Source organism: Hyalella azteca, unplaced genomic scaffold, assembly GCF_000764305.2.
Source record: "Hyalella azteca isolate HAZT.00-mixed unplaced genomic scaffold, Hazt_2.0.2 contig183, whole genome shotgun sequence".
NCBI lineage: Eukaryota > Metazoa > Arthropoda > Malacostraca > Amphipoda > Hyalellidae > Hyalella > Hyalella azteca.
The window spans coordinates 103,435-175,523 of record NW_025930542.1 but is presented as its reverse complement, the minus strand read 5'-3'; the positions used below and the strand labels follow the sequence as shown (position 1 = coordinate 175,523).

The 72,089-nt window shown below is 37.1% G+C and overlaps 5 protein-coding genes across 5 annotated transcripts in view; 3 read left to right on the top strand and 2 right to left on the bottom strand.

The window, feature by feature from the left end:
* LOC108666544 (N(G),N(G)-dimethylarginine dimethylaminohydrolase 1) overlaps positions 1-5,236 on the top strand; it is a 7,685-nt gene extending 2,449 nt beyond the window's left edge. Inside the window, exons 3-7 of the mRNA XM_018153440.1 lie at positions 202-304; positions 610-707; positions 1,284-1,379; positions 3,135-3,263; positions 3,469-5,236. Of these exons, the coding sequence (XP_018008929.1) occupies positions 202-304; positions 610-707; positions 1,284-1,379; positions 3,135-3,263; positions 3,469-3,600 (558 nt within the window). The 3' untranslated portion in view covers positions 3,601-5,236. The remainder of the gene's footprint in view (positions 1-201; positions 305-609; positions 708-1,283; positions 1,380-3,134; positions 3,264-3,468) is intronic.
* A 14,168-nt stretch (positions 5,237-19,404) lies between these two features.
* On the top strand, positions 19,405-24,215 carry LOC108666532 (adhesive plaque matrix protein). The gene is made up of 3 exons (XM_018153428.2): positions 19,405-19,444; positions 22,688-23,100; positions 23,438-24,215. The coding sequence occupies exons 2-3, from the start codon at positions 22,693-22,695 to the stop codon at positions 23,897-23,899; spliced, it is 870 nt and encodes a 289-aa protein (XP_018008917.1). The 5' UTR covers positions 19,405-19,444; positions 22,688-22,692; the 3' UTR covers positions 23,900-24,215.
* Positions 24,216-31,479: 7,264 nt separating this feature from the next.
* On the top strand, positions 31,480-34,346 carry LOC108666537 (circumsporozoite protein). Its single transcript, XM_018153432.2, has 3 exons — positions 31,480-31,515; positions 32,169-32,693; positions 33,116-34,346. The coding sequence occupies exons 2-3, from the start codon at positions 32,169-32,171 to the stop codon at positions 33,569-33,571; spliced, it is 981 nt and encodes a 326-aa protein (XP_018008921.1). The 5' UTR covers positions 31,480-31,515; the 3' UTR covers positions 33,572-34,346.
* A 5,167-nt stretch (positions 34,347-39,513) lies between these two features.
* LOC108666538 (adhesive plaque matrix protein) lies at positions 39,514-42,632 on the bottom strand. The gene is made up of 3 exons (XM_018153433.2): positions 42,602-42,632; positions 40,722-41,248; positions 39,514-40,512 (listed from the first exon to the last, which is right to left on the bottom strand). The coding sequence occupies exons 2-3, from the start codon at positions 41,226-41,228 to the stop codon at positions 40,069-40,071; spliced, it is 951 nt and encodes a 316-aa protein (XP_018008922.1). The 5' UTR covers positions 41,229-41,248; positions 42,602-42,632; the 3' UTR covers positions 39,514-40,068.
* Positions 42,633-47,354: 4,722 nt separating this feature from the next.
* LOC108666539 (trypsin-1) lies at positions 47,355-62,486 on the bottom strand. Its single transcript, XM_018153435.2, has 7 exons — positions 61,969-62,486; positions 61,620-61,686; positions 53,519-53,684; positions 49,889-50,097; positions 49,386-49,588; positions 47,814-47,871; positions 47,355-47,497 (listed from the first exon to the last, which is right to left on the bottom strand). Exons 1-7 carry the CDS (start codon positions 62,023-62,025, stop codon positions 47,358-47,360), a joined length of 900 nt encoding a protein of 299 aa, XP_018008924.1. The 5' UTR covers positions 62,026-62,486; the 3' UTR covers positions 47,355-47,357.
* Positions 62,487-72,089: the final 9,603 nt, after the last annotated feature.

Here is a 72,089-nt window from a genome sequence, read left to right as displayed (position 1 = left end):
ATATTATTATATTAAGAAATTCTATTATTATTTCAAAACTTTGTATGATGTCATTTAAAAGGTCCTCATGTTATGATTAGTAATTCTTATGTGCAAATTATTTAATGTGTTGCGTCCTTTTATTATGCATTATTTGGTGAATTTGAATGTTCAAATTTCATGGCTTTATTCAATCAGTATAATATTTAATTTCAATTTCAGGTCAAGTACATGAAGAGCATCCTTCAAAAGGAACTGAACCTACCAGTAATGGAGATCAGTGATGAAAGTGCAACGCTTGAAGGCGGAGATGTTCTATTTACAGGTGAGTATGCAGCTTTATCACTTGTACCTATACAACATGTATTAGTGATAACCAATTTAAAATTTATTAGAACTTGTAATTAATTTCAGGATTTTTCTCCTCTATATCTTGTATTATCCTCACTTGTATTCTAGCTGTCTATTAGCATTGCAATGTCCCCTAATTCTGGGCCATTTCTGTAAAATATTTTATATGTATCAACATGGTTTCATTTTTGATCAATTCTTTAATCAGAAGGAAAGAGATTAAGTCAGTGTACCATTGATTTATATTAAATTAAACCTAACATGGCTGAATTGTTTCAGGACGCGAGTTTTTTGTAGGATTGTCTGAGCGCTCCAGCCGCTCTGGGGCTGTTGCCCTCGCCAATGCCTTCCCTGAGTTCCCATGTTCTCCTGTGAAGGTGATGTCAACACTGTTGTTGTTTACTCCTGAAATTAATATTAAATTGTAGACACTTGTTCTTGATGCTGTTGTACAGGGTGAGGTTAAATAGGGGTACCTTTTCAAAACGTTTACCACAATACATGAAATTGAGCACAAATTAATCACAGGAATTAAGAATTTTTACATGTATTTTTTCAAATTAAATAATTCTGTTTAAATGATTGAAAATTGTAACATAATTTAATGGATATGCTCAGCGAAACAAAATTGACTTCCACTAATATTTTGTTTTTATTATGGAGGCACTAAAGAAGTTCAGGAAATTTCCTGACTGTATTAAGGAATTGATTCATCTCTACAATAGGTATAGATATCTCACTTGTACAGCAAGAGCTTGAATGAAAATTACTGACATCAAAAGAATTGATGATTGATACACCATCTTTATTGCCATCATGACTGATAAATGACTGATGTCGATTCAATTTATGAATGATATCAATTGAAGAACTTCACTGATATTTTTTTATATTGCTTTCTAATATTTATAAGGAAAAAATTTAATGTTGAGTTATTTATGTATGTTTGATAGGTTGATGGCGCTCTTCACTTAAAAAGTTTGCTGACAATGGCAGGACCTGATGTCATCTGTGTGGCCAAAGATAAGCATGCCCAGGAAGTTTTGAAGGTATTTAAATCCTTTCTTGAGTATTTACTATGATAATGACTTTTCTTCCTTTGTCTGGATCTCGATCTAACGAATTTCACTTTTAATATATAAATATAGGTATTTTATTAATTTATGAGATTAGCAAATTAGGAATAATGTTTGGTGTATATAAATTATTATTAGATAGCGAAATTTACTTGTTTATTCACGGGCTCTTAATGACCAGAGAATTCGTTGATTTTAATTTTCAGAAAGTCAAACAATTCATCAGATGACGTTGGTAGATCAAAAGGCATGTTTCTGGAAGTATGTTTATTTTATTAACCACGTTTTGAATGCAACAAACATCCATTTTACATTCATAGTTACTAGAAGCATTAGATATTTTAAAAATTTTTGGAAATAATTACATAATATATGTAAACAGGATACAACAGTAAAATTTTTAACGCGATAAATCACTCTGAAAACTATCTCAAAGTTTAGACAAATACGGTTGTTGGGAGATAGATAGCTAGAGTCCAATCCACAGAGATGAGGTAAACCGTAAATTATACATTTTTGACCACAAACGATTACATACTAGATATCGTCGGTTGATTGATGTCGGTCCACTGCTTGATGACGATGCTGGTGGGTTATTCCAGCATGATGCGAGTGACGGTCTGGTTGTGAGCTTGTCTTATGTGGTTCACTTGCCTTCCAGTTTGATGGAAGCTAATGAGAGCTGCTTAATGTCCTGGTTATTATTCCAGTTTGTTCGATGTAGGTAGGTTAAATCATGAAGAAGTCTACAACTTCCTTCTAAGCAAAATTTATAGACTAAACCGTACTTCCGCGTTTATGCTAGGGCCATTGTTGCATTTAGTTCGAAGTTTGACGTTGTTTTCAAGGGTGTCACGAAGCCTGTTGTCTGTTGAATTCATTGACGATCTTGAGATGAAGTTGCTTGTTTGTAATACTTTGAGACATGGAGCCATACTTTAGAAATTCGCTAAGTGAACGTAAGTAATTGCGCTCTATTTTCTTGTCCATGATTGGTGGATTTTGCTTGAAAGGCCGTCAATGATTGGCTGATGAACTTACGATCTCTTAACTTTTGAAAGGCCGTCAATGATTGGCTGATGAACTTACGATCTCTTAACTTTTTTTGAAAGTATGGGCCCAGGTCTGGTTGTGAGTTTGTCTTTGGTGGGTAGGAGAAACGGCTGTTCAAAATCACAGTGTTACTCCAATAACTCCGATGTTATTCAAAACCTAGTAAAAAGTTTTACTGTTGTATCCTATTTACATATATTATGTACTTATTTCCACCATAATTTCAATATTTAATGTTTTTTGTAACTTGAAAATGAATGTTTGCTGCATTCGAAACGTCGTTAATAAACTAAAACTACTTCCTGAAACTTGCCTTCCATTCTACCGTCATCTGAAGAATTGTTCCACTCTCTGATAATTTGAATCAATGAATTCTCTGGTCATCAATCGCATGAATATATATAAAGATATATATTAGTTTTAGATGTTCGATTGATTGGGTTGAACTTCAGACAACAGCAGATTTTGTGAATATTTCATGGCTAGTTATAATCACGAGTAAGTAATAGTACGCTTATCTTGTGTGAATCTTAAACTTTTCATATCTTAAATGAAGCTTGTATTATATCCTGAGTTTATTTAAGTCGAATATATTGTTGCTTTAATATTTTAATCTAAAGTCACAAAACACGGATCCATTGATTACAAACAATATGCCTAAAATAATTTTTCCAGCGCATCGAGAGCTGCGCGAGTTTCACCTACAAGACAGTGACGGTGGACGACATATGTGCGGCCAACTGCGTCTATGCTAACGGCACATTGCTGCACCGCGCTGCGTCCGAGCTCCCTGAGAGTGCCAAGGTGACAAGCATAGCTGTACTGTTGCTTGGCATCAGCGCAAACGTTAATATTAAACGACCGTTTGTAATCTGATTTAACTGTGTAACAATTCTGGTTTGTTCTCATATTGCTACTTGTTACTTGTTGTTCTTGAAATAACATAAACTAGTTATTTATAGAGATATTTTTGTGTATGCTTTGATTTTTATATTCACTCATGTTTTAGGTCATCACAAGCAAGTTGGGACACCTGAAACTCAGAGGCTTAGAGTTCAGCGAACTGCAGAAAGCTGACGGGTCACTAACATGTTGCAGCATCCTAGTCAGCCAGCCTAAGCACCTGCGATCACTTAGCTGAACTGTCTCACGTTCATACATCATCTGCTCGTATCATATCAAACAGGCCCAGTTTTCTTCGATGGATGCCATGTATCTTCAATATAAATCTATGGCTGGGTAGAATTTTAGCTACCATGCTGCGTTTTTTATGTTAAATTAATGGGGCCTGAACAATCAAGACATCGCCATTGGTAAAAAAAATTGAACATCTTGGCCATGTGATAATTTCTGACTTGGATAATTCATATTTTAGCGCGTCTCTTGACTTGCAAGTGTTTTATAATGCTGCCTTCGATTTATTATAATGAGATGAAACTCGTCTGGGAATACAAAAAGCAACTACACGTTTTGTTTGGTCGAAGATTGTGACAAGAAAATGCTGGTCCTGGTTGGCTAGGTATCTGGCTGTTCCTGCTCCCTGTTGATCTTTTGTGAAAATGTTATTAATTGCTCATTTGCTGCATTTATTCGGCTGAGTTGCTGTTAAATATTGTTGTTATTCATCATTTTTATTGAAATTAATGTTAAAATAAGACTCGGATTTATTATGATTATGGTATGGTAGAAGAGCTGTCTGATCATTTCACTAATATTTTAGTTTTTACGAAACAATGCAATCTTGAATTTATTGATTATTTCAGATCTGAATATATTATTATGGTGCCCTAAGGAGAATAATTACAGCTTAAGTTTCAACAAGGTTTTGCATGGTTTCTAAATTTGATTTTCAGTGATAATGATTCAGTGGTTCTTGCTCGTATGTTCGTAATAAGTTAACTGGTACATCAGATGCAGCAGGTATAAGATGGTCTACTTTAGAGGTACATGAAGGAGTTACTATCAAACATGTGACCACGAAGGGCGCAGTGGTAGACACAAATAATCAACATTTCCTGACTTGAGAGAGCGTCGGCTTCATCTTCCTGAAAATGAAAAGAACGTGAATTTGGCCATCGTTTTATTTACGGTACGTTGTTCCACTTGTGTAACGAGTTATTGATCTAGGTAAACTTTTCGCTAGGTGAAGTAATTTTATCGGGACCAGACTTTTTCGTAGACTATAGACTTGTGATGTATTAGTCAGGTCAGAACTGGGTTCCTCGTTGCTGCGTATAATTTTGTTGAAATTTTTTTACGGAAAATCATAAATTAAGCTTAGAGGAAGCTGATTATAATATTGAATACATTAAATGGATTTGTTCGTTACTTGCATAGCAATGATATTTGTCCTTAGTTTAAGATGTGAATATTTCTTGCAATCTTCAGATTTTTTATCTATTTTTATTTTAGTAGAATTTGAATTTAGCATAACATGGAATTCCATATCATGTCTTGCTTTGATGTTTATTGTGTCTATACAAGCTAGGTTCATGGAAGTTATTATGATACTAAAATTACATTTTATTGCAAGTTATTGGAATCTCATTAGGTTGAAACCCTAGTCTAGTGATAACTCCGAATTTCTTAAAGTTTATTTCTTCTCAAGTTATCGCGAGTCAACATCTTGATAGACTCAAACAAAATCTTAATATTTTTAATATTTGACTTCTATTTAAAACGTATATACTTTAATTGACGCCTGTTTTGTCGAGGCGTGATGTCTTTGGCATGGTTGAACTATATAAGGTTGACCCACGAGAAGTTCCGCCTTTCAGTTCAGCTTTCTTGTTATGTCACTGAGATCGAGAAACTTAAACAATCCCGTCATTCCAATGACGGATTGGTTGACTGGTTTCGGTGATTGGTTAATGTCCGTGACGTCACCGAGATCAGTGACGTCACGGGCGAACAACAAACTACGTCCGCAAAAATGAGCTTCCCATGGGTCAACCTTATACTAGTTCAACCATGGTCTTCGGGTTCTCTGTGTGTTGCTACGACCAATTAAATTTACTCTAAGTTTTGTTTGGTGCTTTGCTATGGTAATAAAAGGGGGCTTCGATTTTATTAATAGCGTTTGTTCACTAATCATTTTAGATTTTATTTAATACGATATGAACTTCTTGAGTCATTAAGGGGAACTTGGTGAAGAATTAATGATGCTTCTTTCAGCTTGTTAATTGATATTTTCATTTATATAGTTATTTTCTGTATCTGTGTTAGGCTTATATTTTCGTTGCCCTGCTTGCATCTCTCCGATTCAAAGCTTGTCATGCGCTGTGACCCGACTGCGTTAGTTTAGAGTCATGATAAATCGTAAGATTTTTGGTGGAATGGAAAATGACACCGCCATTAAAAGCGTGTTCATTCGTTCCTCAGTCACCAGATGCCTTGAATTTGCTTGCATTGGGCCGTTCTATTTCATTCTTATGCCTACATTGGGCGGATCGTTGCAACGTAGCCTCTCTTTCATGGCAGGAATACATACGGAGAACGATTTTAATTCAAAAAATTTATTAAGGACTATTTATCATTAGTCCTGAGAAACTCCTAAAGGAATTGAAATAATGATCGAATGCTTATTAAATTCCCTGTACGATTGAAACTATTATGAATTTTAATGTGTAACGGCACAAACGTATTTAATTTCGTCATCTTCGAGATAACACGAAGAAACCTCAATTTAAATTTAATAAAGCAGTGAGGATTTCTAATATTTCAAAATAATTTTGTGTACCGGTATATGTAGCATTGAACTGAGAGTACCAATCCTGGCCTTTACCTGATCCTCGTTGTAGTTTATGTGTCCGTCAACCTCATCAAGTTGACGTAGGTAATATTCTAGGGGCCATACTTTTAAAATTCGCTAAGTGAACGTAAGTACTTACGCTCTATTTTCTTGTCTATGATTAGTGGATTTTGCTTGAAAGGCCGTCAATGATTGGCTGATGATCATACGATCACTTATCTTTTTTGAAAATATAGGCCCAGGACACGATGAATTCGTCGTTGGATATTATCAGTCTTACGGACGAGACTGAAGCGCTCAGACTGGAGCAGGAGTGTCTACATATCAAACCTAACTCGTAGCTTTTTCGACAAGAATTCCTAGTGATCTTTCTCTTGATAGTTTGTACAACTTTCATCGTTTGTGTGCTATTGCTGGTATTAGCAATGATATTCTTAGGATAGTGAGACCGCAATTGCCCGTTTAGCTACTGTATCAATATATATCCAAAAAATTGTAACCAGCCTCATGTGACGTCAGTTAGCGCGTCCTTGCGAAAAAAATATTTCCTTGCAATCTTTTTTATATGAAATTTTAATATTCACGCGAATAATTATTCTCGTACTGATTAAATATTGTGCAAAAATTCCGTACATTATTTGTCACTTTACGCGGATTCTTGCAAGCGTTCATAATATACTTTCTATTGCATATTTCAATCGAAATCAACTGCCGCTCACTCTTGGTACAGCATCATCAAATTTGTTGAAAGTCGTCGCATTGCTTCTCGTAAGAAAATACAGCTTATCTCGCAATCAAATATAGTAATACTTTTCATAAATACAATCGTGTATTCAGCATATTCTATGATGCATGTGTTACTGTCGAAAATCATAGACAAAAGGGGCTCATTTAAATGCAAACTTGATCTGATCGCGCTGCCTCTCCCTTGCGTGAAACCTGCATCTTACCACTGCCAATATCTATCACAATTTCTACCGTGTATTCAATAATGTGCCAGGAATTTTAGCCTTTTATCACCTTAGAAATGGATTAAATCGCACTAAATGTGACTGTATTTCTCGTCAACTGCTGATATATAACTTTAAGAATGTAGAAACGACGTTTGTGATATCTTTTAAGGAATTATAGTGCAATTTTTTTGACTCAGGAACGAATTGCAGCGCCCAGCCTGCGATTTTACTGAGCTAGCAACAATTTATTGACGTTTCTTTTGGACGTTCGACCTTTAAGATTTATTTTTCAAACCCAGAATGACTTAGAGCGCGTAATCAACTGTTGCTGTTATTTAGGATGTACTTCCAATCTTCCATGCTAATCAAAATCACGCCGATTCGGATTTTTTTGCAAGCGTAGGCGATGCTCATGAATAATGTTTATTTTGAGGTAATTAATTTGAAAGCCTCCATGTTATTGCAGCTATTCTTGAAAATAATGTAGTTTATAGTTTTCATAACAATAGAAGGATGTTCCTGTCTATCGTCGCTGTTTACCTGACCTCACCTTAGCATTTGATATCACTGTTATTTCATGGCACATATTCTGGCTGTACACGTACAGTATGACCTCCATTCCATGTCGCCTGTGCCGATTTTGCAGCTATTGTTTGTACCTAGAGACTTGATCTACAGTTTGAGGTAAACATGTAACATCTTTTGTTTTGATTTTACCTTTATTATTAAATTAAGTAACATGGCTTTCTTCTTTTATTATGCATGCCATTTTTTGCCAAAGCATTCTCAGTGAGGCGCTATTTTGAAAATAGGATGGGAGATAAAATAAACTGAGCGAATTACAACCGTGAATGCAGATATATCATACCGTTAATATATTAGTGTCTTGGATTAACCAGCTATTCCTTGAGTAGTAATATCAACATATTCGCAAGTGTTCAGCTGATTCCAGACCTGAACGCTTCCTGTTAACGGCAGCGTTTCAGGTGACGTATAATACCGAGCAGTGGGCGGAGCTGGTGACCAACAGGCGGTTGGTGCAGACCTGTGCTCTATTTCACGGTCATTAGAACGGTACTAGCAATTGTGGAGGAGGGGGACATGAATAAAAGTAAAATTGTTGGAAAAATTCACTTTTCCAGTAAATTTTATTTTATACAAAAACTAATGGATTGATAATACCTGAAATATTAGATTTCTGTTATTTTGAGAGCGTAATTACCGTAATCCGGTAGCCAATTAATGACAATAAAGCTAATGTATTCTGATTGAATTTAAGACCCCATCAAGCACACCTGTATGAGGTTTTCTAACTGAAACTTTTCGCCTCTCACCAAGTCTAATTCTATTCCTGTTGACCAAGGATAAACTTTAACTTCTATTGCGATTCATTGACCGGTGCTGCGTTGATAGCGTTGCGCCGGACATCTTGCGCAAAACATCGAAGTGTAGAAAGATGAGAAATTATCGTCGAAATGGGGGCTTTTCTGCTAGCGATTATTCGTCCGGCTTTTTTGTCCATTAAATCGCATGCTCTTCACTATCAACAAAGCTGTTCACTAATTAACACTTGTTTTTTTAACGATTTTTGTGTCAATTAAGAGGTGCCGACCAGTGTACGAGTCTCCAGCGTCTAAACGAAGGCGCACCGAGCATGCGTTGAAACATCAGACTGCACGCAGGTCGCACCAGCAGATATAATCACGGTTGGATTTAATGGCGTCTGGCTCCATGACGCCAAAACATTGAAAGAAAGGGAGAGTTTCCCGCCAGCCTCGCTGTAAACGGTTAATCATTATGATTTTTAGGTTATTAACTGGATTTGTATAATTTTTGCTGAGTCATTCCTGGGATCCTGCTTGCCGTGATACCGTCTAATCTTTCCCCGTCATGTTGTCGGTTTGCCTGCATGCTTCATCCCGGAATCCGTTTTCTTGTGATTACGCATTGACTTATAATTACAGCAGCAGCCAAATCAATAATGTGGTTGAAATATAAAACAAATTTAATTCTCCAATCTAAGTCTGTATTGATAAACCTTTTCTTATGTTTATGCAATGCCTCGGAATTCGAATGAATTTAGCTGAAATTCAGAATGAAATCGCACCAGCTGTTTTGCGCTAACCCTGCTGAATTTAAACCTCAAAGTTACATTGAATTTATAAATTCAATGTCAATATTATGAATTTGTTACTGTTCTCTTTCTTCGTTCGCGTGCAATGGCCTAATTATAACATCGAAGGTGGCAATGACCGCCACATCACGAAGAGAAAACCTGGCCATTTCCTCGCCTCAGTTGAATTGGCAAGAGAAATTAATGTTGCCTGTGCTTAATGTTCGTAAAAGCATTTATGAGCACCGCGCTGTTGAGCTGTCCGACACGACCTTTTAATGGTGATAGAAGCTTTCAACTACTTGGTGAATGAAACGGCAACGGCTTTATTCGACATTCAGATGATTTTAGGAGCTCGGATAAAATCGTAATATGCATTCAAGTGGTTTTAATTAAGGTTATTATGACACAAATTACTATGAAACTAGCCACACATAATTTTGTGGAAGCAGAGAAGCATTTTGTGGAAGCATTTTTGTTCAGAGAAGCAGACATCGCGATTAAGTTTCTTTCATATGTGGGCAAAGGAAGCATAAATGAAGAGCCATGCGTTGTCGATAGCATCGATATCTGCCGTGATGTTTAAATTAACCCGACTGCAAATTAAGGTTGATATTATGAAAGATATTTGCATTAATTTAATATTGTTGAACACTAAAGGGCTTCTACAAAATATTATTCAGGGGAGCTGCTGACGCGTAGCAGGCTTTTGTATGATATTAAACCACATAAACAGAGCAATAATTTCGATTTTATGAAATATTGATGACCCGTGAGCTTTTAAAACGTAAACTGAAATGATTCACATATGCTGGGGAAGATGTTGGATGATTCAAAGTATAATGACAAATTTAGGTTATTAACTGGAACTTAAAAAATTAAGGTTGATATTATGATAAGATATTGGCCTTAATTCAAGATTGTTGAACAATAAAGGGCTTCTATAATGACAAACTTAGGTTATTAACTGGAACTTAAAAAAATTAAGGTTGATATTATCATATGATATTGGTCTTAATTTCAGATTGTTGAACAGTAAAGGGCTTCTACAATGACAAACATTTCTCAGGGCACGGCTACCGAAGGCAGCACGCCGCGCTATCGTGACGATAGCTGCAGCTGTCGCTCGCAGAAAGTCTCGGTTGGATAAAACCTCATGACGCCTTGGAAATATAATTCAGTAATCCTTCGTCATCTTGGGAATAAACTTTCGTTTAGTGAAAGTTCTCGGGGAAAATTCTTGCATAGGAAAGTTTGCGCCCATGAAAAAAGTACAATTACCTCCTACAAATTTTTGCATAACTTTTAAAATATTAGGTGCAAGGAAAGTTTGTGAATGTTGGGGCAACGTTTTCACCTCATTTTGATTACTGTAAGGAATGTTATTGTTATTCTGAATATTGTTATTAAATCTGGAAATAAAGTGGGCACATATCAATGCTGATTTGCCAGATTCAAGATTATTAAAAACACTAAATTGCAACCGCGAAGGCTCGGAACGACTTCAATATCACTGCGTAATAATTACATCTGGCCATGCTTCGTAATCCATAATAATCGTTTACGTCGTTATTGGTGAAACTGCCGTGACTCCCAGACAAGGTCGAACCCGACGGATTTTACTTAGTATGAATTCCTCAAAACCGCCGTTTATGACAGATTTGTGGCTTTTATTAATTACATTAAAGGCATGTAGCAAATGAGTGCTTGACTTTGACCTTCATATTTAGCTCTGATCAATAAGGTTCACAAATTATAAACGCTGCTGTGTTGAGTTTCTCATGTCCCCATTGATCTGTATGGTGCAACTCTCACCGCACCATTCGCTTCAGCTATAAGAACAGTTATTCATTTTTGTCTTACATGAGTAAATGTACGTTGTGAACTTCAGAAATTCTAGATCTGTGCAGCGTTTGGTGTTGCACTGAAAGATGAAAGCGAACGTTAGTTGAAACAATCTTCTTAAACAAAAATGGTCATGTGGCTTTTAGATCCAACTAACATGGCGGCTCAAATCATGGCATCCTTCGAATTATTGCGAAGCATTAGATGTGAAATAAAAATAAGAATATCGAATTTTATTGTATGTTTTTACATGAGTAAAAATCAGGCTTCATGTAGTGACGTATCACGCTTGATCACGATTCGCAAATCACCCAAATTACTGTAAATATTCATTTTATGTTGAGCATTTTCATGAAATTGACAAATTAACAAATTTGTTTCAATATTTTAAACCTCATAAAGTTCCACAACAGCAAGTTGAGAATATAAGTTTTATACACATGATGGTTTCACAGGAAGTACAACTACATCCGTAGCTTTGTGAAGATAATAGTAGTCCCGCGCAAGCGTAAATCATAGACGAACTTTTCTGCCCTTTGTCATGCGTGTTCTGTAATTGATTCCGTGTTTACCTAAATATATTCCCACGATTGTCTCTGGTTTGGAGGCAGCTAATTTGATCAACGTTTATTCGGCCTCATTCAATGCATGCGGTCACAATTTGTATGAATAACAACAGCAGCCGAAAATTACGAGAATTATATCCTTCGCCACGTGTGAACCAACCGCACGAGGTTTGTGAATTCCGCTGCCACCTCTGAAAGTGATTAATTTCTGTTAGTATGAGCAGTCAAATAATTACTTCAACAAATCATTTGATGCTAAGCTATGTTATTTGCATGTTGAGCGGCGTTTGAACTAAAATGCGTTTAGCATTCCTACCGTTTCTGAGAACTAATATCCGTGAAATTATGGATTATATTAGGTCAAGTAGCATCGATAAGGCGAAAGCTTGTAAGGTCAATATGGACCTGTGCAAGTTATACATGGGGAATGTGTTGTGACGCTTGACTGGCTTGTCTAGCAGAGTTTAGGCATCGTAAGCTCCAAGTTATGAATGGGGAATTTGTTTTTAGGCTCATGTTATATAGGCATGGAAAGCTTCAAGTTATGAATGGGTAATCCTTTTTGAGGCTTACGCAACAGAGTATAGCTCTGTAAAGCTGCAAGATATACACGAGGAATGTGTTGTAATTAAGTCTCATGTAACGGAATATAGGCATGTAAAGCTCCAAGTTGTGCATGAGGAATGTGTTGTAAGTCTCCATGTAGCAGAGTATAGGCATGTAAAGCTCCAAAATATGCATGGGGAATATGTTTTATATCTCGCGTAGCAGAGTATAGGCATGTACAGCGGCGGCAAGTTATACACGAGGAATGTGTTGTAAGGCTCATGTAGCAAAGTATGTACCTTGCATCACAGCCTATAAGCGACTCTGCAAAATCAAGCGTGAACTCAATTCACTCATTCGTGACATACGAAGCTTTCAGCTCCCTCAACTTACTCTGTGTCATGTCATTTACAATTTGCAATTCCATATGGAATCTCATATTGTTTGTGGAATATTGATTCACATATGTTATTTGATTTAACTATATTCTATTTCTTAGGCAAGTCGTTGCTTTAGAAAGTCATTTTAATTCTAATTCAGATCGTTAAAAGAAAACGGATGAAATTGAACATGAAATGAACACAATAGTGTATTACACAAAAAAAACCTGAATGCCCAAGGCAACGTCAGTTGGACAAGGAGAGTAAGTCACAAACAGTGATTAATGTAAAGAATAATGCACAAAACAAAGTCAGCGATGGAGAAAGAAAGCTGCCTTTGTCATCACATCATTTCTGATTATGCAAGATAGGTGCGACTCATGAGCAAGAGATCAAGTCAAGGCAATGGCGATCGTCAAAAAGAAATCAGAGTATTTATCCCGAGTCACGCTTGTCAACGAGACGATTTGACTTTCGAACTCGGTCACCCTTTAAATTGCCATAATTTTCTTAGTGTACATTAACGCCAGTCAATTAATAAATGGACTGGAATGAATCTATAAGCATACATATGTATTATAACCTATAGTATACGTCTTACGGATTATTCTAAAAAATAAGTTCGGTTGTGTGTTTTGTTTATTGGCGGAATAATACTTGAATGACAACGCTGTTTTAGTTCGGAATTTTCATAGGTGTTGTGGCTCGGTCGTCTCACGAACTCTGGTTTTCAAAATGCCTTGGGGGCATATGCGTAATAAGATTTAACTCTGATTTTAACCCTGATTTAACACGTTAAGTGCGGCAGAACCCACCACGGTTGCCAAAAAAGGCCTATTATCAGAGCTAGGCAGCGCTACTTTGAAATGTAGCGCCGCTACCGCTACCGCTACATGCTCTAAATGTAGCGGGCGCTACCGCTACCGCTACACCCACTAGATTGTAGCGAGCGCTACCGCTACCGCTACATTAGCCGCTACAATGGCCAAAATTGTTGGAAATCTCTAAAAATTTATTGTTCTGCTATTGGGATTTACTCATAAACATTTAATAATAATAAAACATTTTCAAAAGATAAATGCCACTTTATTGCAATTAACCTAACCGAACTAGTGCGGGTTGGATACAGTAAATAAAAGTTACAGTTATTTTTATGTTTTACTTTCCCTACATGGATGTCTACTTTAATCTACCAATCTCAAAAATTATCCACACATACATATAAAAAATATAACTCAGTACTCACTGCAGAGAGTGACAGAGAGCGCATTTTCTCGTCGACGAAAACTTGAGGTCACGGACGGACAGACAGACGGACGGACAGACAGACAGACGGACATGGCGAGCAAAATAGTGCATCTTTTCCATAAATGAGAAAATACGCTGAAAATCAATCTTTCATTTGTATATATATGTGGATTATTTTTGAGCTTGGTAGATTAAAGTAGACATCCATGTAGGGAAGGTGAAACAAAAAAATCACTGCAAGCAAACTGAAACACGAAAAAATATAACTCAGTACTCACTGCAGTGAGTGACAGAGAGCGCATTTTCTCGTCGACGAAAGCGTGAAGTCACGGACGGACAGACAGACAGACGGACGGACGGACAGACGGACAGGGCGAGCACTATAGTGCATTTTTTCCACAAATAAAAAAAAGGCGCTAAAAATAACAATAAGTGGTAACTGGTAACAATTTAACAAGTAACAACTAACATGTTGACACTAGTAACAGGCTGAAGTTGACAACATTACACCGAAATCTTTCGTACAGTTTTATTCTGTAATTTATATTATGTATGTATCATGCTGGTTTTTAAATAATATTTAATACTATTAAGTAGAATCTAAAGGCTTTATCTATAAAAATAGCGGTAGCGCTGTAGCAGCAAAACCTCGTATCGCTACTTAAATATGTAGCGGGCGCTACCGCTACCGCTACATTGTCTGTAATGTAGCGCCGCTACCGCTACTGAAAATGTAGCGGCCGCTACATGTAGCGCGCTACTGCCCACCTCTGCCTATTATTCAATATTTACCAATGAATTTGTAGCTTCCGGTGCAAAAGTTAAATTTTCCTGTTTATCGTATTTTTCAAGATTTAATAAAGAAGTGCGCCATCATAATTTTTTTCCGGCTGAAGCAACTAAAAAAAATAAATAGCGGAATTTTTCCAGAAGAAAAAGACCCTGCAACCCACCGGTTCAGTGCCTTACACAAAAGTCCTGTTGTAATAATTCATAATTATAACTCACGTATCTTTTTATAGACTTGATTATTTTCTCCGTGATTCATTAAACATAAGTGTAAGCGTAAAACTGGTTAGATTGTGGCTGAAATTTTTATAACATAACATAGTGATGTCGGTACTGAAGAGTAGACCTAATGTAGCCTGTCGCCGATTCTTTTACTTTTCGTGACGTGTACACAGGAGATCTAAAAACAGGTCCTTCGAACGGATTTTTTCGAAACTGGCGATAGTTTGAAATAGCTACTAGACTTCCACCAAGTTCGATATGGTGCTAGGCATTTTAAGTCGGAACATATATTTCTCCATAGCTATCGCTGTTCAGGAACTCATTCATAGACTCTCTTAGATACGCACCGGTCGGTTTCACGGAAAAATTGGACATTCTTTCTAATTACTTATTTTGTAATCTTTTAATTCGATTATTGTTCTATCGTGAACGATACTAACAAGGAAATCCTGACCGTCATGGACGAGCTGAACGGAAAATGTTAATGGCTCAAACACTTATAGAATTTTTTGCTGCTACGTAATGGTTCCCTTCTCAATTCTTGAATAACAAGAGAAAGGATCGAGCAAGCGACTTTGAAATGAATAAAGGTGCATAATTGCGCTTTAAAATTAGATTAAAAGACTACGGGTGGCAACTGAGTAAAATGGTAACGTGAAAAATTAATCTACAAAAAATTTGTGTGATCATAAACTTGCGAGTAAATGATAATGTTATATTGTTTTAAAATACTGAGGGTGTTTCACATTTGCGTACATTATTCGTGTGAGAGCAATTTCCTGAACGGAACTTTTGTGACATTAATTATCACCGATTACAATTATGTGTGTGTGTACTCGAAAACCTATATCTTTCAGACTCCCGTTTGATGCATTTTTTGTAGAAATATTGAAAATTATCAACTACGTCACAAAGCAATATCCATACTATGTCACAATTCTATCGAAACTCTACGATTTTAAGTTGATATGCACTAGCCACAGCACCCTTCACACCATAAAATTCTTGTTTCATGCTCCGGCCTGAGGTCAAATCAACGTCCATGCAGCTCATATTTACGGCAAAGCAACTGTACTTTAATGGGAATTCCCATCGGCATTACATATAAATGACGGATAAGTCACACTGTCTATTTGATGTGGTCTTTACCATGCTTGCCTTGAGCCGACAATTACATATTAAGAACGTAGACGCCAACTGTAAAATTAACCCTCGACTTCCTGCTCACCACACCCTTGATCTCGACACTTCGCGTCAATTCGGTCGGGGTCGTTGCGTTCGGGAATCGTTTGGAATCTTGGGCTACATTGAAAATATTTAGAGTGGTTGGGTCAGCTCATAACATATTTCCACTTATCAATTGCGTTTTTAATAGTTATTTATTAATAAAATGTTTATATTCAGAAGCTTTTATTCCACGTTCAATGAATTTCAGCAAATAAAGTCCGAACTCCGCGCATTTTTTAGCGTGAAAAACTCCTCGTAATATTAAATAATTTCTCCTATTCGTCCTATTCCCGTTTTGATTAGATTAATTTCATGAATTTAATTTCACAATGCAATAAATCTCATATTTTGCAATATCATTTGAAAATATGACTGAAGAGTGAGTGTGTCATTTTTGCTTACTGTCCCATTAGCCTATTCTGTCGACCCATAAACATTTTGCGATGTTCCTCCCAGGCTCTAGTCTAGGGCTTCTCGATCTTAACACTTTCACGATTATTAGTTGATATATCTCCTATGATCAGAGTTCTAAATACCTAGAAACTTGGATCAATCAACGGAAAGGCATGTATCTTAATCAATCAGCATTGAACCTAATCTCAATCGGTCAGCAGAGAGGCTTTATCAATGCAGAGGCATTGTAAACGCCCCTTTGGCTTGGGATATAAAGCGTGCAGCGTTTGTGGCTGATGAAATTTACTTAATTAGGACGTGGACCTGCCCAGAGAGCAAAATACGATGTACAGTAACGGAAACAATAAACCGGTTTAACAAAATTTTGATAATATGACGAATCACGAATATGAAGCAAATGAAACGTATAGCAATATACTGAACAATGGGCACATGATTCAAAGAGCCTAGCGACTGAACATAACTTACGTTGCTTGTCGAGAAGTCTGAAACTAAACAAAATTGCGACAAAAAGGCGGCTCTGAGATGAATGACGGCTGACAAGTGAGATAGGCCAAGACGCTGCCAAAACACCGGGCGCATATGGTTCTCGGTATCCAGGCTTGAACCTCAATCAGTAAGCAGTGCGTGAGACGCTGATCTCAATTAAGCAAAAGAAACCCTTATTCTCAATAAATCATCAGTAAGACTTGATCTCAATCGGCTAAAAGGCATGTATCTCAATCAAACAACATAAACCTGATCTCGATCAATCAACATAAACCCGAGCTCAATCAATCAGCCGAAAGACTTCGATCTCATGTCAATCAGCCGAAAGACCAGATCGTAATCAACCATTAAAAAGGAAAAAGTAGCACGCACACACAATCAGAAGAAAAAGTCCACGGAAACGATCTCACCGCTAATTAATGACAGGCAGTTTGTCTCTACAGTCGCGCCTTCACTTTCCACAAAAGCTGTGTTGTCTCGTGCCCTTTTTATTTCAGTTTGACCTCATTGACACAGTATTCACGGCCACCGCATTCAATCTCAAGATCTCTATTTTTCACGTTCGATTTCCCATTTTGAGTTTATCAGAGATAAGATTAAATGATGTCATTGAAAATTGATAATTGTATGCAGTATTTTTACAAAATACAGTATTTAATTCAGGTGGCACTCGGCGTTCCGCAACATATTTGTGACAATAATTAAATAGTATTATAATCGATTCATACGTGCTTTCAATTTCTTAAATTCATGTACGCGCCTTATTTTGTTAGATGGCATTTATAAATAAATAATTTCACCAAATCATCCTGGACACGCCCTATATCGCGACCACGTTCTTCCTCATTTGACGTCCTGGGCGGCGAGCCGCCGATCTTTCCTCGGCCGCGTATGCGCCGGCCTCGATTTTGACTGTCGCTGCGGTGCTACCGGTCGCCCCTCCAAGGCCGCGTCGCCGCAGACACGTCGGCGGTAAACGGCCCCCGATTTCCTAGTTTTCGGAGGGACCGTCAAGATGGACGATTGATATCAGATGATTTGCTTGTTTCAAGGCCGGATCGATCGCCGAAAAATACGGCGGAGTAAAATTGTGCAAATTTGGGGAGCGTTTCACGTCCGTTTGGTAGTTATGAGGTGTTGATTCATGAGGTGTCTTTAGAAGTTGATTGAGAAGGACTATTTCCCGGTTTAGCCTTCTTCACTGCATTGTAACTCCGCTTATAATAACCAAATGTTTAATTTCTGAATTTCAATAACAGTTTTTATTCAAATTCTCAAACGTGCAAAGAAAGAAGAAGGTATCTGGGGATCCTCTTGATCATCTGAAGGAGCCGCAAACATTGAAGCTATCGCGTTAAGCACATTCTTATACCATCAAAAATAACTCTTAAGCAAAAATTTTTGCCTGATTTACTTGTAAATAACCTCGTAGCGGTTTGAAATAGTACAACGTCGAACATAGAAATGTTGAGTACCAATTAAGATTACATTTGAAAAAATATGAAAATCCATGTAGGTAAATATGTGTACATCAAATACAAATATTACCTGCAAGTTGCCACTTGATCAAATGATGGTGAGGTTAAATAAAAGCGATGCATAACATTGAACAACCATTCAATTGCAGTAATGAAAAACAAATTTCTTTCTTCTCGAGAAAAAATAGAGATGACATAACTTTTCAAACCAGAATTCACCACCGAAATTTTTAGTCCGATACATAACAATTAAATTAAGTACGCGTTATGAACTCATTAAAAATTTTTAGAGATTATCGCAGTCATAAATCTAGAAAAATAAACGTAAAAATTTGCATTGCTCTCAAAATTGAGTTCTACGCTCATCGAGATACGAGGAGCCATACAGACGAGGTTGCAAGTTTTGCAAAGTTGAACGAAAATTTTATCAAAAATAATATTGTATAGTATCAAAGATAATATTTTAAATATTTAAGAAACTAAATAGTTAAAATATTCATCTAGAGTTAGAAGCAAAAGGTGTCACGAATCATAAATACATATAAGACTTTTTCATTCTTTCATACATGACCAAAAATCATATTTTAGATATTTAATAAACTGGATATTCAAAATATCCTTTCCAAATTGAAAACAAAGTGTATCACGGTAATCTATAAAACTTTGTCTATCTTTAAATCCTTCTATATTTCAATTACATCATCGGAATGTGAGGCAGCCTTCAGTAGACCATGTAAATGAACAAGAAGTAAAATATTCCACTCCAGACCGATTATTAAATCATTAAAATATTTTCATCGACCACAAAGACTTGCATGATTTGCGAATTATTTCCCCTCTTGCAGTGCACTGCAAGTTGTGAAGAGGACTGGATGCTCCGCCGCCTATATAAAGGCAGGCACGGCAACAGCTGACACCAGTTCATCTCAAGCCGTGGTGACGTGAACAGCTCCTTCGTACTCAGGTAACTACCATGCGAACGCTTTCCAGGCGCAATGTCTTGATTTTGCTATACTGTTAGTTTAGGATTTCGTCCAAACCGGTGTATAAAAGTTCAACGTTTGATGTAGCGCAATTTAAGAATAACAAATAAGAATTTTCTATAAATATTTTTACCCGATTAACAGCAGAAAGGAGATTTCGGTCTTTCATCAAAACATTTGTTTATTAGAATTCAAACGTCGCTTTACTGCGCTAAGAATGATTTCAATGTGCCTCGTCACCGCCAATAAATGCGGCATCTTAAGGTTCTACTGTGGGTATCTATTTTCATGCGTTGACTGCAAAATATGAATGATTGTATGGGCAATGAGCAAAATCATCGTGAGTAAGGGCAATGAGCAAAAACTCGCCAACTTTATGGTTTAAGTTGTAATTATTTTCAAATAATCCTTGCAATAAAAGGCGTGATGAAAATGGTTCAACCACCAACTGTAAACCCAGTTTAATCTCTTCAGAAGTTTCGTTACAAAACGCACGGTTTAAAGTATAAAAAAAGTTTTAAGGAATATTGAATTACACTCATTTTATATGTGTAACTCGCACTAGAAAATGAACATAATGTTGATATCCGCCTATTTGTCTAAACTGTACCCTTGATTGGGAGCCTTAAAACTTTGCGCAAATAAGTTTTAAAATCGCTCATTTTCTTTCCTAAAGTAACTCATAGAAGGTCAATTGAAGTAACCGTTGTGCATAGCAGATTAGCGAGTATTGAAAACAATTAAATAACTGCTTTCAAAATATATTCTTGTTTTGTGATGCAAGCATTTGGAACTATTTGAATATTAGCATCTGTCTCCTCGCACCTCAGTGAGTGCGAACAGTAAGCTGCTGTTCAGTTGAATTGTTCAAGTCTCGTTAGCGCTGTTGAGACATCGCCGCGCTGGGAAGTTGAACCGCTACTCAAGGATAAACTCCTTCGTTAGCAAATGCTGATATGTGAGCTCGACTGACAGCCGTGACCCTTCACGTCACTGAAAGGGTTTTATTCAAATTTGATGTATTTTACAAGCATCTTCTTTGCCAAATAAATTATATTCCTGTGCGTTTCAATTGCTCAAGTAATACGAATTCTTGTACGCGAATTGTATTAAGCTTGTTTGAGAATAAATTTTGAGGGCAAGGCGCAAATTTTCGCTGTCCAAGTTCCTAAGGAAGTTCAAGCATTTCTTTTGTAAAGTACAGAGTTTCTTTCAATTTACATCTTCGACAATAACAAAAGTTTCTTTAGAAAATCTCTTCCAAACCTAAAAACACCAAATCTGGTGGTCGTCCGAAAGGATTTGTGCGTACACAAAAATTGATGCGCATGGACGTTTTTCGTAATGCACAGCGTATATATGAACCGGTGCTGTAGGATTCAACGATGCGCTGAGATGCGTGTGATATTGTAAAACGCTTCTTCGTGGTCCTTGCAATAAAAAATAATAATTGGAATAATTCAGTAATAAAACTGAATACGGGATAACAATAATGATAAAAAACTTCGAATGTTAAATATAAATTGTGTGTTCTGTTTGCCCCAGTCACCTATGAAATCTTTACGAGAAACTTCTTCCAACAGATCTTAGTCTCAGATTCAGCGAATAAAATATTCTTTGAATCGGATTCTTTCATTAATTTTCATTCTGAAACTGAAATTCATTCTTTCATCAATTTTCATTCTGAATAAACTGAAATACTGGAGTATTGATAATAGGTAATCAGATCAAATGAATTATGAAATTAAAAGGCCTACTATAAAGTAATAATAAGTTCAGGCAATTTTTCAGACAGCAAATAAAGTAGTCATTGAAACGCAGTCATAGTCTTGAACACTTCACTTCATAGGTGATACATAGTTTTTAAGATGATATCGGACATATGGCGGCCCCCATCATCAATGCATTTAGTTAGTCGATTTTTGAAGTTTCGTTCAAGTCGCTAAAGCAAATTGATGGGTATATTGGCGATGGCTCGGCACATGTTGTTCTTCGAATCGGGTAGGGTCCTTGGACAGTCATTGTAAACAATTGATTTAAAATAACCCAGAAAAAATGACACAGGGCCAAATCGGGGATCGGGCCGGCCAAAGAAGGTCCACTCTCAAGGAAATGAGGTCAATACCCCTCAATATGCTTAAGCGAGTTGAACGGAACTTGAAAATTCGACTAATTGAATGCATTGGCACAATGGGGGCCGTTATTTGTCTTATGCCATCTAAAAAACTTAATAGTACAAAAATTCAGGTAATTTATTTTTCAATAAAATTCATATTGTAATGTTATCTTTACTAGTTCATTCTTTGTTGAGCTTTCAAATCAGGAAGTTTTGGTGAATCGCCCTGCACACCACCAGTTAATATAAGGATGCACATCACAGCTACTCCTTAATGCTTGCATAATCTTTTGTTGAGTGGCAGCTGAATTGTTGTCTGATATTGTTCAACAGGTTATTTCTGCAACAATATTTTAGGCAATGACCACAAATGAATGATTTGATATGATTCTCAGTATGCTTTTAAAAAACGTCTCGGCAAATACAATACTGTTGTGTGTTTTTCGCTTCAATCAATCTATCTTCTTACAATGATCAATCATTGAACTCTATTTCATAATATTGATCAATGAACAGATCTCTGGTGGAATTACTTGTATTCGCAAGACTGTCGTATATTATATTACTACAAACTATATAATGTTATAGCGCTACTGTTTGGCTGTGTCTACCTTTATAGTTTTCCGGTAGCCTAAAGCAACTATGGAGTTGTTACACGCGTAACGCGTCACTTAGACCATTTGTTGTCACAACCACTGTACTTACAGGTAATTTTTGTGACACACATGTAATGTGCTAACGCCAGTGCTGTTACTGAAGCGTTACTAATGTCCCTAGCTGCTTGCGCTCGCGGCGTTATGGGATGAGGTAGAAATGCAAGACCTTTAGCGTATTTTGTGAAGATTTAGCTGACTCACAGGGTTACTATTTTAAATCATTTATTTCAAATTGAGTCCCTAGATGCTTTGGCAGGTGATCTTCAGTCCTTGGGACTTTGAAGGACTTCAATTGAAGGACTTCAATCTTCATTTGAATAATTTAATTGCAATTTTTATTTGGGATTTGGGACCACAACATTCAACTGCATAATCCACAGGTCATTCATCATCGATGAAGTATTGCTACTAAGTTCGTGAATAACTCATTGTTGTATCTTTGTTATTTCCAGTCAAGATGAAGTTCTCAGTCGCTGCCGCCATTCTTCTATCAGTCTTGGCACTGGCCCACGCCGACGCCAAAGCCGACGCCAAAGCTGACGCCAAGGCCGATGCCAAAGCCGAGCCGTCAGCCAAGCCATCAGCCAAACCAGCAGCCAAGGCAGCGCCTAAGGCCGCTGCCAAAGCCGAAGCCAAAGCCACCGCCGATGCCAAGTCCGACTACTTCCCAACCGCCGCGTTGCACTTCGGAGGGGGCGGCGTTCCCCTCATTCCTGGGGGAGGATACGGAGGACACGGGGGGCTTGGGGGCCTGGGAGGATTTGGGGGAAAAGGAGGGGAGCATTACTTGCCCGTGGCCCCCGCTGTGCACCCAGTGCCGTGCTACGATGACGCTAAGGTCATCTACTCCACCATCGTCGAACAGGTAACATGTTGTACAATTTAATGTTTTCGGTACTGCAGTATGCGTACTCCAGTACCTGCATGTTGTACTACACTGTGTGTAGTGTACTTGTATTGGATAGTGTGCAGACATTATATAAATATATATTTTGAAATAAGCCCATGGTGACATATGAATATTAAGAATTTCGAACTTACCTCAACCTCTAATGCATAATTAGTCGAATATTGCAGTGCAGGAGCTAATAGTGCAAGAGCATATATTTAAGTAATTCTCGAACATCGGAATTATCGGGATGTTTCAATTGATATTAAAGTTGAATTTTAGATACATGAGTTAAATAAATTTTCGCTCCCAGGTTCCCCTCTATGAAAAAGTATATGAGACTCAAGTGATTCCCACGACGTTGTACAAGACGATCTACAACACCGAGTACGTGTCCAAGTACATCACCGAGTTCGTGCCTGAGTACATCACTAAAGCTGTACCAGTCCCTGAACTGACGTACATTACCAAGTACAACACTGTGTACAAGACTGAATATCAACCTCAGTACATCACCCAGACCGAATACGTCCCTAAGTACATCACCGAAACGCAGTACGAACCAGTGTACAAAACTCAGGTGAACTACCAGACCTTGTACAGTACCATCTACCAGCCGCAGTACGTCACCAAGACCAACTTCAGAACCAAGATTACCTACCAGACCGAGTATGTTCCTGAGTACGTCTCGGTAACGGAGACCCAAGTGGCTTACAAGACCGTGTGCCCGAAACCTGCTTATGGTTACAAGCCGCAGTACAATGCCTACGGTTAAACGGATTCAAGAAATTTCGTTTCATTGCGTGTGATATTATAAGCAATTAATGTTGAAATTTGGTTCAAACTGGAAAACTTTCGACGGCCGGGCATTCAGTTAAAGAAAAGTGGTACAATTAACTGAAGCGAAATTTCCCAAAAATTTCAAAGTATCTAGAAATTGTTTTTCTTTATTCCAAAAATTTATATAAGTGAACAAATATTACAGAGTTCTAATGCACCAAGTAATAATCGAGTTTCTGAGATGTGAACAATGTTTTTGTCGAAACGAATGTATTTAATATTACGGAGCTAATAAATAGATCTAACATTCACTTGATTTCTGTCGAGTCCTTCCCAGTAATAAAATTTAAGTTACTTTCTACCATTTAAAATACTACTTCACGGAATTCAACGTGATTAATTCAAGTTTAAAAATGCATTACTGGCCAGATGTGAATAGAACGGAATATCCGTAACCCACTTTCGGCTGCATGAAATACGGATGACGCGTTTCTGGGTTGAAATTTTTATATTCTCTTTAACGTCCGCATTTTTGAGCGCTGTATAAGGAAGAGAAATGACGGAATTTAAATATTTAGCAGGCTGAAAGTGCCGACACCTCAATTGCAGTGCTCGCCTTTAGTCCACTTAGTGATTATTCTGAATCCAGTTCCGCAGTTCCTTTCTCGCAGTTCATGACGATAACACTTTTTCTCTCTATTGTTTCCTCATCTGCGGAAACGAGGTCGCCGTATCTCCACGAAGTGATATTCAACCTCGGATAATTGGTCACCTCATGGCAGAAAGAGAGTGTAAGGATCACTCTTGTGTAATTGAACGCAAAGAAATGAATATACTCAGTCTAAATATTATATAAATTAGGTAATATATACATATAAGCGTTACGATATCATTATTTCTGTTAGCTGTGTCACCCAAAAAATAATAAAACAATTGATCCGCGCTGGGAATGCTTGTCGTTAAATTTTACATTAAATTCTCGTCTGATACAAAAAATCCTCGTCTGCAATTTCATTTTCAGAAACTTCAATGAAGTCAAACTCATAATTCTTCATGCGGTTACTGTTCCTCATTACAGTTGCTCACTGACTCATCACTTAATAACTGGAGATGACTAAACCGTATGACTATTCAACTTTTAATTGTTATTATACGAATAAAAGCATAGGAGCATTTACCAGGTGTTAACTCGAATACTAAATACTAATTTTTTCATAAAGTAATGTTTTTCATGATGACGAAGCAGCTCAAATTGAATGTTTAGGAGCATCAAAGTCATAGAATAATCTTTACTTACAAACCCGTCATGGCAATGATAAACTCAGTCCTAAATCACGAACAAAACAATAAATTCGTCTCCTTCTTTCAGGCACTAAAAAATTATCCATCGCACGAATTATATCAATTCTACATTCTATTACGATTGAAATAATTAATATTAATATTAATAATATACCAATAGTTTATATACAAGATATTCTTCATCCGGAAAGATCCACAAGTACTTAGCGCGTCCAGAGATTATGCTGGACTTCATGCCGTGCCGGACGAAATACGCTGAAGTCAAAGCAAAAAACACCAACAACCATCTAGTCTCAGTCTCGAAAATACCTGTCCGATAATGCCAAAAAAAAACGTTAAATACCTCACTGCTGAGATAGTGCACATTAGTTACGTCGATCACAGCTGACTGCAGCAACAGCAACATCAAGATTGCAGAAATTGTTGAGAATTCAAATGAGCACCCGATAGAATTTTACTGCACCTTATAGCAAATGGAAATGCATTGAAAAATTAAGCATCAATTTAAAAAATCAGGCACAGATACGTCTACATAAATAGCGGTTTCAGCGTTTATTAGGCTTTGGGCCTGCCACTGATTCTTAACATCGTAGAAAATTCACAGCTTGTTGCGGTCTCGAACTTACAACAAGCTGCCCTAATTTTGCTTAGCTGAAATGGCCTGGCTCCTCGCGATTCTGACACACATATCCGCCGATATTGCACAGAGCTGTGATCAAACCAGCACTTCTCTGCTCTAATTCTTGTACTCTGAACTGTTGCCACTGGACCATCCTTCGTAGCAAACTAAAATCAATGGTATCTAGGTTTGGATCATCAAACGATCCATGTAGTTTAATGCTGACGCGCAGCGTTATTATTAACGCAGTGTCAAGATCAGTGTAGAAGGACTTCAGTAACGAGTCATGAAAACGACGACAACGGGACTTGGGCATTTTCGTACATCAGTTCAGTGGCCTTCGAGAAGATGTGTGTTCCCCTGAGTCATTTGATGTCGATAAGAAACTTCACAAAATGACTGTATCAACCTAATCATGAATGAAATCATGCACGATTTTTGAGGTGATATCCTTTTATATGAAACACATAGAAAAGTTTTACTTTTCCAACAACAATGATATTCAAGCGAAACTAATATCAACCATAACATAATTTACAAATCGAACTTAATTAAAAAAATACAACATAACAAAAACATACAACGAATATTTGACAGCTAAAACTTAATAAAGATTTGATTCGAAGTTTGCTTCGTCTCAGATTTTCGCCTGAGCGAAAATTTCGCTTCACACCTCTCAGTTCCCCTCTCCCCGACCTCCCTTTCTTCCTTGCTACTAACAAACGAATAAGTTATGCGTGGCTGATAGCCGTTGCAAAGGCCTGACTCTGAAATGTCTTTTTCTCTGAGTCACCACGCTCCAAATCCAGACCCTAGATGCGGTGTTTAGTAACGCTTCAGACATGGATGATCTCTGCCATAGAATAATAGAGTCTCGTTTCTTGTAACCGGCTGGCGCCTGGTTTTCGACGACGTCGGTTACTCCAGCTAGGACATGTTCATAAATAAAGGGAAACAATATGACTACTGAGCAGGCAGTTGCTGATTAATTATCTCATAGTGAATGGCCATTTTAATACGTCGAATAATGAGTACTTTGAGAAATATTTCAGTTACTCAAAGTATGATAGTGTTGAAGAATGTAGAAGCTGATCCTACTTCGAGTTTTAGAATAGAATAGAAGTGTCGGCGTTGAAGAAATAGGCCCATGGCCTGTTGCCGATTCTTGAACTTTTCGTGCCTTGATTCACAAGGGATCCGGCCTTTGGAACCCGATCTTTCCATAACTCACGATTGATTGAGATAGCTGCTGGACTTATTGCCTGGTCCGTAATTTGCTAGTAACAGACTAGATAAAGCTATGGAAAAATATATGTTCAGATTTGAAATGCCTCGCTCCTTATCGAACCCGGTGGAAGTCTAGTAGCTACTTCAAACTATCGCCAGTCATGAAAAGATCCGATCAAATGATACGAGTTTAGATCTATGAACAAGGCACGAAAAGGAAAAGAATCGGCGACAGGCCACATCAGGCCTACATTTCAGCGCCGACATCATTATGTTATGTTATGTTAACTGCTCGTTCCAGAAATCGCTTATTTTATTGATTAATTGTTGAATATTGTCGAATAAAATTTTCATTCATGCAGATGAATTCCCAGAATTTTATTAAAATGTGACTATGGAAAACCTTGAACCCAACATCCTTCTAAATGCTAGACAAACTTGACTCAGAAAAAGCAATTGCACTTTGGTGAATATAGCTTTTATGAATTCTATTCCACCACCGGAAAAGATTTTCTTCGTTTCATATCGATATCCGTTTTTTGTATAAAAGAAATTATCATTTCGTGGCCTGACTGATTTAAAATTTTGAGTTGGATAAACTTGGGAGATTCATTGGTGTCGGATTCTTCATCGTAAGCATCGGGAATAATGTGTGAATAAACTGTCATAAATACATTTTATAAGAATGCATGAATTTATGCTTCATTGCACCGAATAAAATACGGATTAAGACTCCAATACTCAGAGCTTCCTAGAACTTCATTGACTCGACCATTAAAACGTTGGAAAACGTTAAAGCTTCGGATTAAAACCGAAGCTCTATTGCTGTTCTCGCCGTCTACAATGATTCAAAATCACACGAGAAATAAGTGTAGAGAGAAAGATATTGAATATATGTTCGTTTCCTTAATGACTTCAGCCTCCATGTATAGGCCGCACATGTGGCGCTGCGTGACCTCGCACGGCGTTCACGTCGCTTGCTTACGTCAGAGTCTCGTTGTGAAGACATGAGCGGCTACAGCTTTCCTTAGAGGGGCTTAACCATTCGTAACATAAAATCTGCCATACACTCCAAAGAAACTTGAGAGGGAGCATGACGAAGCGCTTAATGCTTATTGCTCCGGAGCGTTGCGTAAGAATAGGGCCTGTTCACTTTTCGGAGTATATAATTTTACAATCTCGCGTGAATCACACATTTCACATTCATGTGTCCGCATCTTGCGCCAGGGAAAAAGGAAAAATATAGTTAGGTAAAATCGTGCTGAATTTCTAAATTCATTTGGGAGGAGTTATTAACGCGAAAAATGCATAGTAATACGTCTTGGAATTAATTTGTGGTGGCTTTGAGTCGGTTTTTATGATGGCTCTGAGAAGATTAAATACAGAGGCTTTGCACTCTTCGTAGAAAACTTTTGATAGTTAACGCATTGTGATTAGTTTATACTGATTGAAAATTTGATCAACAGAATTCGCAGCAGGAATTCATAAGATATAGTTACAAGCAAAAGTTAATGCATACGGTAATTGAAAATTAAAACCTCACAACATAAAAGGAAAATGAAAGGATAAACTAAAAATCCCTCTAGCGAAGTAAACAGGCAAATTTAATATAAACTAGACGCTCATGAATCAAGTGAGCTCAGGGTGTAGTGTTTCTCAGAGAGCACACGCCCGTGTCTCCGAGTTACTCAAGCTCAGCCTTCACTTGCAATCCCAAGAGATTAGAATGAAATGACTCTTAAAGTGTCGGACGTTTACAAGAACGCAGTCCAACACCCAAAGAGTGTTCATGGTAAAGGTCATAACTCAGAGCGCAGTTGTTTATGGTACAACACTCACAAGTAACTAAAAATTTCAAGGAAAAGTATCTTAATTTGTAATTAATTTTTTTATATTATTTGCAATGTAAGATTAAAAAATTTCAGCTTACGTCTCCGATGTGACAACATTTCTAAAATTACTTTTTAGTGCAGCTACAGCATGAGATAAATTAAGAGCTATAGAGTTATAGAACTTGAACCTAATTGAAGACATTTTTTGGTCTGAAACAAGAGAATCTAAACTATGTCTTTCATGTGCTACCAATGGTAAACGTATAATTTCGAGATCTCGCACGAATTTTAGCTAGAAAATTTTCACTCCACAAAAATGGTTGTCGCCTCACGCAATATAATCTTGTGAAGATTTTTCACTGTAGCTGCACGCCATCCACCTGATCTGCGAAGCCTGTCGTTATACTCGAACAGGCAATTTAACCGACTCTCAAATTAATTTTAATTGTAATTAAGTGTAAACCCAGTGGTTACAGGGCAGGGTGGCTCAGTGGTTACAGTTCAGAGTACCAGGGTTGGAGCAGGGAGGTGCGAGTTTGATCCCAGCTCTGTGCGCCAGTTTCTGGTCAGAATCGGCAAGGAGGCCGGGCGGTTAAGCACAGCAGAATTGTAGCAGTGAGTTGTGAGTTCGAGACCGCAACAAGCTGTGAATGTTTTGCTATGTTAAGAATCGGCGACAGGCCTACGGCCTACTAAACGCTGAAACCGTTATTTTTATTATATTTATTATTATATTAACTAAACTGAAATGTCACTATAGCTAACTATTTGTTGTTGATGTATGTACAAATTAGCGAAAATTGTGGCACGCGGTGACAACGGAACATACGAATGGAACGCGAATCAACTGACTTACGGCGGTGAACACGACTCTCAAGATAAAAATGTTAGCTAAGCACCGATCAGTTTGAAGAAATTGGATTAGTCTTCAGGCATAATCTATAGCAATCAGTCACGCCATGGTTGAGGAATGGATACGAAGTTACATTCAGCTGTTGCTCCTGATAACCGTGAGAGTTATGTAATACTTCTGCTAAGAGGAGCTAAAATATAGAAGCGATGCATCGCTTGAATGATTTTCAGAAATTGTTCAATTATTGATGAATTATTATATTTTTCTGTGATTTTAAGTGAATGATGGTATTGCGTACTGTGAAATCGAGACGGTAGAATTCAATTACGTTTAACACATTATTTTCCATGGGTATTAAATTATGAACACTATTTAGTGCTCAAGATTTTAAACATGTAAATTTTCGGTAAAGGTTACGTGAAAAAAAAAGGTTAACCTTCTTAACTTCAATTAGAAAAATAAATTAAGCCAATTACTTAACCTATACTTAATTCGGCATCACTCAACATGTCATGAAAGATTATTTCATTAATAATAATAATAAAAATAATAATAATAATGATAATAATAATAATAATAATAATAATAATAATAATAATAATAATAATAATAATAATAATAATAATAATAATAATAACAGTAATAATAACGGCGCTGTACCTGCTGCTGCCCTCAGGCGCATATTTTGCATGAAGTGATAAATAGCAAGTATTTGTTGTTTATAGGCAAATGCATTCTCAAATTATTTACAAAATACAGTAGCATAAATGATAAACTATAAGAATATCAGATAATAATAATCTTATTGCATTACTTGCGCGAGCAACTTTAGAAGTCAGTTGCTAAAATATCTTAATGAGAATAAAAGACATATATAAATGAAATTAATGTTTGATGATAAGCAGCGACGAATTCGATTTCACTTAACCAATAATAAAGCTCAAAATTGGTAAAAAAAGGATATATATATACAAGCACCGAACAAGCGCATATCATGCGTATACCATACGCGTTTCACGCGTTACTATGCTCATACAAAGAGTATTACACACGCGCACCACGCTCATACAAAGAGTATTACACACGCGCACCACGCTCATACAGGGCATTACACACGCGCATACAGCGAGCATAGACGTGCATGTCATGCGTACAGCGGCCCTCCGGACATCGCGCAGAGATTGGCGCCGTGCTTAGCTTTTATGGTCACGACGGCAGCTGCCACCAAGACCATGTCAGCTGCCACCAAGATCATGTCACCTGCCACTAAGACCATGTCAGCTGCCACTAAGACCATGTCACCTGCCACCAAGATCATGTCAGCCGCCACTAAGACCATGTCAGCTGCCACAAAGACCATGTCAGCTGCCACCAAGATCATGTCAGCTGCCTCCAAGATCATGTCAGCTGCCACAAAGACCATGTCAGCTGCCACCAAGATCATGTCAGCTGCCTCCAAGACCTTACGTAAAATATTAAGATAATAAGAAAATTTCGAGTTGATTTTAAGATTTTACAAGTTACTGAACTAGTTATTGCTCAATTCCAAGCCAGTCTTGACCATAATAAACGCATGAAGATAAGTTTCGAGGATTATTTTATATTGTATAAACGCAAGGAGCTAAACTTAAAGGTTCAATGAAGTTGCCTGAGTTTAATAAGTTTGATGCGATCACTGGATATGATCCTCAGGCTATATATAAGACCGCGAACAGTGAAGCCGCGGCTCATTTCCACAGCGGACACTAACAGCGACGGAGTGCGTAGCTCCTTCCAAGGTAGCGATGCTGTGAAGCCTCCTGCTCAAATTTACAATATTTTCGTTTTGTTATTACAATCGTTTTGTCATAGCAATTTGTTCATAAATTATCAATGAGGGTAGTTTGATATGTTAAACATTAGTTGAAATGAGTATTGGAATCTGTGTCAGTTAACGTGTTCGACATTATTTCAAACAAGAATCAAATACATTCTCGCGATGTAGCTCAATTTAATTCTCAGAAATTCCTTTTACAGTATTAATGTTTCGACTCTGATGTTGCCAACAAATATTCGAGAGTTGACTCCAAAGTGACATCAACGCGTGTTGTATAACGATCCTCTCAATACAGAATTTAGTGCTAAGGATCTGATAAAATTTAAATTTACAACAGCGACTGAAAAAATATCTTATATAAGTGAATAGTTTTAAAGCAATGAAATTCTTGAAATTTTTTCCTATTTTGGATGTGAGATTTTTGTTTGCACAAATTATATAATATTAAACAACTATTATATAATTTGTGTAATATTATATACAATTATTAAATATAATTTTTTAGTTTACTCAAATTACAAAAATTATAATATCCTTTATGCACCTACCCGCGTTTTACAAATTTCGAAGAAAAAATGTTTCTTAACAACGTTGTTTTTAAACTCCCCCATACAGATGCAGCTACTACGATCAGCGATTCTCGTGAGCTTCATTGCATCCTACATGGTTGCTGAAGTGCGTTCTGAAGCCTTCCCTCTTGCTGAAGCCACTCCTGAAGCTAAACCTGCAGCTGAAGCTCGACCGATTGCAAATCCTAACCCCAGCGCATTTCCTGAACCTAATCCTGCCGCTAATCCTGAACCCAAACCAGCTGCTGAAGCCAGACCTGCTGCTTATCCTGAACCTGATCCTGCTGCTGAAGCTAATCCCGTAGCTAATCCTGAAGCTAATCCTGCTGCTGATCCTGAACCCAAACCAGCTGCTGAAGCCAGGCCAGCTGCTAAAGCCAATCCAGTAGCTAATCCCGAACCCACCCCTGTCGCTAACCCTGAAGCCAATCCTGCTGCTGAAGCCAGCCCCAGAGCAGACCCTGAAGCAGCTGCTGAAGCTAACCCGTTCTTCCACATTAAGAACAGACGAAGGTCCAAATGTCACGGCAAGCCCCACGTTATCCAGAAATACGTCACTAAAGTTAACAAGGTGAGTGACAAGTAGGACTTCAATGGGGCTACTAGAGAGCGGACATTTTTCAAAGGTCGAAGTCCCACGAATATTCAGGAATATTCATAGAATATTATGTCTTATGAATATTCGGTCATATAAATCATTTAGCTGCGCATAAATTACAATTAAACAACTTCGAGCTCATTCCACATGAATTTGATCCTTTATCATTTGATTCGCAAGAGATTCATAACAATGAATTGCATGCAACGTTTCATGACTGGGATCATTGCCGAAATTTTTTCCTGTCTCATTTATCGATATTTTCATCAAGTGAGTTTTTGTTAATTTAGATACAATCTGTTAATTAGGGGTATTTTATATTAATTTAAATACACGCTATTTATTAGGACTATTTATATATAAACTCAATGAAATCATATTTCGTTTTTTTTCAGTACCCAGTCTACCAAACGAAGCTACTGAAGGAGTACCATCCCGTGACTGTGTACAAGACGGAGTACGCCACGGACTACATCACCAAGTACACTACGGAGTACGTACCAGAGTACGTACAGAAAAAGATTCACGATCCTCAGTACCAGCAAGTCATCGACTACGTTACGGAGTACAAAACGGAGTACACTCCTTTGTACGTCAAGAAAATCGAACACGTTCCCAAATACGTCACCGAGACTGCATACGAAACGAAATATTTTACCGACGTTATCTACAAAACTGCATTTAAGACCGAGTATACGCCGCAATACGTCACTGAGACTGTGTTTACGACGTTCTTGACGCATGATACGAAATACGTTCCAACGTACATCACCGAGCACAGAACTATTGTGCAGTACGTGACAAGCTGTCATGGCAAGCAGCCGGTGGCCGCTAAAAAAGGCTACCGTTAGTGGTAATAAAATTAAAGTTCACAAGAACGCTGTTGGAAACTAAATTCAGTCACGTATTTTGTCAGTAAAATTTATCAATAATTCGTTCACTAGGTGTGCACGTCTAGCAAAATTTCATCGAGTTTAGGATGTTATCCTTTTTAGATTTGTTCTTCCATTGTCGCCTTAACTTGATCGAAAATAAAATTGATTCAATTGTTATAAACGCTTGAGAAGTTTAGGAAATGCGAGCAGTAGAAGTTTTTATAATCGAAATTTTCTCCAACTTTACATGTTACCAACCTCCAGACCTCAAGCCTTACGGGCAAGTAGAATGCTGTCTACTAAAGATTTGACTGGTGTACAAAAGAGATTAGTTATTTAATTTCAATTTGTTTCTTGTTATGTAATTTTAATTAAGGATTCTAGCATTGTTGCAATTTTATTTTTAAACGAGCATCAGTACGAACGAGAACGAGTTTGTATATGAACTGTGTGATGCAACTTCGTAAAAACATATAAAAAAACTTAAAAACGCATTTCACTTGTCAATGAATCTGAAAAGAAATTCCGATTTTACTTGGGTTTTAAAATAGTTACAAAAATGATCTTTTTCAAGTGTTAAAACATTGATTAGGCCTTATATTGATATTATATTAAATAACTTTATAATCGACATTTTTTCATTGTAATCATCATACACTTGTTGAAAAACGTCGTGTTATCAATTTCAAATGCTACTAATTACTCCTGTGCCTGAATGGATTATCTGAAAGCTTTGGAATAAATACGACCAAATAAACGCGCATTTTATCAATCCCTCCTATGGAACGTGCACGCAGTATTCAGTGCATTACCGATACGACAAGCCTGGAATAGGAAGCCTTAGTAGTTCGTAAATTCACAAGAAATGTACACTGAGACAAAAAAAAAATGTGAGCATAATTTAGCTCAGCATTTTCAAAGAGCTCTTGCATTTCGTCTAGCATAAATTATTCATTATAAGATAGCACGATTTTCCTTATTTGTTATTACCCATTCACGAAAGTGAATGAAACAAGGTTTTAGGCACGAATAAAATGTTTAATGCGATTCTGATTAAATTGTTCCTTCATTTACGAAGCCCTAATTATTTTGATCGTAAGTAATACTTAATTAACTTATTTGCATCACAAACGCATCAGCATAGTGCAGAGTTTTAAATTTTCGATGATATTTTCAAGCTTCAACATAACCTAAAGGCTTGCCTAGAGGCGAACATTAACCGCACTTTCTATTTAGCTCGTTCCTCTCAATCAAAGCATAGCGTGCAAATACCAGAGGAGAAGTGCAGCTTCCTGGATGCCCGAGGCAAGGAAGGCAGGCATCATCTGATCTTGAACAGCTAAATTCCTTTCACTGATTAATGCAATCCCACGATGTCGTGCAGCACCAAGACGCTGAATACATGTCTGGGATGAGGAAGTTGGCAATGTGTGTTTACATAGAATTTAATTTTGATATGAACGTCTGAATGCTCGAAAAGAATATTTACGCCACTATTAGTTTCAAAGTCAGTGAATAAATATATAAATAATAAATATAAGTCAGTGCATAAATATTTATGTCTCCGGCCTATATATAATCCTTTATTTCAGTAACGGATTATTGTTCAGTTCAATTACCACGACGGTAAATTTTGACGGACGTTTCAAAACTTTCCGAGTTGCAGGCTAATGTATAAATTGTTTTTGTTATCCAATCTTTGCGTAATATAATTGAAGTTAAAGCTACACAGAAAAGGAATACAAAAAACTAAAACTTACGTAGTCACTAGTTCATTTCCTGGTTCTTGTCTGCAGTGTAGGATTAACCTCTCACTTGACCGCTACGAATTATAGTATTTTTTGTGATGAATTCATAAAGGTTACTGAACTGTTCAGACATTGCACAAAAATGTAGCAATTACATTGAATTCCCCTCTAGGCCTTTTAAAATTAAAAACTTTCCATCGCATTCGATTTTTGTCAGAGCGTTTAGATAGTACAATAATTCGAAAGACTGTCTTTGGTTTTTTGAATGCCTAATTTTCATAAATATGAAAAATGGAAATCATTCAACAGGAGAACATAAATTGGAAACGAAAACATGTATTTTTGCTAATTGTTTAAAAATTTCAGAGCAACATTTGATAGATGTACAATCCTTATCGAATATTTGTTGCTCTTCCTGTCGAAGAAGCTCACAAATATGGGCAATTTTATCATGAGAGGCTTTATCTTTCATTGTTATTGCCCACAATTTAGTGAAATTCATTTCATACTTAACATATGATCACTAAAGTTCACAGTTCACTTGGCCAGTTCCATTCCTATTATGCACATATCAAGATGTCGTTGTGAACTTGACTTCTGATACTTTTCGCGGGGAATCTTGAAACCAATCACCAATCGTCTGCACCAATGTTCCATATATTGCAACGCTCCTTACCATGTTCAAAAATAAAAATTTGAACATATATTTTTAAAATATATGCTCGAATTAATTAATAATAGTTGAGGCTGTACGTAATTTTTCTCGAAAGGTACCTACGTTGAAGCGTGTGATAGCATTTCGGATCTGTCAGCAGACTTGTCAAGATAGCTGTTAGTAAATAAGTTAGTGGCACACACCGATAAAACTAAACTGATGTTTAGTTTTACGTCTAGACCTGTTGTCGCCCCTCGGAACATCACTTTTAATGGATCAATTTTAGAATGGGTTGACGATTTTCGTTATTTAGGCTTAATCCTTGACAATAAAATGTCTTTTCAAAAAACATATTTCTTCCGTTCGCCAGGAGCTTAGCAAAGCCCACGGAGTGTTGCATGCTCTATCGAGTATCTTACCTTTCTCCTCGTTAAAAATGCTCTTCTATTCGTTGTTTTTATCTAAATTTTCTAATACCCTTGTAATATGGGGTGGAGTGGATCTCTGTACAAAAAACCGGTTATCACGTTGATGAACAGGACACTGCGGGCAATCTTTAGGGTTCGATATGTTAATTATGTACCATTGATTCGTCCTAATGAATTATATAGACAGTTAACAATCCTGAAATTCGACGACATGTACAAATTTAAGCTTTAAAATTTATGAATAGGGCACTTTTTCATGATCAGCGTCTTTTTGAAAGTTTTTTTTTTCCCGCTTCTTCCTCGTCATTTTCATGATACCAGAGGCGCTTAGTCTCAACCTTCCACCGGTCCGTTTAGAAATGGAGAAAAAAGGGTACTGTTTTTAATTGTGTAAAACATTTTAATTAACTGCCTGATGATTTCAGAATAAACTGTTCTAAATCCATTTTAAAGATAAAATTTCGTGATCATATTCTTGCTCAATATCAACTTAACTTTGTTTATCATACATTGTTTTTCTTGTGACAATTTACTTATATACTGCCTTTACTTTAGAATGTAAGATTTGTATTAATTTTCGTTGTACTTGTTGCCACTAATACGTTCATACATGTCACCTATTACGCCTGCGAAGCTTTTTATAGTTTGTATGGGCTTCTCACCTGGAAGCTTTTATTATCAAATAGCATGTTTTCTCTTTCTATTGAGTCGTGCTGTGTTGCTTCTGTATGTGAAAGAATAAAGAATTTTTGTTTTTAATCAGGGAACATGCCATATTCCTGAAATTTATATCAGAAATGTATTGATAGCTGTTTAAATAGCGGTTTCGGCGTTCATTGGCCAGTAGGCTTATGATCGATTTTTCACATCACAGAACGTTCACAGCTTGTTGCAGTCTCGAACACGTAAATCACTGTTCTAATTCTGCTGCGCTTCACTGCCTGGCCTCCGCCTATTCTGACCAGAAACTGGTACACAAAGCTGGGATCGAACCCGCAACTCACTGCTCTAATCTTGGTACTCTGAACTGTGCTGTAACCACTGGGCTACCGTGCATACTTATTGATTTTGAATCATATTGATGTAGGATAGTTTCCTTTAAACTTATATGTTACATTTAACATTATCTAAAATGTTTTGAATGTGGTTACCGGTTCTTCAATTGGAGATTTGTGCTATTAATATGCAAAATCATAAAGAAATCTCAAACAGAAGTGTATGCGCATTTGAATTGGTCATACTTCCTTGTACTAGTTTCAAAACTTTGAACAAACTGTGCATTTCTCTGTCCGCCCGCCAAAGGGTTCAACGAGTTGGATCGGATGAAAAACGAAGTTGAAAATGAGCATTGGAAGGAAATGAGACTTTGCCATAAGAATAAGACAGACAATTTGACTTTCTGACGTCGACACTTGCATGACCAGCAGGCAGGAGTGGGGGCTTTACCACTGGTCAGACAAATATCGTGTGTGTAGCATTACGTGAACACCAAGGCTTGCAGGTCTGAATAGAATTACAGCGTCTGCACCAGACGAACAGCGTGTTATTAGCGTAAGACAAAGACAAAGATATTGTCACCAGAAAAACACTTCGCGGTGTCAATGTACGGCTTTCGTGCGACCTTCTCTTTCGAGGCGGCGAGATTTCAACCTTTAACGTTGCTAAGGTGAGGGCTGAGAAGTAATGGCGATTTTCAAGAACTATACGACAATATTTCGTTCCTTGAACTCTCATAAAAGCTTTATGCCAGAATGCCAGCCAAACCCAGCTTTAAAACCAGACGAAATTTGTAAACATTGATGTTCTTGATCTTGATGACTGTTTCAAAAATAATTTCACTTGAGGCCAAAAAATAAGTCACACTTTCTTTCTCTTTCTAAATTGCTGTTCTTTTTGCAGAACTCAAATTGTGAATAGACGCACGTCAAATCCGGCTATTAAAATTCGGAACAAATTCAAACTTGGAGAAATACTGAATCATTTTTTTTTTTCATTTGTAACAATGCCTAAGGATAAAAAGTACAGTATATGCATAACTCTCGATTCATATGATGTCGATAAACATGAAAATGGTGAAGGTCATAATTTCGATCGCAAAATTGTACTGCATTGAACATATTATCAATTCTCAAAAATTATCATGTATACAATAATTAAATCATATGATTAATATTATGAGGTTGATTTTTTCAGATCATGAATCGATATCAGGAAGAAGGCATCAGAGTGATGTGAGGGTTCTTACATTATATGGGATGCTCCTTAAATTTTCTCAGAAATAACTCAAGACGAATCCCATAGGTGAAAAAAATTGGACTAAAAACAATGGTAGAATCGTTGCATCATTATAATAATCCTGAAAAAACGTGCTAAATGACTCAATTTTACGTATATTTAACTTCGATTAACATTGATTGAAGTGCCATTCTCCGGAACTACTGTACGTAATTGGATTAATTTTGAATATGAATTGATCATTCTAATGGATTCTGTGCGACAGGATACAAAAAAATCACATTTTAATTAGTTTTCCCAATCATTTTAATGCATGTCGAAACTCCGTAGAGCTGAGCGGTCCTTCCGCAGTCAAGCTGCACCAACTTCACTATACGCCTAAAACGCGAGCTATAAAGAAAGGCCGCGGTCACGCCTCGGGTTCGGTTATGGGTGCTGGAGTGCGCAGTGAGAGGCTCTTAAGCAAAAATTGCTGATGTAATTGTTAAGCTCCGAGGCTTGCTTACCTTTCTTAATCTCCGAACACCCGAGCTCCGAACAAACGTAATGCTTGGTGAAAAATCATTTAATATAAGTAAACCAAGTTTGGGACCCAGTATTATGGGAATATGCTGACGCCACATACGTACATGTTTATATAACACTTTCACGAATTATTTTTAAATGGTGAATTAGTTAGTAGTTGATGTACTACTCTACTGCACTTTAATAGAGATTAGAAGATCGTGACGAAGATTTACTTTCAAACAAATTCGTATGGACTGCACGAAAACAGGTCTGAATAATTAATTTAAATAAATGTATTTTCTAGATAATATACGAACATCTGAGCAGGAAAAATAAACACCAGAATTCGCAAAAGATTTTAATAAACAATCGGCGTTCTCACTTGGGATTAAAAATAGTCAACATCTCTAAACGACACTCTACATTGGACTCGTTTACAGTCGCACCAGTCCTACTATCAATACTTACATGAAATCAAATTAAAGTGTTTCTCAATACGATATAGCGCTTCATACACAACAAATAAGGAATTAAAATAACTAGGATTTGTGTCATTAAAGAACTTTACCTTCTTAACTTATTTTTGAAAAATTGACAGCGATTTTCAACGAGAAACGTTTGTCTCTGACCATCTTTATTGGTTTTGTTTTTATAACATAGCATATGAACTGAAAAAACTTATGAATAATTTTTCAGATGATTTACACTAGGAAGTATGAGAGACGATGTACACAAGTAACCTGCGATTTCATGTTTTCGACAGGTATTTCTGAATGAACATGTTATTAACAAAAATGCTATCAAATTGTCATTCTAGTCACGAGTAACAAACTTTGAAACATTCCTCTACATTATTGAACATTATTTAATTAATAAAGAACTTGACTTTGAATCACTTAATTATGAAGTATGGCCGTAGAGGGGCTTGGAGCAGAGAGTTTTATAATCTGTTGTGACTTTAGTTATGGTTTTGTAGGTCGGAAAATAATCCGTTGTATATTCGTAGTCGCTTTGTGTGTAAATCTCTGTCACGTACGACGGTTCATACTTGGTTTCGATGACAGTTTCGTAGATTTGTTTTGTTTTATAGACCGGAATAAACTTCTTCTCTGTCTGATACGTCGGCACGTAGTCGACTTTTGTGATATGCTGCGGCAGCAGCTTCGTCTCGTAGGCAGTTTCAGTCTTGGTTACATACTTGAGATCTTTAACTGTAGTGTACTCAGTTATGTAGTGAGGAAGTTGTTTCGTATTGTATTTAGTTACATAGTCTTTGAGGTATATTGTATGGTAATAGGTCTCGGGAATCACTTGTGTCCTGTAGACCTGCTTGTAAATCGGCACCTGTTGGAAGTTTAAAAAAATATTACTTCAAAAAGTTTACTGGTAAATAGAGTCCTTAATTGGACACATAAACCAATTGACTTACTCTGCCATCAAGAATCAAATGTAATTAATTAAAATTTGTCGATTCAAATTATTATATCGTGACTTTTGTATTCAACATTCCATTTATTGCAACTGCATAAGCTAAGGAAATTTTTTGGACTCACATCCTTGTAAACTGTGTTGTACTTGGTGATGTAGTGAGCCTTGTAGCATCCTGAACCCTGGTAATCGTTAGGTGCGAATCCTAGGTACTTGTAGCCGTGACCGTATCCGTGTGCATGCCCGAAGTCCTGATCGTATACCGGACCATAATTATTGATGCCAAGCGAGCCACTGAGGAAGTACCCCTCTAGTGATCCATCGTCGTAGCCTTCTTGACTTTTGAATCCATGTGAATCATGGTGTGGAATGTACCCGTAATCGGCTTCACTGTGGCTAAATCCACCAAAGCTAAATCCACCGTATCCAAAATCGTAATCGCCAAGTCCATGATGGCTTAATGATTTTGCCTTGGCTTGGGCATCTGGTGTGGCTTCGGCTTTTGCATCGGGTAAGGGCTTGGCTGCTGGGTTGGCGTCTGGATTAGCACCAGCTTCCCCGAGGACTTGCTCAGTCAGCGCCCACAGCACGAGGGACAAAACGGACGCCGCTCTCCTAAGTCTGGTCCGCATTTTTTCCGCGGAAACGAACACTGTAGGAAGAGAATAAATTACTTATGATTTTTGTCTTAAGAAAAAAATTTGTTAATTAGCAAAAAAAATTCTTGACATTAATATTGTGCATGGGAAATTTTTTAATTGTTAATTTAATAGCAGTGGTGCCACCCACAATTATACCAATGAAAATGTATTTTGGAGATAAAACTTATGATTATTGAATAAGTCATAGAATCTAGATTTCAGTGAAGATTACTAAGTATAAAAAACTCGGGAACCAATCATAAATTATTTGAAAGTTGCTTGAAAAAAATTATACACTGAGAGCTTTATTTTTTGACATGGAAAATGTTCAGGCTGTATTGCTCGTGCTGAAGAAGTAATAGTTTAAATTCGGAATACACGGCGACAAAAATATTCCATTCTATGGTCAACGGTAACCAATTTATCGTTGATGAATCATTTTTCTAAAGGAAATTTTTCAAATTGGAACTTAGCAGTCGTAAAAGAAGAGAAAACAAGCCTGGGTACGCAACTTGCAATGCTTGTCGTCACCACCTACAATTAGGCAATAAGGAGACAAATTACTGACGTTTTGATTATAATCGTTCAGTCGTCTAGACAATCGAGCACAATCTTGTATTCGTTTTAGTTTAGTCATTTAACGAATAGTCACCCATTCTTCACTCCTATTGAACACTTTCTTTTTCCCAAGGAAAGCAGTGCAAGTCGTGTCACTTTTACTTTGTCTTATGCAAGAAGACATTTCTTGCATTTACAGCTCACTGAATCGCGGAGCTTGATCCATGCCATTATTCCCGGACCGTCGCTCGAATGGGCACCGCGTCCGCGCAGCGAGAGCGCTACTATGCAATTATTTTAACGCATGCAGAGCAGAATCAAGAAGAAAGTTTCACTTCCGCGTTAATTGCAGACTCACCGCAGTTGCATAACTAATTTTCCAAACATTCGTTGACTGAAACTTGAAACCCTAAAATCTAATGGTGTTATTATGCGCATGGACAGTGTATATTACTCTTTACATTTTAACTTTACCTTCATCAAAGATTTTATGTTGAATCATATAAATAATAAATTTTAATCAATTTTATCAAGAAAGTATTACTATACATTTTCATTCACGAGGAATTTCTTTTCCGATGATATTTAATGCAATCGCAACGTTCACTCTCTTTACCTTCCTCCTATTTCGGAATTCCGATTTCAAGAATACGTAACGTATTAAACAGATATGAAGATAAAAGTTCAGGTCGTAAACTAAATTATTTAGTGGCTGAATTCAAATTCCATTCTCAACGCTATGGACACATCATACTAGGCATTAAATGGTGGCCAAAACAATGCCTCTTCCACAAGGGGCTGCGTACCTCACACGCGGTGCTCGCCGTAAGCCCGCCGTCGGAGAAATGAGTTAATCTGATCGCGACCTGAGCCTTTTATACTCGCGTGCGCAACCATAGCTACCGAGGCGAACAAGGGGAACTTGAATTAATTTTATTCACTTTAAGACAATTTTTTCACTCTAAAAACGTTCCATGACCACCTGACTTGAACTAAGGTGAGAATTTTTTTATTAGAAAAAAAATTTTTTCTCTGCATATATACTCGTATTTATGAGCTGAATAATTATGTTTATGAGTTATACATTGAGCTTAGTCTAAGGTTACTAGGGACATCCAGTGTAAGCATATTGTAAATTGTAATACAACAATTATAATATCCTGCGGGCCATCTATTTTTGTTAAAATGACAGAAAATGAATTTGCATGATACCTGGAATAATGCGCTTAAATATTTTTTAAGCGCAAATATTCAAGCGCAAAATATTCTTCTTAAGCGCAAAATATTCAAGTTACACCCGATCGTCTTTACGTAATCATGTAATACAAAATAATCATATTCTTCAAATTAGTCAAAAATATAAAGTATTTACTGTACAAATAGAAACAAATGTTCATGAAAACTGCATGATTAACATGCTGGCAATACGAACGTATCCTAAAAAATGAGATCACGTAATCGAACACTGGAAGCAATAGCAATTAGAAGGGAAGACCAGCCTTGAATAAGGGGAATGCAAGCCATGATGTCATCCCGCAGTGAAGACAAAATGAGAAGGTGTGGCGCTAATAATGTCTATTGCCTTCTGTATTCATCCTCTCTTCGCACATTCATTATCGATGGGAAATAAAATGTGATAAATTATTGCGTAATCTTCGTCGAATTATTTGAAGGATTTTTGCTAGTGATCGTCACGAGCCCAAATTGTTTCGGCATTGATTCCTATGAAGAAAGGCTTTAAAAAAATGCTTTAAACTTACCGCTGTAATTCTTCAATACTTCTAAAGATTTTTGCATTACGGTTGTTATGACTACATTTTTTAGAAGCACTGATTTAATCATTTTCTATTTTGATCAAGACTTTTTGCATTAAGGTTTTTAAAATCCTAAATATGTATTATATATTCGAGCCTGATATCACGTAAATTGCTATAGATTTAGTGAAGTTTTATATCATTATGCAATATCTTTAATTTTTGCTAAATACTAAACATAAATAAACACTGAGAAACCCTGGAATTTTTACGTCAAGACTGCAAGTCGTTGCTGTACAAATGAAGTCATTTAATGGCGTTCACTGTCATCTCGCAAAGCTTTGGACATCATAAAACTAGTATTTTTATGCAGAGTAACGCTTGCTCCTGACCTTTATGCCGCAAATAAAATGTCTACGGAGTTACAGTGCTCAGAATTTCCACTGTAGCTTTGTTGGCTCAGTTGTCTGTGAAGTGAAGAATAGAGACAGGGGTGCCTGAGATTTATTCTGAATCGTTTATAAATGGAAATGATTTTCAGAAAAATGTTTTTTTACATGGCGTGAAAAACGATTTTTTTTCTTACTTGTGACTTGCTGCGTTACTTTCGACAGCTGCTAATGAAATGTGTCCCCATATAATTATTATAATTTTGTACTGAGAGCGAATAGGCAGAGATAAATATTTCAATCCTGTGCTTCTTAACTGTAATATATAAATTGATTCGATGTAATTTCTCGTCAAATTGTGTACACCTCAACAATTATTGTTGTTGGTCAAATGAACCGCTGTTTTTGCCACTTGGTTCACTGTAAATTTTAGCGCCTGCAATAATTAAGACTAAAAGAAATTAAACAATTTAGATTATTTGTAACAAAACTTTATTAATGTAGCAACAAAATGTATAATATTCACAGAAACGAATGTGCGAGGAAATTTTACAAGTGTCTTAAAACGAAAATATTCATTTGCATATAATAGTGTGTTCATTTTAACTACTTCTGATCTGAGTTTCACATGTAAAATAAAATCTCTTGAACATTTAAATTAATTTAGTGTAAAATTGCCGAGCTAAATGTTTGCTTTTGATCGAACAGCTCCTACTATGTTAGCTTCTGCGCATACGCGTGTCTATCTCTTTACTTGTTATTAGAGGAAAAATGTAAGTAAAAAATGAAAATATAAAAGTAAACAAATTATCAGGGGATAAATGTAACTCTCAACTGATCAGGCTACAAGAGACCGTAATAAATATTTATAAAGAAACATTTGTTAAGTGATAGTTACATTTTAAACGTTCAAGTACGCATACGAAATAATTTTTATTATTGCATGATCATTTTCTGTTATATTGATGCATGTGCAAGATAATATGCAGCGATAATTAACGCTAAATGGAACGTTGAACGTTGCTAACAATTAGGTTTAATGACCCAAATAAATTTAATAACAGAAAATATGGCACTTATTGTTGAATAAAATATAACAATAAACAACAAACTTTCACGGAAAATATAGCGGTACGGCAACTCTAAAAGTAAACGATGCATGATGGCATCTGAATTCAATATTTAACGAATGTGACAAGAATAACTCGTTATTAATATTTGAAGAGAAAACAAAATTTGAAGAACCTTAGAAAATAAACTGAAATCACGTGATTTTTAAATATTATTACGCAGAAAACTAATTTGTTAAAATCAGAAATATGACAAATAATACATTCATTTCTTAGATTCATTCTTCTTACATTCATTTAAATGAAAAATAAAGAACAAGCAAATAAAGCAACGATAAATAAAAAAAATGCCTCAGAGCTAAAGTATTTTTGACGAAAAATAGAACAACTGTCATCAGTTAATTAATTATCCACATGTTTGAGCATCGTCAGAAAGAATATACGCCAAAAATTGTTTTCTGATATTTAATGGAACAAATCTGACAGATCTTAAAATAAACTGGCGAAGTACCAAAATTGTATCTTCAAAGCCAAATCCACATGAAATTGTTATTAATAGCGCTTGGAATTTAAGAATTAAGCGTTTTACAAATCTATGTCAATTAGTGATCAAAAATGTACTTATACACCTCAGTTTTTCAACCATGAAAAACAGCAAGAAATTCATAGAAAAAATAATTTCAGACAAATTCGTAGCACAGATTTTTCCTTTTGTCTTTAAAAATTTCTTATAGTATTAATGATATGAATTACCTTCAGTTGGATAAATTTAAAAAAGCTGTGAATGAAAAAAATTAACATTGCTTCACATATCTGATCTTCCGCAATAAAGCTGCTTTAAAAAAAACAGCCTTCATTAATGGAATGATTGTCCTACATCTAAATACTGAATCATGATATTTATTTGGGCGGATAATGTTAATAATAATCAAGAGTACTAAGGCTTCTAAGGCAATGTGCTACACAGGGAGTAGATATTGTACACGACTGGCAGGGGAGCACATTCTTGAAAGTCGGTCTCGGTTTTCAAGAATTTACTGTGGTTTTAGTTTTCAGCCGTTAAGAAAATGTTTTTCTTGACAAGGATTGAGTGCATGTACACGTTAAACGACCTAATGGCGGTAAAAAAACCGTAAAGCTACACAGTTAACGATAAAGTTAAAGTAAAATTGTGAAGTTTCCCAGTAAATATTGAAATTATGTTAGAATTGAATAATTCAAACACATTCATGGATTTGAAACAAAATTAAAATCCTCAGTTTCCAAATGGTTGCTGTTATCGAAAATTCTGAGACGTCATTTATGTACACACACTGGATATATCCATCGCAAACCACAAAATATCTTTGCAGTATGAAAAATGAACGGCGTTGAAAATGGAGTTATTTACAGCTAACAAAATATATGCGGAAGTCTAACGCTTATTCGGTCTGCGCCGCTACAAGTATAACGATGCCACTAACTAACCAGTATAACACTAACAAGAATAGCTCGTACTCCAGTAGTCCTGACAAGATCAACTTTAACCTAAGCGAAGAGCAGCAAATGTGAACATAGAACAAGTCTTGCAAATGATACAAATGATTTAATCGCAGCTTCTCTTGTAAAAGAAAATTCGTGGAAAACCTGTGATTCATTCTGCTTCACAGATTGAATTTTTAAGGAATAACTCAACAAAAAAGATATTATATGCATTGACAGAGCATAGAAATAACAATTTAAATGGAAGTAGAATTCATTAGTAACATTTATCTGCAAATTGATACACAAAAAAAGAACAGAAATAAAAATTGTTTATAAGAGAACTAAGATGTATTAAATCATAACATTAAATTCATAATTCTTGTCGTCACGTCACGATCTTCACAAGTGAACAGTCTGAACTATGTTAAAATGGACGTTCATATTAATTGATAGTTATCGATGGTTATTAAGTTCAGACCGGATGAACGAAGAAAAATGTCAGTATTAATTTAAACATCTATTTTTTCTGTACGAAAAATAATAATTCAACAATAGCCGACTTTTAGTATTTATAATAGCAAATAACAATTGAATTGTAATTATACCTAAAACAAACGCCAATAATTTGGACCGAAAATGGTTGCAAAGTAACAACAGGTGCAAGTTCCTTTACATTTCTCGCAGTTACCCATTAACGCAACGGCCAGGCTGCGTAACGTCAGGTTATCAATCTACGATGGACAAATGTGCCGGCTTAACTTTCAACTTATCACACATAACCTTGTAAACAACGCGGGGTCATTCTTATATTACCTCCTTATAGAGAAATTTAGTATATGATACACTAGAGTATGTTGGAAGGTGATGATCTAATGAGGTGATGCATCATAACCCGCGACCAGTACGGCTACCGCAGTAGCAACTGTCGCGCGTGTTCTCCTCAATCCACGGCAAGAATTTTTCGACGCGAGTGTACACGCCGGGGAAGCCTTGTCTGCCGCAGCCCTCGCCCCATGACACTAGTCCTGAACGGTAGTAAGGCATTAATTTTTTTTGTTAAATATACTAAAAAATTATTCGAAGTTGATAATCAAGAAAAGAATCCTACTAGCAGCACAGCACCAAAATTATATCGTCAAAGCTGTATCGTTCATAACATGAAACTTTTATTAATAGCGTTTTGGTATTAAAATTGAGGTTGTAGGCATTCAAATATATAATATACTGGATTTTTATCAATTGGAACTAATTTTGCTTAATAACATAAAATAGGGTTCAATAATTTTTCCTACTTATTCAATACAGTTTACAAATCAAACGGTAAATGTAAGGATCACTCACCAATGACAGTGACTTTTTTATCCTTGCCTCGTATCATGAGAGGCCCTCCACTGTCTCCCTGAAATGAAAGTTTTCGTTCATTTCTAATTATATTATAGATTGTTACTCATCATTTGGGTTTACAGTTTCTTTTACCAAAAAATCTTCACATTTGAAAACCATTGTCGAGTAATTTTATTTACAGCAGCGTTATAAATTAAGAGTAGATTTAATGAAATTCGTTTAATATAGAGAATATTATTGAAATAAATGAAAGGATAAATCGAAGGAAAGATCTTTTATGGTTGAAAAAAATAATAATAAACAAACAATAACAGAGCAAAAATTACATTAAAAAATCTTGATGCGTGTCTAAAAAACGAATCAATGAAAATTTCCTGAATCATCCATGGAAATTATAATATTGGTTAAAATTATATTTTCCATCGACTTCTCTCATTATTAGGCCTAACATTACACCTTAATAAACAATCTACGCACTTAGCCATCGGGACGAATGCCAGGGCCACCCAAAATTTGGCCCGACTGATATTAATATAAATGACTATAATTTAAATTTATCGGGCAATATTTTGAGGGAAAACATCCCCAATATAGGCGTTTACTCTCAAGTATTACTTGAAAATGTAAATTTATAGGATCAGTGAATTTTAAAATTTTGAAAACGTTTCACAAATGGAAGTATCTTCAGAACCCTTGATTTTCACCGAAAGAGGTTTCATGTTATTAACTAGTGTCGTGTCGAAGATGTTCACATGACTTCATTATCAATAGTGTAAATCTCTCATATTTTCAGAATGATTTTGTAGATGTAGAGAACGTTTAGGAAATGTAATAAGTCTCTTCAGAAACTCCAACTTTCAAAGAAATACATCCTGTGTAATTAGTTAATGCCGTGTTGGAGATGTTCACATGGCAGGATTGGTAATAGTGAAAATCTCTCGAATTTTCAAAATGAATTTTTAAATGCTGACAACGCTTGGGAAATGTAATTAGCCTCTTCCGAAACTTAATTTTTTCACAGAAATATATTCCTCGTGACAAGCGATGCGTCTATGACGCTCACATGAGCGAAGGCGATCACATGAGCATTTCCACAGAGGCGGCGATCCATCGTGGCCTGGGTCTGCTATGTCCCAAACAAGTACCAAGATTACATGGCAAGAATCGTTATAGTTAAAACCAATCGAACTTACAGATGAATTTTGAAATGTCGACAACTATTCGGAAATACAATAAGTCTCTTCAGAAACTCTAAAATTGACAGAAATATCTGCCGTGTAGGTGATGTTCAAATGACAGGAATCGTAATAGTTAAAACTTATCTAACTTACAGATGAATTTTGAAACGTCGACAACTTTTCGGAAATATAATAAGCCTCTTCGGAAACTCTAACTTCGACAGAAATATCTGCTGTGTCGGTGATGCTCACATGACAGGAATCGTAATAGTTAAATCTTATCGAACTTTAAGAATGAATTCTGAAATGTCGACAACTTTTCGGAAATATAATAAGCCTCTTCAGAAACTCTAACTTTAACAGGAATATCTGCCGCGTCGGTGATACTCACATGACAGGAGTCGGTGCCGCCCTTGGTGAAGCCTGCACACATCATGTTGTCGGAGATCTCGTGGTCGCTGTAGCGCAGCTGCCGGCATCCTGCGTTAGAAAATATCGGTACGAGGATCTCCTTCAGCAGATCTGACGGCTCCCCCTTCTCGGTCGTCCGTCCCCAGCCAGCGACCAGTCCCAACTGGCCCACGTAATCGCGTTCTATTGACAAATTAGTCCGTTAGTTCATCATTCATATTAGAAGTGAAATAAATTTTGTTTGCTGGGAGTGCATCTTTCGGATATTATACTTCTGATGATCACTTATAGTAATCAAAATCACTTTAACTATTGCAAGGTTCTCAATACGACGACTTTCTTTTCAAAGTTATTGCTTCGATTCCGCGCTGATTTACCAGCTTGACTCGCTCATTTCATTAAAAATCAAAATTTCCAAAAGGAGCAAGTTCGTATTTAGATGCGTTCAATATTAAAACAGTGAATTTAACCATAATAACTTACTTGGTAGAGGTAGACAAGCCGGCCTTGCATACCACTTGTAAGGAACTTTGTCCGATAACTTGACTAAGGCAATGTCGCTCTCGAAGTTGCTGTGGTTGAAGTTAGGATGCACAACGTAGTGCACCGCTTGGTAGGCTTTACTGCGGGTCTCGATGGGGAAGCTGCGCATGTGTTCGCCCACCATCACTTTTAGGCTCTTCACGTTGACTCTGCAAGACAGAAATAACTTATGGACTGAAGGGTGGCAAAGAAACACGTTGACTCTGCCAGACAGATATAAGTTATGGACTGAAGTGTGGTGAACACGTTGACTCTGCAAGACAGATATAAGTTTTGGACTGAAGGGTGGTGAAGAAACATGTTGACTCTGCCCGACAGATATAAGTTATGGACTGAAGTGTGGTGAAGGAACACGTTGACTCTGCAAGACAGATAAAAGTTAGGGACTGAAGTGTGGTGGAGAAACACGTTGACTCTGCCAGACAGATATAAGTTATGGACTGAAGTGTGGTAAAGGAACACGATGATTCTGCCAGACAGATAAAAATTATGGACTGAAGCGTGGTGAAGAATCACGTTGACTCTGCCAGACAGTAATAAGTTATGGACTGAAGCGTGGTGAAGAAACACGTTGACTCTGCCAGACAGTAATAAGTTATGGACTGAAATGTGGTGAAGAAACACGTTGACTCTGCCAGATAGATATAAGTTATGGACTGAAGTGTGGTGAAGAAACGCGTTGACTCTGCAAGACAGATAGAAATTCAGGCCATATGTATGTGCTGTGAAGAATTTAGTTTACTCTGCCAGAAAGGCATATATTTAGGACTGATGTGCAAGGAAAAGAAGTGTTGATTCTACCAAACAGTTTGAAGGTCAAAAATAGATTGAAGTGGACTTTGAATCTCCCAGAAAAGAAACACTGCCAGACGGATTAAACTTCTGGAATAATGAGGTGATGAGAAAGATTGACTATCAAAAAATTTAACTTTATTGCTATCGTGTGGTGAAGAAATTCATTGAATCTACCAGGCAATTTGTAATTTTAGATTAATCTGTGCAAAAGAGATACAGTAATTCACGGAAAGTAGAACATCGCGTGTATTGTATGGAGTGGAAACGAGATACCTTCACAAGATAATTCTTATCTCCGTTATATTCCACGGTAAGTTGGCAAGGTAACTGTGCGACGGTAGATAACTATTCAGGGAAATTGTTAGCAGTAGAGTTCACTCAGCTCTGGTAACACATAAATTCCACGAATGTATTGTTGTATAATATACAAATGTATCGTATAAAAATACTGCCACTTAGTATTTCGCATTTTTCAAAGATTAAATTCAGGCGAGACGGTACGGACGGTAAAGTTGTCAAACTTCGTGCATTGCGAGGAAGGAAAGATCAATAAGAGCTTTAGGTTAGTGATGATAATATAAATTTAAAATTAAAATTAGAACGTGTACCTGTTTAGAAGAAAATCCTTCTTACCCTAGTTTCTATCGCTAATTAATCTATGAAATATAATTTAAATTTTTTGTACACTGGAAGTTAGAAAACTTTTCGAGTCTGTCTGAAACAGAAGCTGTCCATGTTCATGTGATACTAAAGCGTGAATACATATCACATATTTTAAATAACTCATTTTTACGTAATTGAAATTTTCTAACTACATTCAAAGGGAAGTTTCGCTCTTCACACTGGTTTCTACGGAAAACAGGGTAATTCTCACTCTCCAGAAAGCCTTCATTAATTTACAAGACATCTGGACGACTGACCACCGAGGAGTTATTGACTGCCACAAACTCACGAAGGCCTCCGTTAAAAATTACTGTTTGTTCAGCAGCGGAAACTGGTGATTATGTACAACGGTCATTGTGACAACAGGCACGGGGAGGTGCAACTGCGGGACGTTGACTGAGTCAAACACGCACTCTCTGAGCATTAGTCTGAAGTGTAATTGAATTTATTTTCACCAAACACGGAATAATGCAGGAAATTGATTGCTATTTCGAGCGTAGTAATGATTCAAATCATTTGTTTTTATGAACAAATTGATTACGGATTTATTATGAGCAATTCCCGGACATCTGCTGCGAATGGAAAGCTGTTTCGCGCACAATAATGATTCAAAACATCTTTCATTTATCAACAAATGGATTATTAATGCACACATCAGCCAGCACAATACACATCACTGTAGAGACCTGCTGAAGAGTTCGATGATCTTTGCTCGGTCGTGAGAATCAGTTCAACTTCGCGACTCAGCAATGGCAAAGGATGCGCGCAATGAGAAGTGAGAAGTATTTGCACTTAATCGTTCAAGCTGGCTCATTATTACTCTTTTTAATAATTGTCTTCCACCCTGCATTGGCAGTTATTTTAGCGGTTCAAGGATGAGCGAAAATACTGATAGATATTTTTCGACAAGACAATTGGTAAATTCGGTAACAAGGCTATAGCCTTCCACTAATTTCAGTCATAAAGACTCCAATTATTGCTGAAGTTAATTAGGATTAGTTTATTGCATCCTTAACTGTTCAATTTCATTTATTGAAGCTCGTCAAATACCTTTGTTTCGTATGCTTTGATACATGTTTTTTTTGCAATAGCGCAGACAATTTAAATGTGTCGTGAGATTTACAATAAGCAAATGCAATAAAAGAGCATAAATGAAAATTTTCGCAAAGTGTTTAAAAGTTACTCTGTATTTGTTTTAGCTTTCAAATTACAGCACAACTACTATTTAGAACGGGAAAATGTGTTGAAAGAACCATTGCTGTTGCATTTTTTGTCTTGCTCGGATCAGAATTGGTACCTCAATCAATTAAAGAATAATTTATTGAGCTATTAACAAGGAGAAATTTTTTATTCTTCATGATGAAGCTGTACGAATTGGTTGATTGTTGATTATGCTTCGCGATTGATACCTGATTGTCAATGACATGAATATTGGCTTAGTTTGTGATGGAGCGACGTTAGAAATTTAACAACTGACTATCTCCAACGTCTTGTGTCGAGACGCTCTGCCGTTCTTACGGTCGTGACGCGTTAGCGTTACTCTACGTCCTGTTTCTCCTTTCACGTTTTCACCATAACGTCGTCGTAACGTCTTTCAGGCTAGACTTTTGATGTCGATGTTCCCTTTCATTTATGTTGTCAATCAACTTTATAATACTGAATATAATTAGAAGATTTAAGGCCTAAGCTTGCTTGTACCGTTCTACTTCCGACGAAGTTTCACCAAAGCCATAGCAACAGCTTTGATTTTAACTAGAATTAAAATGATTGTTGATGCAACAAACTTATTGATTGTTAAATTTCGAGTGAAAATACATTGTTTTCAAGCTTTCAAGTGCATAAAAAGTTGATTTGAAAGTATTTGTAGCTATAGTGATCGCTCACCCTTATAATACAGAGTGACTGTTGCATGAATGACTGCAAGTACAGTCCCGTGGATATCGGTTACCTGTTATTCATGGTCACAAACTGTCACTCACTTCATAAACGCAGAGTTTGGCAGTGAGCACTCACCCTCTGACGCAGTGTCCAGCAGTGAGCACTCACCCTCTGACGCAGTGTCCTGCAGTGAGCACTCACCCTCTGACGCAGTGTCCTGCAGTGAGCACTCACCCTCTGACGCAGTGCCCTGCAGTGAGCACATATCTGTCACTAATGAGAGTGCCACCACAGTAGTAGTGGCCTTTAAGCAGCAGTGCCACCACCCACGGGTACTCGTTGAACTCAGCGTACTCTCCGCCCACCAGCCTCTCCCGGCGACGGTTCATCAGGCCACAAGCTGCAACAAACGCAGTCATTTAATCAACGCAATTCGATGACTATAAATTTATTCATGATGGAATGGGAAATAGGGTACTGATATATAATAAAAATGAGTATATACGAATGGGAAAAACTGTGTGAACAATGAATAGCTGCTGCTAAATTCGACGTATAAAACAATGGGAGCAAAATCGGAAAGACCTTAAAACGAAATTTTGCTTGAATTCTGATCATGCTAAACTCAAAGGTTCCCAGGTACAAGAAACGCAGATCAGTCAATATGAAATCATCTCAAAAGTCAAAATGTTGCCTACCAATAAAAGACTAATAATGAATAGAAATTTATTGATAGTTGTCGCAGAAAATTTTCTATGCCTCACTGTATCCTGAAAATAGTTACAAATTTAGCCGCATTGCAGGAAATTATTTTCTGACAAAGAATACAGTTTTTAATAAAGGAAGTGTTTTTGAGCACAAGCAAATGCTGCGTAGGTGCATTCTTCAAGAATGTTACATCATGAACATCAGTGCGCACAGCTAATAACTGAATTATTGTGCTCGAATATGAAGACGCTGAGCGTTTTTCATTCGTCGTTTTTCGTCCGTGCCCAAAATTATCGTCGGACAGGCCCAAATAATGCCTCGTATGCAATATAAGAAAAATAAATCTGTGCTGTAGAAACTCTCAAGTGTGAGCTATCAAGCGCTTATGTCCCAGTGACCAATTAATGCCAAGTCTCAAATTATATAATGGAACGCCAGTCCCGTGGCATTGCGATCGAGTCGAACGCGCCGAGCGGCCTTCCGATAAGAAGGCCAATGGTGCGCTTTGGATAAATTGTTATAATTGTTTGATAAAAGGTTTGATAAATAAAGGTTTTTTTATTGGTGGGATGTGAAAGTAATTCTAAGTCAGACTTTTGCTTGGCATTTGCGTCATGAAAGAACGGTTAAGATTCACCATAATCATAACTCACGTCTGGCTTTTTTTTATCATGGACTGGACGTTGGCTTTTCTTGTTCTACCGTCAAAAATTTTCATCATAATTACCCGTAAAATTTGTACACATTTATAATAAAAGTTTTCAAAAAGATACGCCACTTTAAAACTCCGGATCACTGCTACACGTTCAAGTAGAATATTCACCCAAAATAATTCATCAACTGAACACTTTTACTTTCGTCTGATGCGAAAATTTGAGGAAAGAAAAAGTGTAGACTACCTACACTTTTACTCTCAACGTTCGAGAACTCTAAAAACAGGATTTCGTTGAAAGTAAACTTGTTTGAATCAAAATAAAGATGGACTGCGAACCGAAAGTTGCTTTCCCGGCGAACTGACCTCAGGTTTCCTTGGCACGCAAGACCTTTCATCCATAAATTTTGATGAGCATCGCGAGCGCATAGTAATGTCTAGTGTAAATCTCGAGTTATCCTAGGTTATCCCATCATAAAGGCGAGAGCCTTTTCAAAATTGTGCACAAAGGTGCAATTTGCATTCTCAGACTCTGATGGGCGAAAGTAAATGTTCTTTCTCGTGTCTCGTTAATTTTTTAATTGCTTAACACAACGTTTGTCTTTTCTGCTTCAAGGCTCTGAAATATGGTTAACGCCACTATTCTGAAAACGCACCTAATCCGTTAAACCCTAACTAAAAACAGTAAATCAGATAACCAGGAATTAAATTTTAAAAATATATCAAGCACGTCCTTAAGAAACCCGAGAAAACTCAATTCTGATACATGTACTAATTGGAGCAAGCAGGCCTGATATTCTGTAAACGCCTAAGTTGAAAACAGTCCCATACCACGTCCCATTTAAGTTTTGGGATCGAGTATTCGATCACATCTATCTCGCGGTGCGAGTATCAAATTTTCGTTATATAACAATATATATATATATAAGCCTTTCACCACCTTTCTCTACAACATTGAAAGCCGAGTTAGCCTGGGTCAGGAAGGTTTGGAAGGTATCCGGTCAAATACTTGCTGGCGAAAGTGTTATCTTCTTCAGTTTCCGGTGGCAGAGGCGGAGGATGAATAGATGAGTAAGGCAGCTGATTTGAAGTATTTATTGTAGCCCAAGACTTAAAAGACATGCCTAATTTACAACACGTGAAAGTGAAAGGCGGGATGTCCTTCTCCAGTAGATTATTAGTATGGATAGACATTTAATGATGTTTGATTAGAATAATGTGATTGAAGATAGCAGCATTTTTTAGCTCCCATTTTTCTTTGACAAACTGGTAACGTAAAAGAATTTTTGTTTTGAGCCAAATTCTGCGGATGGCAATGCAGCGTAATCTCATGAGCCGTTTGGATCAACAATGTTTTTAATGAAGAAATACGGTGCGATGTGCAGTAAACTCCTTTTATGGTTTTGTCTGTTTCTGTGAAAATGGAAACAGACACAGAAACAGGAAGACGCCAATCGGAATTAGATATAGTGGATGGCCACGTTCATACAGCAGGCCGAAGAGACTTTCATGACACACAACTATCAATACAGGCCTCTAAACGAATAGTGGATGTAAGCGTCTTTCCCGAACTTTTTACGTTCGGGATGCAAGTAGAATAAATTTCACTTAACACGTCAGAGATAATGCTTCATAAATCCACAGACAAACGACCATGTACATTAATTAACCTTCGGCCTAATGTTAACTTCGACGCGTCCGAAAGATTATAGCCGTCCTTCGTTCGCCGGCAAAATGTTCTAGACACGTCCTGCTATGGGTCTGAGGAAAGCTCATATAAGACCAGGCTTTGTGCTATGGTCGTTGCCGACCACGTCTTCCTGCCTACAAGGACCAGCTCGAGCGTGGCTGGAATATACGATACAACTTCGGGTCTGTACTTTCCTGTTGAAGGAGAAAGCTAGGGAAGAATTAGACTTGAGTCGAACGGTATTCTTACTGATAATTTCGACGGTCATTCCAGGCACATGACTCACTGTAATCCAGTGTGAATCTGAACTACGAAATGCTGTCTGATGCTTAGACCTCGTGACGAATTTGGTGTCCTTTAATTGTTCTGTAAGGTCACTGGCTTTCAGAATTTTACTCTTTCCCTATGACTATGTCGACACATTCTAAAATACTCCATTAATTCGGACGTCAAAATAAAATCAATCTGATCGTTTTCCATAATTCTAATGCAATATTGTTTAAAGTCGCAGCAAAAAAAAATACAAAATGCTAAACAACAGAGAAAGCATCTAAGCCTGACCTCGCATCGGCACCTGTTGCCATAAAATAGCTCGTCTCTATTCACAAAATTAGCGACCAAAAGAAATGAGTTCTTAGGCGGCAGGTCGCTGAGCGATGGCCGAGCGTGGCCAGAGTTACGACGACAACCTCCCTCTAGAAAGGCAGGTTCGTGGGCAACACAAGCCCTTAATATCATCACGAGATTTCTCGAAATAGATGGGCACCTCGATAAACTTTGAACAGCTAAAATGATGGCCGATGGAATGCGTTACTTAACAAAGAGTGAAAGCTGCTTGCAAAACTACGAAGTGAAGAACGAACTCATTGAAATGCAGAGGATAAGTTAGAGGCCGGGGCTGGCTTGTGAAATGACGCAAAATGAAAGTTAGGTCCGGACTTTAGAAGATAATTTTCATTACAGAAAGTCCCGAATTGCGTAATTGTTATTTATTCATGAAAAGTCTTTAGAAGAACTACTAAATTCACATGGATAATAATCTTAATGTTTCTTGAGCTTTTCAGAATTACCTGACCCTTTCCATCCTCAAGCCTCAGATGATATTATTAGTATTAGGCATCTTCCTTCGAATACGGTAACGCCCTGAAAATCTTGCAAAATTTCGAGTTTAACAACTAATTTTTTTATCGAAGAAATATTGCAATTACATGCATGATAACTGCATGGGTCCCACACTCACCATTCCAACAAAAAGGGAATTAATTTTATTAATTAAAAACAGGGAATGGTTTCATGTCAATGATCAGGAAATCAGGATGCACGAATCAACTCTAAACTTGCAGACTTCATAACAACTTTTGATCCCAATGTTGCGTCTTGACGATTGAATGTCATCAATGACGAACCCAAATCCACGGTATAAAGACTGCCCATTGCCGGATGCGTTACTATAGCCATCACAAGAACGCAATTTCTCGAGAGATGATTTTTGACACAAAATTAATGTTGTAAGCGCTTCGAGAGCACGACTAGAACGCACGAATTCTTGGTCTGATTGTTGTGAGCTCTACAACATTTTTCAAGTTAATTAATGTAATCGGACATACTTCAGCTATGAATGAGGCACATGAAACTATTTTACACGAGTAAACTCATGTTCTTACAACAAATTTTAGTAAAAGACTTATCTTTTTTTATAACATGTTTGGTATTTTGAGTGCAAGCCGGCCCAAGATATTCCTTCTAAGGAGAAAGTTTGTCATTTCCCAGACCCCAGGTTTTTGAAGCTGATTAGGAGCACTTGAAAGTGTGAAGGAGTTACCCATTAAGCTAGGCATGCACATCACAAACAATGGGACGTATCGGTCCTTGTTTGTCACGGGACAGAGGAGAAAACGCGAGTCGCTTCGCTCACACTTTAGAAGGACAAAGACCATGTTAGGCGATTTACTGTCACATTTGTGGTGCATTTGACCATGACTGTGATGTGCGTGCCTACATGCTGATGCAGGGATCATTCAGTAACATTTGCATTGCACGGGCAAAAAATAATCGGACGATCTAAACCTTACCGGGACAAGTTATAGGTGCCCTAACGCAAGATCTTGTCCGACACGTAATTGAAAGTTTTCTGGGCCTCCGGTCGCCTTACACGAGCATCAATCTGATAAAAAATTAAGTGGACATGTAATAGGATCCTGAACAGTGAACATGTTAACGTCAGGCGGTGTCCGTTCTCAGATTTAGAGTCATTACGGTAGTTGAAATGGGAAAGGCATACTGTGTTGAACCTGCTAATAAACATGCCAGGTCCATGCAGCAATCCACCAGCCATTGCGGTCATCAATAATAGAAATAATTAAGAGTAACAGGGCATGTTGGGTTCATACTTCCATCATTATGTGTACAGATCCTATTTTTCATTCGGTCAATTAAGCATTATGGTAATACAATTAAGGCTGACTTTAATTGACATAATCAATTTGAGTCGAAGATTTGGTATTAATTATGACGAGAGCAAACGGTTCGCGATGCAATGAATACAACAAAAAATTGACTAATAATATATGCCGAAGGGTTAGGTAAGACGTCTAAGTATTTTTGTGTTTATGTGTGAGTACAAACTGAATAAGATACCAAGATCAAAATATTCCTACCGACAATTCTAAATTCAAATACGAACTCTGGTTTCTTGTCGTGCATGCAACACGCGTAAATTTGCTTGCCAGCCTTCACTTTCACTGACCACTTATTGGCAAAACGATGCCTGCTGGAACTTTGTGATCGTTGCCTCGGTAGAATTATGTTTTTTTCACTTAAATGCTAAGTACGGAAGAAAAAGATACAAAAAATATAACTCAGTACTCGATCACTGCAGTGAGTGACAGAGAGCGCATTTTCTCGTCGACGAAAACATGAAGTCACGGACGAACAGACGGACGGACAGACGGACATGGCGTCATACTGAAGCTAAATTGTCGTAAATTTCGTTTTATGGAACATGAAACTGGAACAAAAAGGAGTCAGAGAAATTCTATTTTCATCGAAATAATTTGAAAATTCTCTTTGTAAAAATCTCGCGAAGTAAGTCTATACACCCATCGTCTCCAACGCGTATAAATAATTTTCCACAGAATTCCCAAATCAACGATGTGAAAATGAATTAACGATGTGAATGAATTAAATTGAATTCAACGATGTTCTAATGAGTTAAATAACCAGATAGTAACTAATTTATTGGATGGTTCAGTTCGTATGTGCGTAAATGATGTGTACATTGATACCCAATTAGGGCTCGGTGTTTCTTGCTCCTTAAGCGGGCTTTTTGGCCAACAATCAATCATATCAAAAAATATAAAAATGATTCCATAATTTTCATGCGGTCAATCAGTTTCGAGCAACCTCTATAACAGCATTCTCGTGTGGCGTAACAAGTTCGGTCACTTATATGGATTCAAAAATTAATTTTATCTTTAAATCATGAAGGCTCGGCTTAACCCCAAGCATTTTTAGCTAGGGAATCGATCGCGATTTGCTTTCACTTTCAGTTTCACTGACTGTAATGATAGAGAAAGCAACAAGTCTTCTTCATATGAGAGCATCTAGAAAAGAAACTAATCTTTTAAATAGAAGAGAGGGAACTTGGTTCTCATAAAAACCTTCACTAATCGAACATCGCCATAACATGAATCTGAAGAGTCTTCAAGATCTACAACAGATCAAACCAATTTGCGTGGCATGTAAAGATCGGTTCAGAGATTGGCTAGAGTTTTCAGACTGTCATAGAATACTACATAAATTCTACCAAAGAAACAAATGATGTTTAGGAAAGGGCCCCAACCCCTTGAATCTACGTATCATATCAGCATTATATTAATATCTAATTAGGTGCCATAGGTTACTGTATCCAGCCATCTAAGTAAATAGACTTTAAATCACTTTCGATTTTCTCTGCAGACAAGCACGCACGAAGAAGAAATCGCATACATCAGCAGGGGAGGGCCCAGTAAATAAATGTGTCCGTGCTACCTCCTGTAAAGCTGACCTCAGTGATCATATCGTTACAGATGTTAAGTTGTCTCTCGGTAATCCAACAACGATCCTATTAATGTGTCTCGAACTAACGTAAAACTCAAATATCTAAAATTTGAAGGGTAGTTTGAATTAAAAGTTAAAGAATTTTATATATTTCATTAAAAAAGGGAAGTAATTTGGTTGGTCAAATTAACTCTTCGCAGCCAAACTTATTAGGTCAGCATGCATTATTAAATAAGTATACAATGGACGATGCGGTCCCTTAGATAGTTAAGTGGTAGGTGACAGTGAAATTTCGAAGCAGTTGCTCGAGAAAATCATACAGTAATTTGTTGAAGGAAAACATTGGTAATCGTAGAAAAACGACAGACGACAGCTTGGGCGGTTCAATGAAAGGAAGCCGCAGAATTTCACACTTTCGTTGTGAAAGAAAACCCGGGACGAAGTTGTTTTCGGGTTGCGACAGTTGCAGCACGACTCGTGTCGTAAAGGTACAAGCTTTCTCCAACGTAAGAGCATGCAATTACTTTCAAGTAAAGATGAGTGAGCGGTACACACTGTCCTAACTGAAAATCTCATTGCTGTTTATATTACATAACCTTTATTGAAAGTTGGCGGGAGAGGGATTATCTCGACAGCAGATAGACAGCAATAAAGGCTGAGGTAAAAATATAAGGATCGCTTGAGAACCGGTTTCTTGAAGCTTATAATATTCTTTAACCATATGTCTGCCCAAAGAAATTACTCGACTCGCCGAATTAGTCATAAGACTAATTTATAACGAGACACTGATCATAAATAGCAAGAATTTCTGCTGGCACATTCAACTGACTGAACTTACGGCTTAGTTAACAGCGGAACTGTGAAGCTATTAGCGCAAGTATTTAAAATGAACTGCAGCAGACTCGGCAAAATGAGGGACATATTTAATTATAATTTGCAGCGACTTGATGTTGAAACCTGCTGGATTCTTTGGCCATGTGTTAGTCCTGCTCTCTACACATTCCTGAGCTGGAGGCTCTGTCCTCTGGTATGCCTGCTCGACGGAAAGGATTATGCAGCCTGTTTAATCTAAAAGGTTACAAGCATTAAACAGCAAACTAAACAGTAATAAAATTATTTTAATGAATACAAATCCATTCAGTAGTAACACTCGCACCGGTACATTTCAAGAACAGCCGCACAATGAGATATTTATTAATTATTCATCGTAGCATCGTTAAAATGTTACGTCTACAAATTGTACTCACAGCAAGCGCATCGCTTGGCTCCCTCAAGCCTGTGCCTGCCTGGTAAACGGTCGAACCTCATCGCACCCTGAGGAAAAGCAATGAACTCATTTACATACTGAAAAACCTTCACTTTCAAAATATTTTTCAGTTATACTCATTTCAAAATAATTTTTGTAATGGAAAGCCATATTTGTAGAGATAATTTCTCTCGTATTTAAATGACAGGCTCATCGATTTTAATCTAACGGGGATAACGAGTGCAAAATAGATAAATGATTTATCTTGCAAACTATATTAATGTGTTCACCTTATTTTCAAACATTCCAAAAATCAGTTGTAAGAAATACGTTTAAAATTAGCTACTCACGTGAACAAAATTTCCTAGTACTACCGCCGTGATCACCAAGAAGTACTTGGAGATCATTTTCGATACAAATTAATTTCGAAGTTTATGGCCAAGGTATGACAAGAAGGTATTCTTTTTCCGCGAGCGCGTCATTTTGTGAGCGTGAAATTAACAGCTCGAAGCTCTCTGCACCTCCTTATTGTATCTCTCAGGTGACAACATTTCTTCAAGTGGCATTTTATTACAAGCAAAGCAAATGTAATCATTCAGAACAGAAACGTTTTTTAAAAATTAATTACAGCACAGGCCAAAAGTCCACGAGGAGCGAAGAAAATACGACAATTGGAAATTATTTTTTCGAGCGGTGTGAGCGAAGATTTTCGAATCGTGAAGATTCTGGCCGAGCTAAATATAGCAGAAAACTTAATTTCCAGGATTTATTCCGATAAGATCAATATATTTTATAGTCTTATCTCTTTGTTTCAAATGACATCAGTAAATTGGCTTGCGCCAGCACTAGGCAGTGTCACAAAATTTGTATACCCTGCCGGATAGAATGAGAGTTCTTGAGTAACGTTCCTTTTATATTATCACATAACCAAGCATGGCTTATTCTGGATTCAACACATTAAACCTATATAAAATTGGCTTTGAATATAAATGTATAAATATATAGGAGTAATTTTACCAAGCGAAAATTTTTCGATGCAAATCCCAAAACTTGGGCACGGCTCAATGAACGGTACGGGTATAACAGAACTAATATTGTACGTGGTATGCCCCTTGAGATCAGAAGGAACTTTTTTATTTGTAATTAAAAGCGATTTGGTTGAGTGTTCTAATTTTAATCATTCATATTTAATTAAGCTTAAAGAAGTAATTTTAATTACTAATGGAGGTCATCGTTATATTAGACATCAGCTCAGACTATTAATTTAAAATTGACTAAAAGGAAATTATTGTATTCATCACCGATGTAACTTAGTGAGATATTTACCTCTTTGAATGAATTTAAAGCGAATATTTTCGAAAAACCCACATAATAAAAGAAGAGATTTCCGTATTGGCCGAATTCGTCACTATAAAAGAGACGGTGTTCAATATCACTTCAGAGGGGCAAGTTAAAATTGATTGTTTGTACTCATTACCATCAGTTGAATATCATATAATGAATGACTTTACTTAATACGTTGCCGTTAAATAGGACTTATAGCGCTGGTTCAGAGGTGTCACTGCGGGAAGGATCTAGAGGTGACATGCAAGTAGGTTAACCGTCCGCTGTCGCCTACGATATTGGGCCACTAGCGCTACGGTTCACGGAGGTGGACCCTACACAATTGTACCTTCTATAATATTTCGGTAAACTTTGTCGACGATTCGTGACATTAGTCATTCACATTTATTTTTTTCAATATTTTAAGAAAATATCTCATATGTTAACCCTAAAGTGGTCATGTTGATTACATATGTAATCCATGCGTACGGAAATTAACCGAAACCAAACCGACCGAAAAAGAGACCAATCTGGTCAGTTTTTACACGCGATCTTTGCAGGGTTAACTTTTGCATTGTTGAGATTATTTAGTATACCGGATTCCATTGACTAACGTCTTTGTTTCAAATTTGCGCATCAAACATTGGTGGACCAAGAATAATTTCTAGAAAGTCCCGGTCTCACTTTATTTCTTCAATCACCAAATCATTCATGGAATTAGCGTGCCATGAATTCATATTCAAATTAGAGTCATAAATACTCATGAGTCCCTCTTAAGTGCGCCATCATAACTATTTATCAAGTTATCAAGTAAAGATTTATGAACTCAAATTGGTCCTTGGTATGGCGGATGTAAATATTATCGTGGTATGCAAATAGTGAGAACTTGCGAGGTCGATGACCGTGTCAGGACTCGGTATTTATTCCATTTAATGATTGTTTATTGTTTCATATCAATCATATGTATAATTCACATAAAGCAAGAAGATTCTATAATATAACAAAACGCTGGATATATTTCCAGCGATACCAGGCTAAGCTAGATAAGTGCAAATATTAAAAACCGAAATAAGAAAACAGCTCGTTAGCACTTCTAAATCGTGAATCTAAACCTTGACAAACATAAATGCGATAATAAGTGTAGCCTCGTTTCTCTGGCAATCCATTGTAAATTTCGCTCACTTCTTTCATAAAACTCATCCATCCTGTTGAGTAGAGATACGAAGAACTGAAATCATCGTTAAACTAACGATCATTTGGAAAGTTCAGTCTCAGGAATCGTAGCGTGCAATTTATTTTTTACGCGTATATATTTGCTTTTACATACGAATTAAAAATATTAGCAGGAATCCACATGTGTCTCCTACCTTAGACTCCAAGTCTGGCCTATAAGAATACATCATAAAAAATCAAACATATGTTCAACAATTATAACGATAATTTCGCAACGTTCGATAAGAAATCATACTTTCAATTGAGGCTACGATCAGAGTCTACAACCACAAAGCACGAACAACTGTCATAACTCAGAACCAACGACGTCCCATATACGCAAGAGTTCAAGCGTCATGACTGGAGCATGGTTCGTGCGCACTCCTTATCCACCGGCGTCTCGACGCAGACTGACCCAGTGTAATAAGCGTCCGTTTAAATTCACGCTAACGCGGACCATTAGCTACGCGACCTCGACTCAAGCCAGGGAGCCTGCCTTGTAACCACATTAAATGCGCGATAGAAAGTTGTAAGAAAGTGAGCGTAGGATTAACGACCACCATTTACAATTGTATTACCAAGCGATTCCTGTAGGCTTATTGAAAAGAGAGTTTCGTAGTAGGATAGAGGTTTCGTTTAGACTGTGACGAATTTGGTAGATTTGATTCTACCTCAACTTTCTAAATTGATGAATTAATGGAAAAGGGACTTTCTCATGCACCATGAACCGACAAATCTACCGCTTGATAACAAGTTAATTTCTTATCGTGCTTACCATTGATGTTGTTTTCTCTTTTTCAATGCTCTTCGTTAAATTTATTTTCTAATCGAAATAGTAATTAAAATCATGTTATCTCAATACCACCAGCGATTACCTACAACAAATTCATCCCTGCAACGCTTCCAAAGTAATTCCTGTGTGCAAGCTATTCAATTTGCACTTTCCATTCTCAAAGCCGCTATCGATAATAGAATTAACGAGTGATCAACTCACATCATTTCAAATCCTAATAATTTATTCATGGTTTTAATAAGGCTGAAAAATATGCGTAATTTTAGCTCTCCCCCATTATAGAATCACACACCCAACAGTCGTTTAGGCAGTCCAATATCTGTTGCTTTCTCAAATCAAATTAAATTCTAAAAACTAATTTATTATATAATTCATTTTTTGCTTTCAAAAATAATTTTTACTCTCATCTACGTCTTCCATATAATCGTTCGTTTCATCACATGTGAGAGCCTGGGTCTTGTTTTCTCTCACTCATAAGAGTGGGTGCATTATATAGACGAGGTACGGTAGAGAGACAATATTTGCACATCTGAGTTGGTAAAGATAAAACTTTTAGCATAAATGAGTGTACACTTAGCAAGATTATTTGCGAGACAAATTATCGATATATTTGCTTCCGTAATTATGATGCAATTGTGATAAACATCCTCTGGCAGCTCATCATTATCATCACCTGGCAGCTCATCATTATCATCACCAGGCAGCTCATCATTATCATCACCAGGCAGCTCATCATTATCATCACCAGGCAGCTCATCATTATCATCACCAGGCAGCTCATCATTATCATCACCAGGCAGCTCATCATTATCATCTGACAGCTCATCATTATCATCACCAGGCAGCTCATCATTATTATATTGAGTGTTCGTTGTTGTGAATAACATCATTTCGTCGACATTGACACATTTTGCCTTTTACACAAAAAATATCATTTTGACACCACCTGATTTGTATCTGCATAAAACCGGACTAAAAATCTTTATTTACCGCAGGCCGGTATTTTAACGCGATCGACATAATGTACCAAAGTTCCTAAGTGCGCACCACGCAACGTAGCTTGATTTATAATGCATGTATAGGAGCACCAGAGCAATCATATAGAAGCACTCCACATTATTAATGCTCTTAAGTCGAGGCAGGTACTCGTAGCATTCATCGATCTTTCACGCACCAATTCCTTTCTGCCAGGCTCATTCATAATTCAGGTGTGAATTTAGTAATTACAAATAACAACTCCGCTCGAAGGTGATGAAGGATCACAAGAGAGGCTTCGACAGCAGCACTCGATCTCTGTAATTCGAAGTGAGAGGCGTTCATTTGAGTCGCTGGTCCAAATCATGACACTTAGTTTTGACGTTGAACTTTGCTGAAAAGCATCGCTGTTTAGTAGTGTTTTGCACTGAGCGATAATTGATGAATTTGAGAAACTATGAGATTTCGGAACAGGAAGATGCCAATCAAACGCGAATATAACCCGGTCAAGGCAATTTTGTTCCTATTAATCGCATGGCCCATTTCATGTATAAAAAGTGAAATTACATCACCAGTTTCAGCTTCACCGGAACTCGAGGAACAAAAGAGTAGGTTCATTCAAAAGTTATATTAACGGACTAAACTCAATCTTTGCACTTTCAATTTATTCATCATTTAATCTTAGCCTAAATGAAATTAATCAAAATACTCCAAATTTATCTTTAATAATATTCACTTTGCCTGAAACACAAACATGCACTCTCTTATTGTCTGTTGAATGGTAAATGTGAAAGTATGATTTGCAGACGTAGCAGTACTCAGCGGAGGAACGGACTTGTCAATAGATAGCTTCCTGAAGATGCGCGGTACTCTGCCCTCCCTGACTGCCTTCACGTTTTGCTTTCGAGGTCGAATCTTTCAGTACCGAGCGTCTCAAAACACAGTCTTGTCCTACGCTGTTCCACAATCCGACAACGAACTTTCTGTGTGTGAGTATACATTGCAGAATTTATATCAATCTGGCTTCTCAATTTAAATATTATTTTGAAAACAACACGTAATATGTGGAAAATATTTCTTTACCAATTAAAAACAATTTCAGAGCTTTCATTTTTTTACAATACAATTTGATGACAAGTTTTGTTCTTGTTTCTTGCAGCTTTTCAAGAGCCTCATGATTTTTTCCAAGTCGCATGCTGTGGATCAAACGTTCTGCTCCGTTTCAACTACAGCCTGGAAACACTCGAATGGACGTCGGTTTGCCTAGCTATGGATTTCCAAGCAAATGAACTCTCGATTATAGGTACTAAATTGATAATAGTTGAAGAGACAATCGTAAATTCTTCTCTGATTTTTCGAGAAGAAGGAATCGTTGGAGGCGGGGTGCTAGTTATCGGTCAGGATCAAGATGTCGTCGGAGGAAGTTTCAATCCTCTGCAGAGTTGGTGCGGAGAATTGGCAGATCTTCTCTTTTTGAACTGCACCATCGATATTGATGAAATGGTCTCCTACGTTGGTGGCCACAACATTAAAAACCACCGAGAAAAATGCAATCCGATATTTACAAATTTTTCCGCCTTTGATAAGATTGGAGTCGAAATGAGAAGTGTCGAGTCAAGTGCTCTAACGCGAACAACACTTCCATACTTTTTCATTTTTCCAGAAGATAGGAAATTCGATGACGCAGCGAGCCACTGTAAGTTCCTGGGAGGAAGAATTGTGGCGCCAAGAACAAAAGATGCCGTATCACGACTTGCGGATCTTATAAGTGAAGCTGAAAACTATTGTGCGAAAACTGATTCGAGTCAACTCTTCAACGATGTCATATGGCTAGGTTTTCGTGGAGACTTCTTAGAACAAAAATGGAAACATTACCTCACACATGAACACGTGGGAGATGAAAACTTTGTAGCTGGAGAGTATAGTCGCATCTTGGAAAAAAGGAAGTGCATCTCATTTTACGGCTGCAGAAATAGGGTGCCTGAAAGATTTGCAAAATGGAACCCAATCATGTGTAATTCGCTTCGCAAGGTCGCTTGTGAGTTTGACACTATGCCCAGCTATATGCTTTGGGGTTTGCCTCAAGAATCTCCTGTAGACTATCGCTTTTCCCTCGACGATCGTGATCCACGTCAGTTCTTGGGGAAGTATAAGTCAATAATAAAAACATTTAACTCTAAAGGAGTCATCAAATGGGGAATATTTTCTTCCGGAAACATCACCGCTCCCTTGTGGATAAAAATAGGCGATTCTGAAGAATATCCTACGGGATACCACGCGTGGACTCAGGTGGTTGAGTCGCATGCGCCACTGAATTTAACTCTTCTTTTGACGATTTGTACTGATGATGATTTCCCTTGCTCTGATGGTGAGTGTACTCCCTTGACTAACGTATGTGATGCTAAGGAAGACTGCCCCGGAGGCAACGATGAAGAAAACTGTGCGATTGTCCCTTTTGGAGGACGATCCAAACCAAGACTGGCACCGCCTGCTGGGCCTTCATCAGAATATCTGGACATCGAATTGCAGATTAACGTTCTTCGAATTGTAACCGTTGATCTCACTAACTTTGCCTTGGTTTTAGGTGTTCAAATTATTTTGGAATGGCCAGATAGTCGTTTGACCTACAGCCATTTGAAAAAGAATGACGGGAGGATGAACCAAATCCTTGCAGAAAACACCTTGTGGACTCCATCCTTCACGTGGTATGGGAATAATTTTTCGCGTTGTGACAGCGTGATGAGCGAAGAACAGATTTTCGTTAAGAGATTAACCGATGCTATGCCTAGAAAGCTCAGCTCTTCAAATCGAAGTAAGTGGTACTACAATAGGTTAAAAAACAATGGCAATTGCTTCTATAACTTATGCTCAAATTATTATTTAATTGAACACTTCTTATATAAAATAATGATAGGCCCTAATACAACTTTTGAAGAAAAGAATAGATATGTTAAGAACATTTTTTATCTCTCTAGTGTTTGTGGAGATTTGTAATTGTATTTTATGTCATCTGACAAAGTTTTAACGCATGGGAGAAAATTCTAAAAAAGTTTAACCGATCCAGGAGAACTTTTTGAAGGCGCAAAGAACCCACTAGTGCTACGCTGGCAAGCAACCCTCTCCAGCACATGCATCTTCAGCCTTACTTACTTTCCTTTCGACCTGCAGTACTGCTCCGTGGTAAATTGTTTATTTATCCAGCAAATAATTTAAATTTTTATATGAGATTCGAAAATCTGGTACATGGCATCTATCCCCTGCCTGTTGCTTCTAACTAATTTTCAATGTACTATTAGCCTTCCGACCTGCGGTACGATTCATAGCTTATGATCTGTTTACATAGGCATCTCATTTAAGTTTTGTGAGCGCTTTTATCCTTGTATCCCGGATGCCATTATATTTTTCTTGATACTACGTGTATAGGCACATTCAATGACAAGTTCATCACCCTAAATGCCATCGTAGCTAAATTTTGTGTGCAATGCGCACAGTGCCCTACAATCAATCCTGACCACGGGAGGGCGTTAGTCTGATGAGATGCTGGATGTCAACTATATTGTCATTTATCAATGACCTGATCCTAATTTACTTGAATGTCTTTGCTCCAGCATTAAAATCAAAGTTCAGAATAAAAAGAAAAGAAAAATTTTCTGCGAGTAGAAGGAAGGCTAGTCCTAATATAAACTATTTCTTCATATAAAATATACTTGATAGGTCTATCTCATCCCCAGCGATACAGGGTTAATCTTTTATAGTAATGAATATTTAACGTCGACTAGATTTTTCTTGTCCATCTGAAATTACGCTTATAATGACATTATATCATCCTTTTTAAATGTCTCTTCAGCGAGATCTAATCTGAATTTGAATATACATAATGGCTTCCAAAATTTATGTATCCACATGGAAGCGAACATTTTTCGTTCAAATGATTTAATAGTAAATATTTTTCTAGTGTTAATCGCTTTTAAGCGTGAATGTTTTATTGTTTAATCAATGCGTACTTACCAGTATTTTATCTTGATGGACACATCGCCTCTGGTTCGGCTCGTGGCGAGCCACAAACTCATTAATTTTGACGGCGATCGAAGACTGCTCAACTACTGCGTTGCTAACATCAGTGCAGTTATTCTGTCAGATCAGGTGAGTTGACTATATAAATATAAACAAATACATTTGAACTCAAGATTGGTGGTCTAGGTTCTTTGAAATCCCCAAGCACTGGATAAAGCCAACTCGATTTACCGTATCTCGTTCAAATTTTGATGTCGAGGGGCGATAGAGACCTCAAGGTAGTAGAATTCGCTCAATTCGGGACCGTTTCCACTAGATGAGCTAAGCAGAACCGTCAGGAGTTCCGTACAAGTGCGTGGCTAAGGTGAGACGAGCTGCAAGCCACAGATGTGCACGGTGCCAGGACAAAACACCGTATTGACTTCTTGATTTTCTTCAGCACCAGCCTACAATGGGCATAGTAGCAGAACATAGTCTGAAGCTGTAAAACTAAGGAGGAGCCAGCTGGTCATTCGTTCTTATTCTGAAGATGAATAGTTAGAGGAAATGTGAACGAATTGACCAGTACTAATTTAGATCGAATTGACAATTAGAAAAATCGTGAGAACACACTGATGCAACAACATAATATTGGGCAAATAATATCGATTTGTTCTATTGATATGTATTTCTTATTGTTTTTTTTATTTACTTGTGTGCAAATTGAACACATTTTATGCCTCGATGGAGCAACATAAAATTTTACGATCCAAACTGGACTGTCTTCCGATGAATGCACGGAAGTACATTGAATTTACTCATGCTGTGTGAACAGGATCGGCCTACCGCACGAGTCGACCTAGTGCTGAAAAATCGCTCCCTGTACTACCTCAGCAATACCTACATTCCATCGATAATTCTACTCGTTATTGGGTAAATTTAAAATGCGTATATAATTGTTCATTAGCGAAGCAAATTCTAGCTAGATAAAAATTGTTAAGCACGAGTCATAATTTTCATGGCAATAGCCTTGTTCGGCAGCGGACAAGATTGTCCTATCAAGAGTGTTTAATACGAGTCATAGTTTTTTGAGCCCTGCATTATTCGGCAAAGATCATACACGTTTCAATCAGAAATTGTTCAACACGTGTCATAGTCTTTGTAACCCTTGCATTATACATTTAGAGTCAAATAATTTTCAGTATGTCCGTATCACCACCAGCTACTTGACTCTATTCTTCCCGATCGACGACTTCCCGACCCGAGCTATGGTCACCCTCACTTCGCTGCTCGTGGAGACTGCGTTCTTCAGTCAAGTGGGTGTTGATGATGTATTCCAACAACCCATCGTTATCGAGTGCATTGATCATTATATGTCTTCTTCAAAAATATTATGAAAAACGAACGTACTCAATTGTCGCGGAATATTGATAGGAAAATTAATTGTCAGAAAACTATAGATATTTTATCACCTCTCTTCACGCGTAAATGCGTTGAGTTTGTTTAATTGAAAGTGAATATAGAGACAAATTCAAGAAAGTAGTAATTAATAATGTGTTGTTGGCATCAGCTGGTATACGTTTTAAAAATTTTGTCAACGTAATCCAATATTAACTGGATTAAATTTCCAATATTAAGTGGATTAAATTTTATTCTACGTAATAATGGTAGTTTTTACGACAACTTCCTTTCCCATCGTCTATGAAAACTTGGAAGAGTAGGTGAGTGATTCGGTGCCCCGAACGAGCGAAGTGAAGCATATCGACGTGTGGTGCCTGGGCTGCATATGCTTCTTGTTCTTGGTGTTCCTCGCGCTCACGCTCATCAACACGCTGCTGCTGCGCGTCACGCACCCACAGGTGACTTTCTTGAAATAGCACGATCTTTAAATTTGAAATATCATAGACAAGTCAAATTAAGTCGACAGAGATTTTCCTCTCCTGTTTGCTACTTGCTAAGTAAAGATATTCATAGGTGACTTCCTTGAAATAGCACGATCTTTAAATCTGAAATATCATAGACAAGTCAAATCAAGTCGACAGAGATTTTCCTCTCCTGTTTGCTACTTGCTAAGTAAAGATTTTCTCTATAATATAAGCTATATAATTTCATAGGTGACTTCCTTGAAATAGCACGATCTTTAAATCTGAAATATCATAGACAAGTCAAATCAAG

What these genes read in the sequence shown, in the direction of transcription:
- LOC108666538 (XM_018153433.2), bottom strand. Translation starts at nt 41,228, where the DNA reads ATGCGGACCAGACTTAGGAGAGCGGCGTCCGTTTTGTCCCTCGTGCTG. An exon ending in ACAACACAGTTTACAAGGAT is followed by an intron (nt 40,513 to 40,721) that starts GTGAGTCCAAAA and finishes AACTTCCAACAG; the next exon opens with GTGCCGATTTACAAGCAGGT.
- LOC108666532 (XM_018153428.2), top strand. Translation starts at nt 22,693, where the DNA reads ATGAAGTTCTCAGTCGCTGCCGCCATTCTTCTATCAGTCTTGGCACTG. An exon ending in ACTCCACCATCGTCGAACAG is followed by an intron (nt 23,101 to 23,437) that starts GTAACATGTTGT and finishes TTTCGCTCCCAG; the next exon opens with GTTCCCCTCTATGAAAAAGT.
- LOC108666539 (XM_018153435.2), bottom strand. Translation starts at nt 62,025, where the DNA reads ATGATCTCCAAGTACTTCTTGGTGATCACGGCGGTAGTACTAGGAAAT. An exon ending in AGCCAAGCGATGCGCTTGCT is followed by an intron (nt 53,685 to 61,619) that starts GTGAGTACAATT and finishes CGTTTGTTGCAG; the next exon opens with CTTGTGGCCTGATGAACCGT. An exon ending in GCAGGGCACTGCGTCAGAGG is followed by an intron (nt 50,098 to 53,518) that starts GTGAGTGCTCAC and finishes TCTGTCTTGCAG; the next exon opens with AGTCAACGTGAAGAGCCTAA.
- LOC108666537 (XM_018153432.2), top strand. Translation starts at nt 32,169, where the DNA reads ATGCAGCTACTACGATCAGCGATTCTCGTGAGCTTCATTGCATCCTAC. An exon ending in ACGTCACTAAAGTTAACAAG is followed by an intron (nt 32,694 to 33,115) that starts GTGAGTGACAAG and finishes GTTTTTTTTCAG; the next exon opens with TACCCAGTCTACCAAACGAA.